General features: G+C 37.9%; 3 protein-coding genes, 1 long non-coding RNA gene and 1 other non-coding gene across 9 annotated transcripts; all 5 read right to left on the bottom strand.

Moving 5' to 3' along the window:
* Positions 1-31,481: 31,481 nt before the first annotated feature.
* Positions 31,482-33,305, bottom strand: LOC113273863. Its single transcript, XM_026523452.1, has 3 exons — positions 33,115-33,305; positions 32,966-33,037; positions 31,482-32,872 (listed from the first exon to the last, which is right to left on the bottom strand). Exons 1-3 carry the CDS (start codon positions 33,266-33,268, stop codon positions 31,599-31,601), a joined length of 1,500 nt encoding a protein of 499 aa, XP_026379237.1. The 5' UTR covers positions 33,269-33,305; the 3' UTR covers positions 31,482-31,598.
* Positions 33,306-42,418: 9,113 nt separating this feature from the next.
* Positions 42,419-42,502, bottom strand: TRNAL-CAA. The gene has a single exon. It is a non-coding gene; the product is annotated as a tRNA-Leu (tRNA).
* A 133-nt stretch (positions 42,503-42,635) lies between these two features.
* Positions 42,636-48,041, bottom strand: LOC113275437 (origin of replication complex subunit 4-like). Of its 5 annotated transcripts, XM_026524933.1 has the most exons (18): positions 47,755-48,041; positions 46,847-46,876; positions 46,196-46,424; positions 46,004-46,094; positions 45,818-45,874; positions 45,638-45,685; positions 45,233-45,283; positions 45,083-45,126; positions 44,897-44,960; positions 44,675-44,761; positions 44,374-44,465; positions 44,204-44,285; positions 43,934-44,019; positions 43,723-43,835; positions 43,493-43,585; positions 43,330-43,397; positions 43,074-43,220; positions 42,636-42,951 (listed from the first exon to the last, which is right to left on the bottom strand). In XM_026524933.1, the coding sequence occupies exons 3-18, from the start codon at positions 46,303-46,305 to the stop codon at positions 42,922-42,924; spliced, it is 1,263 nt and encodes a 420-aa protein (XP_026380718.1). In that variant the 5' UTR covers positions 46,306-46,424; positions 46,847-46,876; positions 47,755-48,041; the 3' UTR covers positions 42,636-42,921. The 5 variants fall into 5 exon arrangements, with proteins under 5 accessions (XP_026380718.1, XP_026380719.1, XP_026380721.1 ...); XM_026524934.1 differs by lacking the exon at positions 46,847-46,876; XM_026524936.1 differs by lacking the exons at positions 46,847-46,876; positions 47,755-48,041 and adding an exon at positions 46,583-46,696.
* A 116-nt stretch (positions 48,042-48,157) lies between these two features.
* LOC113275439 lies at positions 48,158-51,045 on the bottom strand. Its single transcript, XM_026524938.1, has 4 exons — positions 50,731-51,045; positions 50,484-50,577; positions 49,188-49,394; positions 48,158-49,030 (listed from the first exon to the last, which is right to left on the bottom strand). The coding sequence occupies exons 1-4, from the start codon at positions 50,803-50,805 to the stop codon at positions 48,318-48,320; spliced, it is 1,089 nt and encodes a 362-aa protein (XP_026380723.1). The 5' UTR covers positions 50,806-51,045; the 3' UTR covers positions 48,158-48,317.
* A 17,285-nt stretch (positions 51,046-68,330) lies between these two features.
* On the bottom strand, positions 68,331-71,834 carry LOC113275436. Its single transcript, XR_003323583.1, has 2 exons — positions 69,209-71,834; positions 68,331-68,683 (listed from the first exon to the last, which is right to left on the bottom strand). It is a non-coding gene; the product is annotated as an uncharacterized LOC113275436 (long non-coding RNA).
* Positions 71,835-72,089: the final 255 nt, after the last annotated feature.

The following is a 72,089-nucleotide window of genomic DNA, read 5'->3' as shown; positions in this document are numbered from 1 at the left end:
TCTTAACTTAAACCTAAAGCAACCTGGTCTTTGAAGTCTATATAAGGGGAACTCTTGGAAACTTGGATCTTTGAATCTCGATACTACTTTTTGGTGTGTTCTAGTTTTATCTGGAGTCGTCCTCTCCATAAACCCTTTTAGGATTTAGCGACTATAAAGACTTCACAGGGATTCGTGAAGCCTGGTCCAGTTATCTTTTATCTTGATAACTTGAGTATCCTGATCTTGATTGTTTGTAGAGCCTGCTCCAACGATCAAGATAGATAGTAATCAACAAAGTCTCTTCATCTTATACTTTGTTGATTCCGCAATTTTTATACTTTTGAGGTGAATAATAATTTAGGATGCACTTCGGGTTGCATAAGTCCGGATTTTGATGATAACCAGACTTTTTTCTTAGTTTCTATCAATTTCCATCACTTAGATCTATCGTTTGATCTGATCATTCGTTTAGATCGTAAATCTGGAAATCAATTATAGGCTTAATCTGTGGGAGGCAGATTTGGTTTAAAGTATTCAATTGAGGTTGAAGCAACTCTTAGTTGTGGGTGACATCAGCTAAGGAATCAATTGCGCGGAGTCTTGCGATATTCAAGAGGCGTAAGGAACGCGACTGTACCTTAATCGGTGGATATCCTTTTAGGAATCAACTACATTCTAGACCGAAGTTAATTTGTAGTATACTAGTGTCTGTAGCGTTTTAATACTATGTGATGTTCAATCTGGCTAGGTCCCGAGGTTTTTCTGTATTTGCGGTTTCCTCGTTAACAAAACTTCTGGTGTGTGTGTGTTATTTCTTTTTCCGCATTATATTGTTTATCTTTATAATTGAAATATCACAGGTTGAGCGTTGATCAATCACAGTAGCTAGGTCCAACCTTGTTAGTTGGAAAAGACTTGATTGATCCTTGAATATTGGTCTTTGGTACTAACTTAGAACTCTCTTTGTAGTTAGGTTCACAGATTCGAATATGTAAACGTTCTAACAACAAGAGAGAGAGAGAGAGAACTCTAGGCACTTTCCTTGATTGAGTTTTTACTCTCGGAGTTGTGTTGAGTTTATATATACATATTTCCTAAGAAAAAGTTGGTGGTGTATCTTGGTACCCCATGCGTTTTCAGTTGGTATCAGAGTAGGAAAACACGTTAAGACCTAATATGTCTGTATTTGAAGCTGTCTGATTATATGGACAGAGACGAAATCTCTAGCAAACGCTTCACCAGTTTAAAAGAAACTATTTCTATAGATCATGTAAAAGAGTCTTATTTGTCAAACTCTTCTAGAGATGGACTATGTGATTTTATAAAATAGTTGGAAATTGATAAGTGTTATTCCCACTGTTATACAGATGAGTCTGACTCAGAAGTAGAACGAGAAGCAGTAACGGATATCTCTGAAATTTTCAAGCGTATAGAATTTCAGAAATATGAGTTACTTCGGCTGCGACACAGAGTTAATAGTCTCATTGGTATGGTCTCTAAATATGGTTCCAAAACAAGGTTGTATCTTGGAGATAGTTCAACCAATGAGTAAGAATTCTGCTCCAAGTTGTGATAGTGAATTTAAAGAAACTATCGTAATGACAGTTTCTGATCAAGGCGATAAACTAGCAATGGTAAGAACATATTCTGTTCATGATATTCTAGAAAAATCGCAGTCAGAAACTAATGATCAAAGCACCGCTTTGATAGGAGATGATCAGTTGAATCTGATCAAGATAAAACTGTGTCTCCAAGGAGAAACTATCTGTTTCAAGACAACGAACTTCAGGTAAGAGTTATAGTCATGTTTCTTATTTTGATGACAGTAATTTCTATGATCATTTTCCACGTTTCAAAAGAAAGAGCAAAAGAAAATAACAACAATTTTCCAATTGTGAGTATATAACTCAGTACCTTTGTGCAGACTAAGCACAAGCCATGAAACCTTATTCATAAAAATACTGGTAGATAAGGATTACTGCGAAACATGTGTACTATTTATCTCAAGTAATATTTGTTTTTGTTGCGCAACAATCTTATTTTATTCCAATACCTTCATTGACCAATCAGTTTAGAGTGTTTGTTTCTCTGATCAAAATCTTCTCATTAATATTAACTCCCTTGTGCTCTAAACTCATGTTTGTTGAGCTAAGAATTCATTAATATTCAAGGAATAATATCGATCATTAAGGATGGTTGCAGTATCGATACATTTTTGTGTGCTCTTTATTTAAAAAAAATAAAAAAATTCTCTCAGTATTGGGTTCCGAAGCCCATTAGAAAAATCGGTTCTAAGAAGGGTACACGTACCTTTTTCTTTGTGCAAAACCCTAATTTCTAAGAAGGGTCACGAACCGTCGTACATCCCAGGGAATATCTTTTCATTTATATACCGTAACTTGTGATTGAGAAATTCTCATCCAAGGTTCCGCAACCAAGCATGTCTCCTATGTCTATAATTGTTTGAAACATGGAGAAAGCTCTTGGTCTTTATGATATTGAAACAATAAGAAATAAGAGAATGCTGGTCGATAACGAAGTTGTTAATTCATCCGAAATTCTGTTGATGTTGTTTATGATTTTCTTAAACAATTTGAAGAAGAAAAACTAGAACTTGTTGAAACGCTAAAAAGTTTAGACATGGTGAAGACTGAGTTGAAAAAGGTTTCTGCTGAACTTGTTCTCATGAAATCTCATGTTCGTGAGCTACTCAATGAGGATATTTTCTCTGAGAAGCTTGTGGATACAGTTGATGAAGAATTCAAGGGTCTCAATATCGATGAAGAGTCTGGAAAAATCTAGTTTATTTTGTTTTTATTGTATTTTTTTGTCTAGGAAACTTCTTTTGAGGATTTTATTCTTGAGAAGGATAACTAAGGTTTGGTATAGCAAAGATTGTGATTACACATAGCTATTTACAATGTTTTACATCTTGCATGTTTTTAGATTTATTTATTTAAATTTTAGAGTTGTTGGAAGATAAACTTGCAGTATGTAATCATTATTGGTTTAATTAATTATTGCAAAGATCTTATGAAATATTTGTGCCTTTATGTTCTCATGAATCGATTTAATATTTCATATATTCTCATAAGTTAAATCTATTATGTTTTTAATAAACGGAAAATATAATAAACTCTTTGAGATTTTTCTTGCAGTATCGATCTTTTTGATCACACTTTTGTGTTTTGCTGCTTGACACACTCCGTAAGATTCTCTTAAGTTGAGTAAAATCGATAAAAATTATCTCGTTGATCGCAACTGGACTTGAGATTAATTTATGTCGATATTATGGATACAAATCCTTGTGATTTGTTAATGTCCACAAATCCTTCTTTTTCACGAAAGTAAGGTCACTCGTGTTGTTCTCTCGGGAATGACATTTTATGGATATATTTTTGTGGGGAATGTCGTTGTGGAATTATAAAGGGGGTGCTTGTATCTTTTAATCTCCTAGGATGAGCGCTAATTATTTATTACTATGTGATATCATCTAAAACAAGTTGATATGAGGAGTTGCATTTTAACTATGTTATTATGTAGTATCTCCATCTTCCTTAAGCTTGAGATATCTTTTGGTTGTATTCATTGCCGCGATTTTCGTACCTTTGTTAATTTTATTGAAAAAAAGGGGGAGAATTATTTAGTAGTTTCGTACTACATACATATGGTTTACGGATCATTATTTAAGGGGGAGTGGATTAAGCAATGGGTTTTCCTATAAAACAAAAGATGTAAGTATTAATTAAGGGGTAGAAACATATCACCATAGTATTACTTCAGAGTTGAGATACAATTGAACTTTGGAGAGAAGATAATAATACTATGTGTCTGCATAACAATAATTGAGAATATTTTATTTTCAAAAAGTTGTTATAGCTATGGAATCGGTTTTTCAATAACAACGATACTAAGTTGAACACGTTCAGAATCATTGCAACTTCAAATTACGAAGAGTTCAAGGAGATTTGGATAAACCAAGAAAATCAAGAAGATATGGTGGATCGGGGAGCTTTTTCAAAAGTTTATTTTTGTTATCCATATGTATTAAATAGTTTTGTCACCAAAATTGACAAAGGGGGAGATCGAACTCACAAATATTGCTATATCAAGCTTGTTTTCAAATTTAGTTGTTAAAACTATATCTTGATTTGTTAGAGCATTGCTCGGTTGAACCCACCAAGCGTTGGTATGTCAAGTTTGGTTGTCAAATTTTAGTGAATCAAAACTCATGTTAAGAGTCGCTTGATTATGTACTAGAGTCAACTTCGTATAGGTTAGCTTTAAAGTATTAGGATATGAGACATTACAAGTACTATTGTGAAGACTTGAAGATGTGAAGAAGTAAGGAGCTACAACGACAACAATCATCCTTCCACTTGAGGTTAGTGATATTTGACTTGAACTGTTTCATTCCCTAACGTATCTTTCAAGTCGTGCATATTGAAACACAACTGCGAAGCATATTTGAACTCTAGATAGACATAGTATTAAGGAATACAATATGATGTTTATTGATTAACCATTAAACTCTGTAGATAAGACATCGCCATAATAATTTGAATGCTATTGTGATTATGCATGGGTATGAGGTGAGGATTTCATCCTAGGGAATAATGTTTACATGTTTTCTAAGGAAGTAAGTTCATAAACTTGTTTGTGAACCAAAAAGGAAATTGCCAGGTGTTATTGGTTTTGTTATTCATTGCATATCTTATGAACAACCAATATGTGTAATTGAGTATAACCGCTCACAACTTGTTTGTGTTCTTGGTAGAACTATTCACAAAGGCCTAACTTATGTATTGAAATGACTTTTATTACTGAAACCGATCTTAAGTAATCACCTGAGATAGTATGATCGGGTTTGTATGATATCTGACCAAATTTGGGAAAAGGGAACCGATCCTAGTAAGAGGTGCAGTACATCACAAAGGGGAACCAATCCTTGTATGAGGTACAAAAATGTTTATAGCATAAAGGGGAACTGATCCTATGTACATGTGCAACACGTTTTTAGGAAAAGGGGAACCGATCCTATGGACATGTGTAACACATATAAGTTAGTATTGATGTTGGTTTTTAGCTTAGGGTTATATTCGTAAAACCTTAGTCAGACAGTAACGTCACACTTGAGTAATAATGTCGCCACTAGCACATTTATTGAACCATTCAACATGTCTGCGTAAAATTACCGGGATACCTTTTTTATATGCCATGCTCCACGTCATAACCATCGGTACTGATTGGCATCATCTCTGCACATGCCAGCCGCGCATGCTAGCCAAACGTGCCAATCACGCGTGCCACACATTTTAAACTAGGGTTTCGACACTCTAAACCTTAATAGCCATATCTCCGAGCCAAAGGCATGCCAACCATGTCAGTCGCACCACTGTGCCAATGGCATGCCATGCCATCCACATCTCTGCGTCAAAGGCATGCCAACCATGCCAGCCGCACCACCGTGCCAATGGCGTGCCATGTCAGCCACATCTTCGCGCCAAAGGCATACCAACCATGCCAGCCGCACCACCGTGCCAATGGCATGCCATTCCAGCCACATCTCCCCGCCAAAGTCATGCCAACCATGCCAGCTACATCTCCGCGCCAAAGGCATACCAACCATGCCAGCCGCACCTCCGCACCAATGGCATGCCATGCCAGCCACACCTCCGCACCAAAGCCATGTCGGCCATGCCTCCATGTTGCTGGTTGCCAAACGAAGAGTTGCAACAATCAACGGCCACCCTTCCTTCTGAGATGAAAATCTCAGCCATCCAAGTTCGCCACCAAACGCGTGGCAACTTTTGTCCCAATGCCAAGCCCTAATTTTGGCCGCGCCTAAACTATGCCAAAACCCTAATTTTGGCAGCGCCTAAAACTATGCCAAAATCCTAGCTTGGCCGCGCCTAAACCATGCCAAAGCCGCGCCGGCCATGCCTTCATGACGCTGGCTTCCAAACGGAGAGTTGCAACAATCAACGGCTACCCTTCCCTCTGAAATGCAAATCTCAGCCGTACAAACTTGCCACTAAACGACTTGTGGCAATCTCTTGGAGACGGTGCCAACTCTTGGCCACGATGCCAACCCTAATTTGGCCACGGCGCCAAAGCCTTAATTTGTCCACGCCAAAGCCAAACCGTCCATGCCTCCATGTTGTTGGCTGCCAAACGGAAGGTTGCAACAATCAACGACCACCCTTCCTTCTGAGATACAAATCTCAGCCGTCCATATTCGCAACCAAACGCGTGGCAACTTTTATCCCAATGCGAAAACCTAATTTAGGCCGCGCTTAAACTATGCCAAAGCCCTAATTTTGGCCGCGCCTAAAACTATGCCAAAATCCTAGCTTGGCCGCATCTAAACCACGCCAAAGCCATGCCGGCCATGCCTCCATGCCACTGGCTTCCAAACGAAGGGTTGCAACAATCAACGACCACCCTTCCTTCTGAGATGCAAATATCAGCCGTCCAAGTTCGCCACCAAACGCGTGGCAACTTTTGTCCCAATACCAAGCCCTAATTTTGGCCGTGCCTAAACTATGCCAAAACCCTAATTTTGGCCACGCCTAAAACTATGCCAAAATCCTAGCTTGGTCGCGCCTAAACCATGCCAAAGACACACCGGCCATGCCTCCATGTCGTTGGTTGCCAAACGAAGGGTGACAACAATCAACGGCTACCCTTTCCTCTGAGATGCAAATCTCAGCCGTACAAACTTGCCGCCAAACGACTTGTGGCAATCTCTTGGCTACGGTGCCAACTCTTGGCCACGGTGCCAAAACCCTAATTTGGCCACAGTGCCCAAGCCCTAATTTGTCCACGCTAAAGCCATGCCGGCCATGCCTCCATGCCGCTGGCTGCCAAACGGAAGGTTTCAACAATCAACGGCTATCCTTCCTTCTGAGATGCAAATCTCAGCCGTACGAGATCGTCACTAAACCAAACGACTTGTGGCAACCTTTGACTACGCTGCCAACTCTTTGGCCACAGCGCACACTTAGCTATGCCAATTCTATGGTCACGGCACAAATACCTAATTAGCCACGCCAAGAGTATGCGCAAGCCATGCCAGCACCGTGGCCATGCCATTTTTACCAACAGAAGGTAACCACAATCAACGGCTAACCTTCCTCTGAAGATGCAAAATCTTGACCGTCGAAGGTCACCACCGAGCCGGCAAGCCTCCCAAGCTCAACTTTCCAAAGAATAGCAACGTACTACACAAAACACTCGAGACATCAAAACATGTCACAAACTGGGGGATGCTCATCAGGGTATTGGTCTGGCGGTTTACAGCGTGCGGCGTACACTACGCCCGTTACAAGAAAGTGTCATAAGAGTGAGGCGGTTAGTAAATACAAGAAGTAATGGTGAAACGTTGCGTTCATTATGGAAACATCAATTCCATGCGTTACCCGTTACCGCTTTCTTCCATTTACTCAACCGTTTTCACTTCTTACGATAACAGGGTACGTTTCTTTGCGACTTGTATAAATAGGTCTCATATATTTCCACCAAAAAACAAGTTTTGTTCAGGAGAATACAACACTCATAAATCACTTGTTAGCTTTCCCATCTGTTAGCTTTCCACTTTCTGATAAAAGTCGTCAAACAACTACTCTTCCCGAATCAACTATTCTGGTCTCAACACTCTCTTCGCTTCCCTACCTAGACCAACCCTTCTCCTTCACTTTGTGACCGAAGCAAGTATGGAACGGCCATTTCTTGGTTTAGGCCGGATTTGTACAAATTGATCTCTCGAATCAAAGTACTCCCTTGCAGTACGTTGTTTAGGGTTTTGACTCGTTTCTCACCCACACACTCGAAATTACCAAAATCAACAACCCAGATATCGAGATGATGGAAGCAGACTAGCCAACGCCTCGGTTATCAGACGACTCTGGAACGATTGGGTACTTAGGAATAATTGGGGACTTTTCACAGTCACGGCGCCGCCGCCCACAAAAACTCATATTTACATCCGGGAGATCCATTTTGTTGGGAGACTCTAATAAGTATGTAAGTCTCTTCATACGAGTTGCATATTTTACTATCTAGAATTTTCACATAGATAGTAAAAACCGATAGCCATGTTATCCCCATGTTGCATCCCATACTTTCTATTGACAACACAACATTCACAACTCCATGACTCTCCTGGGGTTTTTATGCCACATATAGTCATAACCAAAAACAACATTATTCCAAAAAAAAAAAAAAAACAATTCATTCCAAAAGAATAATCCAAAACCCTCATAGGAGACGATTATCTATCAATTCAAATCAAACCATGAACCAGAAACTCTGTTCTCCTTTCAAGAAAAAAAGCCTAAATAAAGAAGTTCAGAAGACAGGAGTACATTCAAGGAAAACCATCTAGTAATGGCTTACTCTTCTTGGAGAAAGCCCCATTCGTGCTTTCGAGAGACACCCGTTTCAGCTTCAGCTCCGTGGACAACCTTTTGATCTCCGCCTCCTGCTATGCGACCTCATCCGCGGAAGGGCCTTCAGCCGCCGTTGTCTGAAACTTTTCGATCTCAGAGAAACATTCAACAAACCAGGTAACGTTGAACCCGTGGTCTACACACACATCACGATGGAACTTCCAGCTTGAGACCACGTCCTCAGAAACGGTATGGCCAGTCACTTTGCACATGTCGTCAATCGAAGATAAAGCTTCATCCACACGCTTGACCAGCGCAAACCGACTAATAACCTTTTTCGTTGTGGCGAAGTATCCATACCTTTCCCATATCTTGGTATATAGCGTCTCGTATTTGGCTGGCACGCTGAAGCCGCCGATCAACACATGATCTGGATAAGGAACTAAGTATGGAGGAGAGAAAACAGCGCCCGCAACCGAACCGACAACTGGCAAGGGATTCCTAAATACAATGGCGCCAGCAGTCGCTGGAGTACTCTCCGCTACTTGAGCCGCAACAACATCTTCATCTTGATCGACCTCTCTTTTCGAGTCGTCGGGCGCAGCTTCCACGGTTGGAGACAAAGCTGTATCTCCACGGTTTTCCGCCTCGGGTCTATCTTCAGGAGCGGGTTCTCCCTGCGATATCGTGGTTTAGACATTTTTCAAAAAAAACAAGAGAGAGAAAGGAAGAATAAGAACGCGTGGAAGACTCACTGATTCACTTTCAGACTGACTAGAATAAGACTCAGCGCTGCTGTTGGAAGAGTTATTTTCATTATCACTAGATTCCGAGCTTTACTCCTTTTCAAGCTCTTCTTCACCGCAATAAGGCTCGGAATTGTCACCTTCTGCCGCGAGAGCCGCCGTTCTCTGAGGCTCAGCATTGCCACCCTCTGCTACGAGATCCGTCGTTTTCTAACTATGTGCAAGCTGGGCAAAGGCGTTCACGCCCTGGTTAAGGAATAAGAAAAGATTTTTAATAACGAAAGAATTGTGAAATCCGACTGAGTGGGCAAGAAAAAGAATACATTCCCGAACGTTGGAAGAACTGAAAGTCACAAAGGCCGTTGAATCTGATCGAAAACCACCCGCGCGATCTTAGGACCTTAGCTCCTTCTTCTGGGGACTATCCGTGTCCGTATTAGGAGATTTCCGTTTGGGCGAGGAAGGATCCCTTAATAATGGATGTCTGCTAAAGTTACAGCAGAAGGCTTACCACAAGTATTCTTCACTACGTCATTCACGAATTCATGAATGGCAAGGAACTCGTCCTTCCAGAATACGTTATACTTAGAAGTTGTTGTCGGATTTCGTGTCGATATCAAGAAGGGAAGATTTATACCCGGCGCAAGAGCACTAGCATCAAGAGCAGCTGGCAACAAGTATTCTGGAACTGGCGACTAACGAGAGAGCGGGACCTCTTAGTCAAATTCCATATGTCGAGCCGCCCTGTCAATGTTGTAAGAGACTGCCTGACAAGATTCTCGAAAGAAATACGGTACATAACCAAGCGTGCAACTTCGCATGAACACAACCTCCCCAATGCTCGTATTCTTTTCAGAAAGCAAAGATGTATTCGGAACAGAGGCAAAAGTGTCTATTTGAACTATGGAGCCATGCACCGGAGCACATGGACGAAAGTTGATTGTGTAGGAGTTGTCAAGGAAGTCAATCAGATTCGAGGCGCATGTTCACCCAGCGAAGTATCCTAGAACCACCCCAAGACTCGGGAAGTAAATCCAGCGGTTTGGGAGCGCACTTATCAAAATTCTTCCACAACCACGCTTGAAGAAAATAAAAATGGACGTACGAGTCCACTTTCAATCTGTTTGAAGCACGCATGTACGCAACCAGATGATCCAAATGTGTGTACAGAGAACCGAGAACAAGCCGCCAATGGGGAGAACAACACCTTTCGCTAATCTGATAGAAAACTTAATGAGACCCTGTCTTATTTCCTTCTTACCAGAGCCATCGTCAAAAATGTCCCTGGATAACCAAAGAACCAAGAATTCCGCGACATGAAGCGTACTATTCTTTTGATCTGGCTCCGACTTATCTGGGAACTAATGAGACACCCACCAGCTGTAGAAACACCTCGTCTCGTTTTCCTTCCGGACAAAGCCTTTTGACTTCGCAACGAGAGCAGTGTGCATTTTTTCTTCATCTTCAGACTAGGTGATATCAAGATTCCCTGTTATGGGAAGGTTCAGCAAGACAGCCACAATTTCCAAAGACAGTCATTTCACCCCACCTGCATATGGCCGTGTGAGTGTCTGGACACCATCGGGAGATGAAAGCAACTAAGCTCGGGATATCTTTCCTGATTTGAAGCGCCGCAGAAGCTGTGACAGCGCCAATGATTTGCGCTTTGATCAAATTTGCTTTTAGGCAATCTTGACTTATCATGAATTGCATCCACTTGTCGAAAGAACACAACGGACTCTGACAGATTTTGAAGTCAATGGAAGAAGCAGGATACTCTTTCCTCTGAAGGAAAAATCGTATTACACAACCTGGTTGAAACGATTGGGTGTCTCCTTCACCCTCTGAACCGGTCAGAAGGACGGGCACAAACTTAGGATGATGTCTCCTAGCTTTGACGGACGTTGTGAAAAATTCATCATCCATGTTTGGTTTAGATATGCAAATATTTTTCAAAGCCGCGACAGGGATTTTCTCAGGTGACATCCTAACGAAACCTTCTTAATCTACTTTCGTTTTCAACTACAACAAAGAAAAGGGTACGAATAGAAGTTACTACAAAGTGCATGAAAACTATTTTATCAACAACGGAGAATCCATTTTGGACGCGGACCAATTTTTTTTAAGTTGCAATCCATAACGCTCATAACCGAAGAAATGGGGACTGGCAAACCCTACGTTGCCGCGGAAAGCACGCCCCTTGCCAAAGTCGTACCTTGCAGCGGAAAGTACGCACCCGGCCAAGAAAGCGCGCCCCACCAAGGAAACTGTGCACACAGTCACCCCAAGGAAAAGGAGGAAACCCTAAAAACTAGGTTTTCATGGGAAAGGAATTGGTGGCAGTCACCTTCTCGTGCATGCCTATTTTGCATAATAATTGAGGTGGTTAATATTACTACGGTGTTCACACTGAAATATTTATACAAGTTCATGGAAGATATACCTATGGATGGTTTGCACCAATACAAAAAAAAAAGATTGAAAGAGAAACGCTGGAATACATACCTGGAATATGCTTGCCCGCTTTATTGATACCACTCTACCGCTAGCGCAAGGACGTGAGAACAAAGATACGAGATAAAAAGGAGAGCAAACCCTTTTATAGGCGTGGCACTTTTGGAATTTGAATAAGGAAAGGATTTCCTATTTGAGCTATGTATGGAAAAGGAAATTGGTCCCGCAAGAACAAGCTTCACGGTGCCAACAATCCGCGCCACGCCAAACCCATGCCAACGCTCACGCCATGCCAAGCCCAAGACAGCTCCCACGCCAAGTCCAAGAAAACATCCACGCCAAGCCGGCGCCGTGCCAAGCCAATAGTACGCGCCACTCCAAATCCGAGCCGATCCAACGCTAACGGATCCATTCCAAGCCACCAACACAAGAATCACGAATTCTCCTTACCTTTCAAAAAGGTTAGACGGATCTTCCTGACCATCTTTCATGATTTTCCATTTCGATTTTGTCCTTGTCTGTCACCATCTTATGCTTACCTCGCAACAATGCCCCTGTTCCGAGCTAAGGAGGGTACTTAATGTTGATGGTGGTTTTTAGTTTAGGGTTAAAACCGTAAAACCTTAGTCAAAAAGTGACGTCACGCTTGAGTAATAATGTCGCCACTAGCACATTTATTGAACCATTCAATATGTCTGCATAAAATTACCTGGGTAACTTTTTTATATGCCATGCTCCACGGCAGAGCCCTCGGTACTGACTGGCATCATCTCTGGACATGTCAGTCGCGCATGCTAGCCATACGTTCCAATCACGCGTGCCAAATATTTTAAACTAGGGTTTCGACACGCTAAACCCTAATAGCCACATCTCCGCGTCAAAGGCATGCCAACCCCACCAGCCGCACCACCGTGCAAATGGCATGCCATGCCAGCCACATCTTCGCACCAAAGGCATGCCAGCCGCACCACCGTGCCAATTACATGCCATGCCAGCCACATCTTCGCGCCAACCATGCCAGCCGCACCACCGTGCCAATGGCATGCCATGTCAGCCACATCTCCGCGCCAAAGGCATGCCAACCATGCTAGCCGCACCACCGTGCCAATGGCAGGACATGCCAGCCACATCTCCGCGCCAAAGGCATACCAACCATGCCAGCCGCACCATCGTGCCAATGTCATGCCATGTCAACCACATATCCTCGCCAAAGTAATGCCAACCATGCCAGCCGCACCACCGTGCCAATGGCATGCCATGCCAGCCTCATTTCCGCGTTGAAGGCATACCAACCATGCCAGCCGCACTATAGTGCCAATGGCATGCCATGCCAGCCACACCTCCGCACCAAAACCATGTCGGCCATGCCTCCATGCCGCTGGCTGCTAAACGAAGGGTTGCAACAATCAAAGGCCACCCTTCCTTCTGAGATGCAAATCTCAGCCGTCCAAGTTCGCCATCAAACGCGTGGAAACTTTTAGCCCAATGCCAAGCCATAATTTTGGATGCGCCTAAACTATGCCAAAACCCTAATTTTGGCCGCGCCTAAAACTATGCCAAAATTCTAGCTTGGTCGCGCCTAAACCACGCCAAAGCCATGCCGGCCATGCCTCCATGCCACTGGCTGCCAAGCGAAGGGTTACAACAATCAACGGCCACCCTTCCTTCTGAGATGCAAATCTCAGCCGTCCAAGTTCGCCACCAAACGCGTGGCAACTTTTGGACCAATGCCAAGCCCTAATTTTGGCCGCGCCTAAACTATTCCAAAATCCTAATTTTGGTCGGGCCTAAAACTATGCAAAAATCCTAGCTTGGCCGCGCCTAAACCATGCCAAAGCCATGACTCCATGCCGCTGGCTGCCAAACGGAGGGTTGCAACAATCAACGGCTAAAATTCCCTCTAAGATGCAATTCTCAACCGTACAAACTTGCCACCAAACTACTTGTGGAAATCTCTTGGCTACGGTGCCAAAACCCTGATTTGGCCACACCAAAGCCATGCCGGCCATGCCTCCATGCCGCTGTCTTCCAAACGGAAGGATGCAACAATCAACGACTATCCTTCCTTTTGAGATGCAAATCTCAGACGTACAAGCTCTCCACTAAACCAAACGACTTGTGGAAACCTTTAGCTACGCTGCCAACGCTTTGGAAACAACGCACACTTAGCTATGCCAATACTATGGTCACGGCACCAAACCCTAATTAGCCATGCCAAGAGCATGCGCAAGCCGTTCCAGCATCGTGGCCACGCCACTGGCTACCAATGGAAGGTAACCACAATCAACGGCTAACCTTCCTCTTAAGATGCAAAATCTCGACCGTCGAAGGTCACCATCGATCTGGCAAGCCTCCCAAGCTACTTTCCAAAATATAGAAAAATGCTACACAAAACACTCAATACATCAAAACATATCACAAACTGGGGGATGCTCATCAGGGTATTGATCTGGCGGTTTACATCGTGCGGCGTACACTCCGCCTGTTACAAGAAAGTGTCATAAGAGTGAGGCGGTTAGTAAATACAAGAAGTAATGGTGAAACGTTTCCTTCATTATGGAAACATCAATTCCATGCGTTACCTGTTACCGCTTTCTTCCATTTACTCAACCGTTTCCACTTTTTACGAGACCAGGGTACGTTTCGTTGCACCTTGTATAAATAGGTCTCACATATTTCCACAAAAAAACAAGTTTTGGTCAGGAGAATACAACACTCAGAAATCACTTGTTAGCTTTCCCATCTGTTAGCTTTCCCATCTGTTAGCTTTCCACTTTCTAATACAAGTAGTCAAACAACTACTCTTCCCGAATCAACTGTTCTGATCTCAACACTCTCTTCGCTTCCCTCCCTAGACCGACCCTTCTCCTTCACTTTGTGACCGAAGCAAGTCTGGAACGGCCATTTCTTAGTTTAGGCCGATTTGTACAGATTGATCTCTCGAATAAAAGTACTCCCTTGTAGTACGTTATTTAGGGTTTTGACTCGTTTCTCACCCACACAATTGAAATTACCAAAATCAGCAAAAAATGTTTTCACCCTCAAACAGTTAGATACCATATATATATGGGGAACCGATCCTAGTACCTAGTCAACCGAATTTGGAAAGCTAGTGTGACTATGCACAATACTCACATGGAGGTAGAACCGAAACTTGTTTTGATAGAACCGTTAAACCCATGATTGTGATTGAATGTTTGTTTGATCAATCACATAGTTCTTGAAAGTCAGATGAACCAATTCTAAACTTGTTTGGAAGTGTGGCAAATGGGTTTCAAAGTTGTAAGTGTGAAAGAGAACTTACAAAGTAAGGATGTCGACATACTTTGAACACGTGTTGTGAATGTTTATTTCTTTAATTGTTCAAAGTTATTCCTTAATATCTAAAGGAAGAAAATCCCAGGATCGAAACATAAGTATGTTAAGAATCTTTTAATTAAGGTTATTAATTTCATTTTGTAGGGAAATATATGAATTAGTAATGTGCATTTACTAATTAGATTTTACGAGAGATTTCGATCATTATTTTTGGACAGAGCATTTTCAGGAATTATGGAAACAGAATTTGTTCTTTAATGAATATCTTGAGAATATTTTCGGTTTTGGAAATTCCTTGGTGTCCAACCTATAAAAATGAACTCGAGTTCTCATGAATCGACTTCAATTAACGTACCGTCAAGATTTGACAGAACAAACTATCTATGGTGGAAATATGCTATGAGTTATTTTTTTCAATCACAAGACTTTAATACTTGGCTATTAGTCGTCGATGGTTATATTCGTACAGAGATAGAAAATTCAGAAACTGAGTTTAAACGCTTAATAGATTTTTCGAACGAAGAAAAGGCACTTGGAAAGCAGAATTCAGATGGTTTGAATGATATTATTCATTCTGTAAGTCGTGATTTACAACATCATGTGTCAACATGTCAAACTTCGAAAGAAGCTTGGGATAATCTTCAGATCGTATTCGAAGGAAATTCATCAGAGAAAGAAGCTAGACTTCAAACTCTCACTTACGAATGGGAAAACCTTCGAATGGATGACAACGACACTTTTGAAGAGTTTGATATTAAACTCTCTGATATAATCAATGCTTCTTTCTCGTTAGGAAAGACTATTTCTGAAAAAGATATAGTATGCAAAATTCTCAGATCGTTGCCATCTAGATGCGACTCTAAGAAGCATGCAATCATAGAAGAAAACGATATTTCAACTCTCTCACGAAGCACACTCGTTGGTAAGTTAAAGATATTTGATCATGAATCACAGTCTATTCAAGGTAAAGGAATTGCTTTTAAAGCTGCAAGAATTCTGAAAGCTCCAATGGAAAGGAATAGACAGATGGATGATTCAGATGAACAGATTGCAGAAAACTCTGATAATGAAATTGAACAATCATTATCATTGGTTACTAGAAAGTTTTTAGATCTCTTAAAGAAGTGAAATAAGAGATTCATTAAAGATACTCATCGATCATCTCGCCCACATGATCGAGTTCCTGTCAAAAAGGATCATGAAGATGATGATGAGTATCATCCGCAGTGCTTCAAGTGTAAAGGGTTTGGTCATATTGCTAAAGACTGTCCCAATCTTAAAAAATACACTGGAAGCAAGGAATTGGTTGTAAATATAGATGAGACCTCCGATTCATATGATTCTGAAGAAGAGGAAACAACTAATATTGCATTAGTTATCAATCTTATTTCTTCCTCCTTCATTAGTTATTTACCCATTCTAAAAATGGACATGTCTTCCGATGTTATTAAATCATCTAATGAAAAAAGGAAAAATAAGACAAGATGCAAAAATTGTTTTAAAAACAGAATTGCCAAAAGTTACATATGCAATTCCAGTCAATCTCAAGATACTTCGTTAGTTCGGGGTAACAAAAGGAGATCTTTTCATACTATACTAGATCAAGAACACTCTGGTTGTTCAAAATTCCATAATGAGAGAAAATCTCATACTAATACCACTTGATCGGTATTAGAATTCTTTCCTCACCACGTATGCCAAATCGTTGAGTGAGGAAGAAGAAAAATCAAGTCACTATTGTGTAAATTATGGAAATAATATCTACTATTTGAAGGTATTTCATATATTCATATTTTTAGAATATTATATTTTCGGTAGTATGAAAAATATAAAAAGATTCTTCTCCTACTTTGATCATTCTTTGTACGAACTATGGGTCTGGATCAAATGGTTTCTCTGGAGAAGATGCAAGATCAGAAAGATCATCTTAAGTCTAAGTCTGGATTGTCTCTTGATATTAAGGGTAAAATCAGAAAGGGAGATTGGCTTAGCAAGAAGGAACAAGAGGAATTCTTGCTGAACTCAAAGTTCTAATTGAAGAACTTGAAAAACAAGAAGTGGTTGCGGAAAAGTCTCTTGAGACATGCGTTAAGAGTTTGAACACTGAAGAGACCTCAGTGAACAACCAGAGCATCACTAGAGATTAAGTTATTTGTTGTATTACTTAATCTAGAATAATAGACATCAATTTTTGATTTCTTTCATTGATTGTATTGGTATATTATGAATAAAACTATTATGAATAAAATTATTTGATTGGTAATTTTTCTTGTGATAGCTTTCGGTTTACATAGCATGTACTTGAATGCTTTTATGTTATTGCTATGTATGTTTATGGGATGTTTGATTTCGGTTGTACTACCTTAATATCCGATCTCATATATTGTGAACCCTTGTGGTTTGGGTGGCTTTTTGGTATAGCAGGATTAAGTTCTAGCCCATGTTGGTAGGTTTTATCAAAGAATCATGAGGGGTTCTGGTAGAAACAATATGTGAAAAAGTCACAATATGTTGAATCGGTTTTGGTTTAGCATAAAAGCATATGTGTTTCGACGGTTTTCAACTTTTGCTTGCAATTTTTAAAACCGATTTTCAACCTTTTTCTGGTAAAGGTTGGTTGTTGTTATTCTTTTTTTTATGCATAAGAATGACAACATGATGATATTTCGATATCAATTCTCCCTAGACGAAGATGCAAACATATTGAAGAAGCGGATGCGAAACTTGAGGTAACAATCTTGTTATTTAATTGTTTTCCTGTTTAAGAAAAGCCTGAGTTTATATCATATATATTTATTGCTTTTTCTTACCAAAATTTCGGTACAATTGATGTTTATTCCATGATGTGTGTGTGGATTGTGTGATTCAATTGGTTCCGGTTAAGAAAAACTATTGTTATCTTACTTTATTGTGTGGTATCAATTGTTTAGGTTTACAAAATTTCGGTACAATTGATGTTGTGTGTGATTCAATTGGTTCCGGTTAAGAAAAACTATTGTTATCTTTCGTTTGTATGGTATCAATTGTTTAGGCTTACAAAATTTCGGTGCAATTGCGGTGATTTTAATGTCTATGTTGTTTCAATAGCTTCCGGTTGAGGTGAATAATTATGCGAGTTGATTTATGTTGGTTTGTCTGAATTATTTATGACTTAACGAAATAAAAGGTGTACGGGATGAGTTTTTAGTCCAATTCGATTCCGGATAAGAGAAACTAAGTTAATTCTGATCTTAGTTAGACTTATCGAAGTGAGGTTTCGGTTATTCAAGTCTAATCGAATGTCTTAACAAAAAATGCTAGTTAACTAACCTAGTACTTGTCGTGTTTAAAATTTAAAGGTCTAAATTTATGGATAATTAGAACTTGATGAGAAAAATAGAGTTATCTTTATTTTGGTCTTATCGAATTAAGCGGTTGTTTTTGAACAATCGGTTTAGCAAAGGGACTAAGGTGCTTAGTTGATTTGTGTCTTTCTAAACTAAAGTGGAAAAATTGTTTCGTACAAATGTTTCCTTGGTAACATATCAAAATAAAACTACTTGTAGTTTCGGTTTTGATATTGGTTATCAGAACATGATGTGTGGAACCCACCTTCCTAACTCTACAGGTTGCAAGTCTATTGAGATTTGTAAGATTCTTTTCGTGTTGTCCTTTATTTTTTCGTTTATTTGTCATTTTTGTGGGGAGAAATATGGAGTAAACAGGTGATACTGGCATTGATTTTATATTGATTGGTATCACTAAGGAAAAGAACATTGGTGCTTGAACGTTTATCTAACGAAAGAGTGAAAGCACAGACTAAGAGGGAGTAACATGTCATATGAATTGGTATAAAAAAGACATGCGGATTTAATATATACCTATCTTCCTTAGGGGGAGTATTATCTTTGTTATTATAATGTCAACAACGACATTTTCAAGGATTGAATGTAAGCAGTTTTACTGTGCTGTTGGATTCGGGAATCAAGCATATGTGTAATGAATTCTTGTAATTTATATAATCATATGATGTAAGAGTTTTGTCACTAAAATTGACAAAGGGGGAGATTGTTAGAGCATTGCTCGGTTGAACCCACCTAGCGTTGGTATGTCAAGTTTGGTTGTCATATTTTAGTGAATCAAAATTCATGTTAAGAGTCGCTTGATTACGTACTAGAGTCAACTTCGTATAGGTTAGCTTGAAAGTATTAGGATATGAGACATTACAAGTATTGCGAAGACCTGAAGATGTGAAGAAGCAAGGAGCTACAACGACAACAATCATCCTTCCACTTGAGATTAGTGATATTTGTCTTAAACCGTTTCATTCCTTAACGTATCTTTCAAGTTGTGCATATTGAAAACATAAATGCGAAACATATTTGAACTCTAGATATACATAGTATTAAGGAATACAATACGAAGTTTATTGCTTAACTATTAAAATTTGTAGATAAGACATCTCCATAATCATTTGAATGCTATTATGATTATGTATGGGTATGAGGTGAGGATTTCATCCTAGGGAACAATGTTTACATGTGTTCTAAGGAAGTAAGTTCATAAACTTGTTTGTGAACCGAAAAGGAAATTGCCAGGTGTTATTGGTTTTGTTATTCATTGCATATCTTATGAACAACCAATACGTGTGATTGAGTATAACCGCTCACAACTTGTTTGTGTTCTTGGTAGAACTATTCACAAAGGCATGACTTATATATTGGTATGACTTTTATTAGTGAAGCCGATCTTAAGTAATCATCTGAGATGGTATGATCGGGTTTGTATTATGTCTGACCAAATTTAGGAAAGGGGAACCGATCCTAGTACGAGGTGCAATACATCACAAAGGGGAACCGATCCTCTATGATGTGCAACAAGTGTTAGAGCATTTCTCGGTCGAACTCGCATGCGTTGCTATCTCAGGCATGTTTTTCAATGTTAGTGATCAAAACTATAAGTCTTGATTTCTAGTCTACTATATCTAAGGTCTCGGACTATGATAGAAAGTGTTGAGCTGAAGAACTCCATGGCAATCATCATACAAGATGAAGGACTACTCAAGGAACTGGTGGATCTTCATCGACTAAAAAGTATGTGGAGACTTGAACTTATCTATCACTCAAAAGTATATTTATCTCCTATCTTGAGACAAAAGTCGTTTTGCTATATAAACTTAGATTATACACATTTGGTATTTCGAGCCGAGTTTATCTCGCCTATCTATTTCTCGAAATATGTGTTGGTAAGATTTCTCTTTAGCCAAGTTCATCTTTACCTAGTGACGAAAGTCATGTTATGTTTCAATAACTTTGAAAATTACTCTGACGAAAAATGGTTTGTGAATAACAACTATATAACGTCCTCTGAGAATGTTTCAACGGTTGAAATGAGAGTTTAGATTATATAACCATTGAAGGATATAAGCATTGTTGCGGAAACACATATATGTATAAGTCCTTATTCCTTGAGCCGAAGTTTGTGAACTTTGTTGATCAAGTGAACCGGAGGAGTGCGTGAGCTAAGTCCGCGAACTCAGTCCGCGAACTGGCGGAGTTCTCAAACCCAAGAATTTCTACTTGAGTTTGTGAACTCCATCCGGGAACTTAAGTCCGCGAACTTGATTAGGTTATATCTAAAAAAGATGATTGTGAACTTATTCATATTAACTAAGGAATGCAATTGCAGTGGCTATATAGTTCATGAACCGATTCAAGTGAATCAAATCATTTTTTATTCAATTGTGTCTTGTGTAGTATATAATATTTCCCTACAATTGAACAAATCTCTAACTAGTTCATTTGAGTCATTTGAACTAGTTATGGTGAAGAAAAATATGGTTGATATGAAAGTGATCATATGGCTAACCATTTGGTTAACTATTGTTGAACCAACTAATGTACAAGTTTGGGTACGGTTACACAAGCCTAGAAACGTGCATTTCATTTGTGTATAACAAGCTATGTTTTCGATCTAACGGTTGATAAATATTAGCTTGAATCTAATCAGGTTTTCATCTAAAGGTGAATATTGAATGCTTTGTTACCAAGCTAACATTGATTGCAAACCCTGATTTGAAAGACTATATAAGGGAGAACTCTAGCAACTGGGAAACCTAATCCCTACACATTATGTGTGATACTATTTGTGCTAAGCTAGAGTCGATTCTCCTTTAACCTTTGGTTTCTTCTTCTAAACCAAGTTAACGACTTAAAGACTTCATTGGGATTGTGAAGCCAGACCGATACTACTTTATCGTAGTTGTGTGATCTGATCTTGCTGTTTCTATTGTACGAGTACAATTGTAATAATTGGCTTGAGATTTCTATCTCCGATAGGCAAGATAAAAAGTAATCACAAACATCTTCGTCTCATCGTTTGTAATTCCACAATATCTTTGTCTCATCGTTTGTGATTCCACAATATCTTTTTTCGCTGCGTCAATTAAGACTATTGTGAGGTGATTGATAATACTAGGTTGTTCTTCGGGAATATAATTCCGGATTATCAATTGGTTCCTGTTCACCTTGATTTATCAAAAGACGGAACAAAACTCGTAGGTATATTCGTGGGAGACGGATTTATCTATTACCATAGACTTTTCTTTGTGATACAGATTTGTTTATTAAAGTCTTCGACTTTGGGTCGTAGTAACTCTTAGTTATGGGTGAGATCATCTAAGGGAATCAAGTACGTAGTATCCTACTGGGATAAGAGACGTAGGAGCATAACTGTACCTTGGATCAGTGTGAGATTGGTTGGGGTTCAACTACAGTCCAGACCGAAGTTAGTTTGGAGTAGGCTAGTGTCTGTAGCGGCTTAATACAGTGTGTGTTCAATCTGTACTAGGTCCCGGGGTTTTTCTGCATTTGCGGTTTCCTCGTTAACAAAATTTCTGGTGACTGTATTATTTCTATTCCGCATTATATTTTGTGATATAATTAAAATATCACAGGTTGTGTATTGTATCGATCAATTGTGAAATACAACCTTTGGTTGTTGATTGGAAATTGATTGATCCTTGGATATTGGTCTTTGGTACCATCCAAGTTTATTCCTCTTGATTTTATTTAGACTCGCATATTTCTATCTGCTTGAGTATCAAATCAAGAGAGTGAGATATTAACTCCTCGATATACTTTTTATTAAGATTGAGTATGACTGTATATTTGATTCTCTTGAAAGTATATTGTAGTTTGTCCATACAGATTGCTAAGCGAAATATTGGGTGTGGTTGTTACACCCCCGCTTTTTCAACAAGGTTTATAGCAGAAAGGGGAACCGATCCTATGGACATGTGCAACACGTTTTTAGGCAAAGGGGAACCGATCCTATGGACATGTGCAACACATATAAGTTAGATACCATATATATGTGGGGAACCGATCCTAGTACCTAGTCAACCGAATTTTAGAAAGATAGTGTGACTATGCACAGTATTCACATGGAGGTAGAACCGAAACTTGTTTTGGTAGAACCGTTAAACCCATGATTGTAATTGAATGTTTGTTTGATCAATCACATAGTTCTTGAAAGTCAGATGAACCAATTCTAAACTTGTTTGGAAGTGTGGAAAATCGGTTTCAAGGTTGTAAGTGTGAAAGAAAACTTACAAAGTAAGGATGTCGACATACTTTGAACACGTGTTGTGAATGTTTATTTCTTTAATTGTTCAAAGTTATTTCTTAATAGGTAAAGGAAGAAAATCCCAGGATCGAAACATAAGTAAGTTAAGAATATTTTAATTAAGGTTATTAATTTCATTTTGTAGGGAAATATAAGAATTAGTAATGTGCATTTATTAATTAGATTTTCCGAGAGATTTCGATCATTATTTTTGGACAGAGCATTTCCAAGAATTAAGGAAACCGAATTTCTGCTTTAATGAATATCTTGAGAATATTTTGGTTTTGGAAATTCCTTGGTATCCAAACTTCCTTGTCTATAAATATTTGAAGTTTTCCTTTCTAGCAAACTAATCCTTCGTAGAAACAGACTTCCTCTTTTGTTGTTGTTACTGGTGTAGCCGCCTATTCGGAGTGGAGAGTACCCTAATTAGGCGAAATCTCTTACGACCACTCAGTTTAAAGTTTTCTTTGGGATTGAGAAGCTCTAGCATGTACCGTTGGTGGGAAACTACATAATTTCGGTTTATCTTTTGTTTTCGATTGATTTGATTGACTAATGGTGGTTAAAATCTAATTGCACCTAGTTTGTTTATGCTTGAGGATCCTCTCTTCTGATATAAGATTCACTCAAACTAGTTCAGAGTTTCGACAGGGATATTTAGACTGTTGTTAGTTCTAAAGATGATCTTATGATAATCCATTGTTAACAACTCCGTTCTGTGTGTGATTGACCACAAGAGATTCAAGTGATTGTGTGCAGGTTTTTATTGAAGATTTAAGATGATTTGAAGACAAAGAATATATTGAAGATCTGACTTGGGTTTATAATCTTTGGTGTGCATAATACTTGTTTTGGTAAAAGAGGATCCAATTAATAATCGGTTTATCCTTGTGATAGATTGGATTGATTTATTGAGTAGATCGACACACAATTCTTTGGATTAAGAGTATTGTTGGCTTAATCTTAAATGATTACTTCCGTAATTGAACAAAAGATAGATCTAAGGACCTGAAAAAGGAGTTTATGTTAAGATAAACAGAAGAGCCTTTGTCCGACTCATATCACTTGGTTGAATAGAGTTGATACCAAACAGATTTGTTGTTCCTTTACTGTTTGGAATACGAACCAAAGGAATTGTTCCAAATACGTGACTTATTTATAAGTTGGAGGCGTGGGAATATACACGGAACTAGGTGAACTATAGGTTTAGTTGCTTGGTCTCAACTATACGAAGTTAGGTGTAATTTTGTGTAGCGGATTAATCCTGAGAGTATTCAATTCTGTACAAGGTCCCGGGATTTTTCTACATTTTCGGTTTCCTCGTTAACAAAATCTTGTTGTGTCATTTACTTTATATTTCCGCGTTATAATTGTTTTATTATAATTAAAGTAAATTACACAAACGTTAATTCCTATTTAATTGATAAGCAATCCTATTTTGTTTGGTTAAGTCTGAACCTTTGTATCAAGTAAACATACTTCGTTGTTGCATTGTCTCAATTTCGTATCCATAGACGATCACACGAAGTGTGAACCGATTAGTTGTATTGTCTCGACTCAGTCCATAGACAATCACTTTCGGATAAAGGACTTATAGGTAGGAAAAGTTTTAGATTGTGGTATATTTGGGTAACCTCGTCTTTTCATGATTTCTAGTCTATAATTAGTTAAGTCTCGGTCTAGGATAGTGAAGTTCAGATATGAGCCAGTCATCATTTCCGTTCTACCTTTTGAAGGCGAAGATCAACCGAAGATTTTGGAGAACTTCATCAACAAAAGGTAAGTGAAGAGTGAACCACCTATTTCTCAAGTTATATTCACTTTTCTATATTGAGACGATTTTCGCATAACTAATTAGACTAGCTTGCATAGACAAGAATTCCGAGTCGAGAACTAATTATGTAGTTTACGAATTTATCGAAATACAATGACTAAGCTTAATGAACATTTGTTCATACTTGATTAATTTCGATGGAGAACAATTTATTTTTCAGAACCAAATCATGATTCAAGTTTATCATTCAAAAATAACCTGGAACAGTGATAAGTGTCATTGTTGTTACTCAGGAATATTTCGGATTGATTTAGAGAAATATAGAACTACTATATTCGGAATACAAGACAGTGTTATCAGTCTTACAAACTGAGAAAACTGTTATATGTCTGAAGCCGTATTACATGTATTCGTATACGTAGCGAAGTAGATATATTCGACTTTCAGATTTGTGTTGAAGGCGAGGGAATACATACGGAACTAGGTGAACTATAGGTTTAGTTTCTTGGTCTCAACTATACGAAGTTAGGTGTAATTTTGTGTAGCGTCTTAATCCTGAGAGTATTCAATTCTGGACAAGGTCCCGGGGTTTTTATGCATTTGCGGTTTCCTCGTTAATAAAATCTTGTTGTGTCATTTACTTTATATTTCCACGTTATAATTGTTTTATTATAATTAAAGTAAATTACACAAACATTAATTCCTATTTACTTGATAAGCAATCCTATTTTGTTTGGTTAAGTCTGAACCTTTGTATCAAGTAAACATACTTCGTTGTTGCATTGTCTCGATCTCGTATCCATAGACGATCACACGAAGTGTGAACCGATTAGTTGTATTGTCTCGACTTAGTCCATAGACAATCACTTTCGGATAAAGGACTTATAGGTAGGAAAAGTTTTATCTTGTGGTATATTTGGGTACCCTCGCCTTTTCATGATTTCTAGTCTACAATTAGTTAAGTATCGGTCTAGGATAGTGAAGTTGAGATATGAGCCAGTCATCATTTACGTTCTACCTTTTGAAGGCGAAGATCAACCGAAACTTTTGGAGAACTTCATCAACAAAAGGTAAGTGAAGACTGAACTACCTATTTCTCAAGTTATATTCGCTTTTCTATCTTGAGACGATTTTCGCATAACTAATTAGACTAGCTTGCATAGACAAGAATTCCGAGTCGAGAATTAATTATGTAGAATTTATCGAAATATAGTGACTAAGATTAATGAACATTTGTTCATACTTGATCAATTTCGATGGAGAACAATTAATTGTTCAGAACCAAATCATGATTCAAGTTTATCATTCAAAAATAACCTGGAACAGTGATAAGTGTCATTGTCGTTACTCATGAATATTTTGGATTGATTTAGAGAAATATATAACTACTATATTCGGAATACAAGATAGTGTTATCAGTCTTACAAACTGAGAAAACTATTATATGTCTGAAGTCGTATTACATGTATTCGTATACGTAATGAAGTATCTATATTCGACTTTCAAATTTGTGTTGGAGGCGTGGGAATACATACGGAACTAGGTGAACTATAGGTTTAGTTGCTTGGTCTCAACTATACGAAGTTAGGTGTAATTTTGTGTAGCGGCTTAATCCTGAGAGTATTCAATTATGGACAAGGTCCCGGGGTTTTTCTACATTTGCGGTTTCCTCGTTAATAAAATCTTGTTGTGTCATTTACTTTATATTTCCGCGTTATAATTGTTTTATTATAATTAAAGTAAATTACACAAACGTTAATTCCTATTTACTTGATAAGCAATCCTATTTTGTTTGGTTAAGTCTGAACCTTTGTATCAAGTAAACATACTTTGTTGTTGCATTGTCTCGATCTCGTATCCATAGACGATCACACGAAGTGTGAACCGATTAGTTGTATTGTCTCGACTCAGTCCATAGACATTCACTTTCGGATAAAGGACTTATAGGTAGGAAAAGTTTTAGCTTGTGGTATATTTGGATAACCTCGTCTTTTCATGATTTCTAGTCTATAATTAGTTAAGTCTCGGTCTAGGATAGTGAAGTTCAAATATGAGCCAGTCATCATTTCCGTTCTACCTTTTGAAGGCGAAGATCAACCGAAGCTTTTGGAGAACTTCATCAACAAAAGGTAAGTGAAGACTGAACTACCTATTTCTCAAGTTATATTCTCTTTTCTATCTTGAGACGATTTTCGCATAACTAATTAGACTAGCTTGCATAGACAAGAATTCCGAGTCGAGAATTAATTATGTAGAATTTATCGAAATATAATGACTAAGATTAATGAACATTTGTTCATACTTGATCAATTTGGATGGAGAACAATTTATTGTTCAGAACCAAATCATGATTCAAGTTTATCATTCAAAATTAACCTGGAACAGTGATAAGTGTCATTGTCGTTACTCAGGAATATTTTGCATTGATTTAGAGAAATATATAACTACTATATTCGGAATACAAGACAGTGTTATCAGTCTTACAAACTGAGAAAACTATTATATGTCTGAAGTCGTATTACATGTATTCGTATACGTAACGAAGTAGCTATATTCGACTTTCAAATTTGTGTTGGAGGCGTGGGAATACATACGGAACTAGGTGAACTATAGGTTTAGTTGCTTGGTCTCAACTATACGAAGTTAGGTGTAATTTTGTGTAGCGGCTTAATCCTGAGAGTATTCAATTCTGGACAAGGTCCCGGGGTTTTTCTACATTTGCGGTTTCCTCGTTAATAAAATCTTGTTGTGTCATTTACTTTATATTTCCGAGTTATAATTGTTTTATTATAATTAAAGTAAATTACACAAACGTTAATTCCTATTTACTTGATAAGCAATCCTATTTTGTTTGGTTAAGTCTGAACCTTTGTATCAAGTAAACATACTTTGTTGTTGCATTGTCTCGATCTCGTATCCATAGACGATCACACCAAGTGTGAACCGATTAGTTGTATTGTCTCGGCTCAGTCCATAGACATTCACTTTCGGATAAAGGACTTATAGGTAGGAAAAGTTTTAGCTTGTGGTATATTTGGGTAACCTCGTCTTTTCATGATTTCTAGTCTATAATTAGTTAAGTCTTGGTCTAGGATAGTGATGTTCAGATATGAGCCAGTCATCATTTCCGTTCTACCTTTTGAAGGCGAAGATCAACCGAAGCTTTTGGAGAACTTCATCAACAAAAGGTAAGTGAAGACTGAACTACCTATTTCTCAAGTTATATTCGCTTTTCTATCTTGAGACGATTTTCGCATAACTAATTAGACTAGCTTGCATAGACAAGAATTCCGAGTCGAGAATTAATTATGTAGAATTTATCGAAATATAATGACTAAGATTAATGAACATTTGTTCATACTTGATCAATTTCGTTGGAGAACAATTTATTGTTCAGAACTAAATCATGATTCAAGTTTATCATTCAAAAATAACCTGGAACAGTCTTAAGTGTCATTGTCGTTACTCAGGAATATTTTGGATTGATTTAGAGAAATATATAACTACTATATTCGGAATACAAGACAGTGTTATCAGTCTTACAAACTGAGAAAACTATTATATGTCTGAAGTCGTATTACATGTATTCGTATACGTAACGAAGTAGCTATATTCGACTTTCAAATTTGTGTTGGAGGCGTGGGAATACATACGGAACTAGGTGAACTATAGGTTTAGTTGCTTGGTCTCAACTATACGAAGTTAGGTGTAATTTTGTGTAGCGGCTTAATCCTGAGAGTATTCAATTCTGGACGAGGTCCCGGGGTTTTTCTACATTTGCGGTTTCCTCGTTAATAAAATCTTGTTGTGTCATTTACTTTATATTTCCGCGTTATAATTGTTTTATTATAATTAAAGTAAATTACACAAACGTTAATTCCTATTTACTTGATAAGCAATCCTTTTTTGTTTGGTTAAGTCTGAACCTTTGTATCAAGTAAACATACTTTGTTGTTGCATTGTCTCGATCTCGTATCCATAGACGATCACACGAAGTGTGAACCGATTAGTTGTATTGTCTCGACTGAGTCCATAGACATTCACTTTCGGATAAAGGACTTATAGGTAGGAAAAGTTTTAGCTTGTGGTATATTTGGGTACCCTCGCCTTTTCATGATTTCTAGTCTACAATTAGTTAAATCGCGGTCTAGGATAGTGAAGTTGAGATATGAGCCAGTCATCATTTGTGTTCTACCTTTTGAAGGCGAAGATCAATCGAAGCTTTTGGATAACTTCATCAACAAAAGGTAAGTGAAGACTGAACCACCTATTTCTCAAGTTATATTCACTTTTCTATCTTGAGACGATTTTCATATAACTAATTAGACTAGCTTGCATAGACAAGAATTCCGAGTCGAGAACTAATTATGTAGTTTACGAATTTATCGAAATATAATGACTAAGCTTAAGGAACATTTGTTCATACTTGATCAATTTCGATGGAGAACAATTTATTGTTCATAACCAAATCATGATTCAAGTTTATCATTCAAAAATAACCTGGAACAGTGATAAGTGTCATTGTTGTTACTCGGGAATATTTCAGATTGATTTAGAGAAATATAGAACTACTATATTCGGAATACAAGACAGTGTTATCAGTCTTACAAACTGAGAAAATTGTTATATGTCTGAAGCCGTATTACATGTATTCGTATACGTAGCGAAGTAGCTATATTCGATTTTCAGATTTGTGTGATATGCATATTCGTATGTGCATCATGGGAAAATATGTTTGTTTCGTGATTCGGATAGGTTTGTATATTCGTATACAAACAATTGTGGAACTTATGGTAAGGGAACCGGGTTAAACTTATCAAACCGGTATGTGAGCCAAAAAATTCTATGTTTTAGAACCATTTTAGTACCCAAACCGGTACGCAAGCTGAATGTTCTGTGAACTCCGAAACCGGCAAAGGTCTAAGATTTTGCAAACCAGTACATGAACTCAAAAGTTCTGTAGACTCCGGAACTTTGAATTGGGCCAAAGATTGCAAACCGGTACGTGAACTGAAAAGTTCTGTAAGAGTCCGGAACTTGGTAATTGCATAAGTGTGCAAACCGGTTTATGAACTGAAAATTCTGTTGACTCTGTAACTCGGTAATTGCATATGAGTTTGAAAATCGGTCCGCGTATTGTGACTCTGCCGATTCACGAACAGTTCAAGTAATTGTACCTAGTGCATTTACAAACTATGTCGATCATAATTCAACTGCGATTAAATCACTTCTATGAAGTAATTTGCATTTGATCTTTTCTGTAATTAACACTAGATTCAATTGATCACATGATTGTGACTCAATATCAATGTCTTAGTGAAGTTGAAAATGAGTGTTAAGCTTTTAAGTTCAAATCGGCTAGTTTCGGCTAACCATGTTGAACATAGTCATTATACATGGTTCAGTTACGGTTTAACTAGCCATAATGTATATCTTGTATATGTGATTAAGATTCAAAGCTTTTATCTAAAAGTGGATATTGTTTGCTTGGTTCCAAAGCTATCTTAGCTTAAACATAAAGTAACCTAGGCTGTGAACTCTATATAAGGGGAACTCTTGGCAACTTGGATCTTTGAATCCCGACACTACTTTTTGGTGTGTCCTATTTGTATCTAGAGTCGTCCTCTCCATAAACCCTTTTAGGGTTTAGAGACTATAAATACTTCACAGGGATTCGTGAAGCCAGGTCTAGTTATCTTTTATCTTGATAACTTGATTATCCTGATCTTTATTTTTTGTAGAGATTTCTCCAACGATCAAGATAGATATTAATCAACAGAGTCTCTTCGTCTTATATTTTGTTGATTCCGCAAGTTTTATACTTGTAAGGTGAATAATAATCTAGGCTGCACTTCAGGTTGCATAAGTCCAGATTTTGATGATAGCCAGACTTTTGTCTAAGTTGCTATCGATTTCCATCACCTGGATCTATCGTTTGATCTGATCATCTGTTTATATCGTAAATCTAGAAATCAATTATAGGCTTAATCTGTGGGAAGCATATTTGGTTTAAAGTCTTCAATTTAAGTTGAAGCAACTCTTAGTTGTGGGTGACATCATCTAAGGGAATCAATTGCGCATAGTCTTACGATATTCAAGAGGCGTAAGGAACGCATCTATACCTTGATCGGTAGATTTCCTTTTAGGGCTCAACTACATTCCAGACCGAAGGTAATTGGTAGTATACTAGTGTCTATAGCGATTTAATACAGTGTGGTGTTCAATCTGGACTAGGTCCTGGAGTTTTTCCTTCATTTGTGGTTTCCTCGTTAACAAAACTCCTGGTGTTTGTGTTATTTCTTTTTTCCGCATTATATTGTTTATCTTTATAATTGAAATATCACAGGTTGTGCGTTGATCAATCACAGTAGCTAGGTCCAACCATGTTAGTTGGAAAAGACTTGATTGGTCCTTGAACATTGGTCTTTGGTACCGTCCAAGAACTCTCTTTCTAGTTAGGTTCACAGATTCGATTCTGTAAACGTTCTAACAACAAGAGAGAGAGAGAGATATAACTCTAGGCAATTTCCTTGATTGAGTTTTTACTCTTGGAGTTGTGTTGAGTTTTTCCATACAAATTGGCTAAGAAAATGTTGATGGTGTATCTTGGTACCCCCTACGTTTTCATACTGTATTTTTTGCACGTAACTCGTTGTTCAAACAATCAGAGTTCCTAGAGCTCCTTGTAAGTCTTGTTGGAAATCTCGTTGTCAGATTTGATTAATTGTTTTTGGTTGTTTAAACTGAATGGTTTCGTTTTTGTAATTTTCTAATTGTACCAAATTATTATAAGTTGAATTAATCAAATTTGATTTTTCTCACAAGCAGCACTACACCTTTAATCGTGAAATATCGATTGTTTGTTGAACCATGTGAATCGCTTGAAAGGAGGATACTCCAAATTCGGGGGTCAAAGAGTTCATAAAATGTTCTTGGTGGAAAAAAAGTATGAGTGAAAAATCCCACTGAATCGAATTTGGTCCATGAACCTAAGAAATAGTGAGAATTCTTGATCTCTCTTAATTCTCTCTCGATTCGAAGACCCCGGATTAGAATTTATGTCGTTTCCTCTTAAAGATTTCATCTTAACCTGAATATTTTTATCCAATGTTGAGAAAACATTATCGTCTTTACAATGGGTACCAAAACCCATATAAAATCACCCTCCTAGTAATCTGGCACCCCATTAGCAATGTTGCATTCATTTATACATAGCACTTCGCCATTGGAGTGACATTTGCATCATTATGTAACTTTCAAAAAAAAAAAAAATCAATACAAACTTACAAATGAGACATTGACGAATTTCTGAATTCTGCAATTGATCTACATATGGAGAAGCTCAAGTGCTTTTAACAAAGTAGGTGTGAATCTCTCCACATCAATATTTACATCCTGGTTATCTAAATACACAGACCTAAGTGCATGCCAACCTTGTTTCTTAATCGAAACGGGATCCTTAAAAACAGCATGATCAAGTGGATATTGCTGAATTAAAGAACTCTCATTTTCAGTAATCTTATAATCCAAGTACTTCAACTTCATATCCTTTGCTGGTTCTTCAAAACTAACTCTACAAACCCATTCCAAACCTCCCCAAGGTATGATCTGAATAAACACCGCATTAGGATGCAGCAAAACCAAGTTGGTCAATCCTGCCCCATGAACTCCCATCATCACATCACATGAATTTACCATTTGCGCGAACCGCGTTGCATCCTTAGTCACACCAGGCTCTTCCACAATTACTTCATACCCCAAACTTGAGGCCATCTTTGCTATTGCACCTTCATTGGTAAATTTACGCGTTCTCTTACGCGAAACAATCAGAAGCCTAGGAAGTTTCTTGGAACGAATATTACCTCTCATTTTTATTGGAGATGATCTATTTAGTGAGTAGGACTCCCTTAAGAACTGGGTGAAATTTGTCATTGAGTAATGATGTTTTGGGGATTTCAGAGGATCGATAGTTAAATCCTTATGAAACTTGAGACCAACGATGACCTTCGGGTAACAATGGACATCATTTTCTTTATCAATGTCGACTATCGGATACTTGGACAGGTGACTTAGAATGGGTTTGTACTTTGAAATCCAATAAGGACTAAAATCTGTAACTAGAAATTGAACTTGTTGGTTAAAGTGATGAGAAGTGAGAAAAAGAGGTACCAACACATCAGTGTAAGCGTGGAAATAGTTGCCAGCATAACCTCCGACCGAGAAAATCACCGCAGGAACATTATGATAAGTAGTACAATTTGGCTGGCTTAAGTCGTTTTTGAGCAGCGGTTTTACCAAAAATGCATTCACTACCTTCATCGCTGAGTTATCTGATTTTCGAGCGTATGGTTTGATTCTCCATGATTCATTCCCAGAACTTAAAATACCTTCTGCAGATAATAATGTATTATAGAGAACGGATGACGATTTCCCGTGGATCCTTATATGGCCATCAATCTCGCAAATATCAAATCGTGGGTCTAAAACGTCGCACACCGGAGTAAGCTTGATTTCCTGTATCATCCGATTATCAACATTATGTGCACCCTCAGCTTCCCCCTTCATTTCATCTGCATCAGTAACAGTAACGACATCCGTACCTGAAAATCAAGATTATGTATCACGACAACTGTAGAAAACTGAAAACACCATAACAAGATCATAAAATGCAATATAAATTTAAACGTACGTACTTTGTCTTTGAAGCGAATTACTGCTTGTATCTTCATCGATCGATAACATTCTTAATCCAGCATTATAATTCACTGCAGAAAAGTAATAATGAAGAGACGTTTGACTGCTGTAAAGTACGAAAACATAGAATTAAGCATAGGGTACTTACGAATCGGATGACTAGTAGTAAGATAGGAAGGCTTGGAGATGACTGCAAATGAAGTTAGTACTGCAATGACTAAGCATACACCGATAGCGCAGTAACCGATCTTTTTCTGTTCGGTGTGACTAAAACTTCTGGCGAGTATCTTGTTGTACTCCATATCAACTTCCTTGAATGCTTCCGATCTTGAATGATCATCTAGTTATAACACCAAACCATACTGATTAAAGGAATTACTTATTGGTACGTTCTTAATCTCTAATAAACAACTAGCATATTATACTGAAAGAGACTAGCTAGTTTTTAAGTGTTAATTAGTTTTTCATCAAAAAAAAGTTTGTGAAAGGAATGGATGATCTGATAGTAAATTATTAAAACTGCTCGAATGATTAAGGAGGGTCTTAATCCATAGGGAATCTGGCAGCATGTGTGCGGAAGCAGTGTTATTATACAACTCAAAGCCATCATAACAAACTAATAATAGAAGTGTGTGCCACTGCCTTAATAAAGGACAGAATTAGATGTTCCAACAAACAAGTTCACAGTTTCTGAGCACACATTCAAAGAAAGAATTAACTAACTGACCCCTGATCGTTCAGAGCTGTTTCTCATCAATAACTAGAGCTAGCGATCTACCTCAACTGTTACATTTACTCCATCCAGGAAGGAGTATCCTCTTATTAGAACTAGGGGTTATGTAACATTTGATACTGAATGCTAGGAATTTGGGCGTAGGTTGTAGAGAGTTTGTTGTATTCACGATACAGTTTAAACTCTAAATGTACTTTTCTTTACACTTAGCGGTGAAATGAAATACTATAGGGTAGTATTACGTTAATTAAAAAGTAATAATTCGTACAGTTCCACAGAGTAAGTTGTATACATTATTGAGAAGGAGATCCATTGTTGTCAATTGCTCCTACTACCTTTTGTAATCATTCATACATCTTTGATTGATTGAAGACGTACGAACGTATGTTTAGTTTCTTTTTTAACTTTTGTTATGGTGGCACGTAGTACGTAGCGATCATACAGTAGATGATTCTTTAATTATTGGTTAGCTAGTAGCAGCAGTTAGGAAAGTTATATTGACTGGAGTACTTTCGATGGTGATCGGAGAACAAACGTCACTCTCTTTTGGAAAAAAAATTGGATTCGATGATGCTACTGTATGCATCGAATATCAACAACTACGCGACCCATACATACCTGACAAGAAGAGTGTCGGTCGGTTCTCAAGGAAAATGAATGTGCGAGTCCCGCAATATTCTAGTATTCCGTATCATATCCTTTGGCGCTAGGATCATTAGTGGATTCTTCAAGGTTGATGGTTCAAGTGTTGTTTCCTATTCAAGGCTTTTCGGATTTTCATGACATTCGAGGGTGTTAATTTTTTTTTTTAACTTGAGTAACAAGCATGTGAATGTGGCTCATGTCCGAGACAGACATTGCCAAACTAAGCTGTTCTGACTCAGTTAACTTTTTTACTCCTGATATGTATTTTGGACTTCAAACAACTGATACATATACATTTTTGTCGAGGCGAGTCAGATGAGTCTGATTCAGCCGAGAGTCTGATATTGAGTCGGATCCAAAGAGTCAAATCCAGACGAGCCATCAAAAGCCAAACACTATTTTCCAACTCACAACAGAAGCAGTTTTCTATTCCCGAACAGATATAACAACAGCCAAGAATTAACATCAATGGAGTAAAAGGATGCACCATTAGCATCTCAAAATCGGAATTGTTCTATTTACGGAGAAGCTGAAGTGCATTTAACAAAGTAGGTCTAAATCTATGAACATCGATATGTACATCTTGTTTGTCTAAGTATATATCTTTTAGTGCATTCCAACCTTGTTTCGTAATTGAACGAGGATCTTTAAAAACAGCATGATCAAGTGGGTATTTGTGAGATTTTGTAAAACACATATATCAAAATAGTTTCGTGTTTTATTCCTTCATTCAATCTGCCTCTTATACAAGATATACAACCCTAGAGTTCGACCTTACAATGGACTGTCCATAACAGTTGAATCATTGGACTGTCCATCACAGTAGAATCATTGGACTGTCCATAACAGTGGATAACTGTGAACTGAGACTGTGAAGATTGGTCTCAAACTGAGACTGTGAAGATGGGTCTCAATCCAAGAGTCTCGAGCCCATAAATATAACTCTCCTAATACCCTCCCTCAAGACGGAGCATGGAGGTCATACATGCCCATCTTGGACATAAGAAACTGAAACTGAGCTTTCCCTAAAGATTTAGTAAAAATGTCCGCCAATTGCACTGTTGTAGGAGTGTAAGAAGGCGTAATAAGCTTCTGCACGATAGCATCTCTAACCAGATGACAATCAACTTCAATATGCTTTGTTCGTTCATGAAAAACTGGATTCTGAGCAATATACAAAGCCGATTGACTATCACAGAGAAGACGCATTCCATGTGGATGATGAACTCCCAAATCACCCAGTAATTTTTTCAACCATTTTAATTCGCACGTCGCCGCTGCCATAGATCTGTATTCCGCTTCAGCTGACGAGCGAGAAACAGTATGTTGCTTCTTAGTTTTCCAGGATATTGGAGAATACCCAAGAAGAACAAACCAACCCGTCAACGAGCGTCTAGTTAAGGGACAACCAGCCCAATCAGAGTCACACCATCCTTTCAAATTAAGACCACTATCAGAGCGCAACAGAATTCCTTGCCCAGGATTCTTCTTCAAATATCGAACCACACGAAGAGCCGCTTCCCAATGTGCTATTCTCGGCAGTTGCATGAATTGAGACAAAATATGAACAGAATATGCTAGGTCTGGACGAGTCACGGACAAATAGATTAAACGTCCAATCAATCTTCGATATTTTTCCACATCCGTGAACAAATCTCCTTTGTCCAAAGAAAGACGGTGATTAGTTTCCATTGGAAATTCTGCAGGTTTTGCACCTAATAAACCTGCTTCCATGATGATATCCAACGCATATTTGTGTTGACACATATAAAAACCTTGTGCACTCCGTGCCACCTCCAAACCCAGAAAATACTTCAACTTTCCCAAATCTTTCATCTTGAAGCATTGTCCCAAGTAACGTTTGAATTGATCAAGCGCAACCAAATCATTACCCGCAACAATCAAATCATCCACATAGACCAAAACATTAAGTTGGGTTTTTCCCTTAGTCATGATAAAAAGAGAATAATCAGAATATGATTGCCGAAACCCATAATTCTTCAAAGCTGCAGACAATTTTGCAAACCAACACCGAGGAGCCTGCTTTAAACCATATAAAGATTTTTTCATCCTACACACCATATTAGACTTACCTTGAGAAAATCCAGGTGGTATTTTCATATACACTTCTTCTTCCAAGTCTCCATGAAGAAATGCATTATGTACATCCATCTGATGTACTTCCCAATTCTTAATTGCTGCCACAGCTAGGAAAGTCCGCACTGTCGTCATTTTCGCCACTGGTGCAAATGTCTCATTGTAATCCAACCCTTCTACTTGATGATTCCCAAAGATCACCAGTCTAGCTTTGAGCCGCACCAACTGTCCATTCTCATCATACTTCTCTGTGTAAATCCATTTACTACCAAGAGCTTTCTTTACCGGCGGTAATTCTTTTAATTCCCATGTTCCTTGTTCTTCCAAAGCTCGTATTTCTTCTGCCATTGCCTTACGCCATCCTGGATACTTCATGGCTTCTTTGAAATTTTTAGGCGCAGACCCAGCAGTAATTGCTGCAAGAAACTTTTTATGAACTGTAGAGAATTTATCACAACTAACATAATATGTCAAAGGATACGGCGTACCTGAGGATGACGATTGTGGAGAGTGAGCATGAGATGGACTATTTTGTCGTACAGTGTGTGTTACAAAACCTTTGAGCCTACTAGACGGAATCTTCTGTCTCCTTCCTTTACCCATACTAGCTTCCGTCACTTCCTTCGAGACCACAGGGTTCTCAGTAATATATTCTGGGTTCTCAGTATTATCTTCAGGGTTCTCAGTAATGTCTTCCGGGTTCTCAGTAATGTTTTCTGGGTTCGCAGTAATACCTTCCTGGTTCCCAGTAATATATTCTGGGTTCGCAGTATTGTCTTCTGGGTTCTCAGTAATGTATATTGGGTTCTCAGTAATATCTTCTGGGTTCTCTTGCTGCACTATTTCTTCATCATCACTCCAACACACGTCATTATTAGCCTGAACTGTCTCAGTTGGCCGATCAGGTACCCTAGATATGTAAGGAAACTGATGTTCATGAAACTCTACATCCCTTGAAACTAAAAATTGTCTCTTGTCTAAGTCATATAATTTCCATGCCTTATTCCCAAAAGGATAACCCAGAAAGACGCACCTTCTTCCTCGACTTGCAAACTTATCCCCTTTACTACTTTGATCATGTGCATAACACAAGCAACCAAATACTTTCAACTGACTATATGGTGCCGGTTTCCCAAATAGAACTTCATATGGAGTTTTGTTATTTAGAACCGGTGTACGCGTACGATTAATCAAATACGCTGCTGTCAAAGCACATTCTCCCCAAAATCTGATCGGTAAATTTGCTTGAAACCTCAAAGCTCTTGCCACATTCATTATGTGCTGATGTTTTCTCTCAACTCTTCCATTTTGTTGAGGTGTTCCTACACAGGATGTCTCAAAAACTATTCCATTAGTCTTAAAGTAGCCACGCAATGCATTAAATTCGGTTCCATTATCACTTCTAACAATTTTGATTTCTTTACCAAATTGACGTTTCACAAGCGCAATAAAGTTAAGAAATATCGTTGCAACCTCAGTTTTGCTTTGAATTAAATAAATCCACACACCTCTTGAAAAATCATCTACTATTTTCAAAAAATATTGTGCTCCAGAAGACGAGCACGTCTTATAAGGACCCCATAAATCTATATGAACCAAATCAAAACTACAACTGGATTTGCTCAAACTACTAGCAAAACTACTTCTACGATGTTTTGCACGTGGACAAATATCACACGCATCATTATTTTTCTTCAATAATCTACCCAGACCTGGTAACCGTTGTAACACTTTCTCTGATGGATGTCCCAATCGCTGATGCCACAGCTCATACGTATCTTCACTCACCGTAAGCACTTTAACTGGAGGCACACCACAGAACATATATAGTCCACCTCGTCGCTCACCCACTCCAATCACCTTCCTCGTCAACCGGTCCTGTATAAGACATAAAGTGTTAGTACATTGAACATTACATACTACCTCATCAATGAGTTGTGTAACCGAAATCAAGTTACAAGTTATCTGTGGCACATAAAGCACATTGTCCAATCTCAAACCACCAGGAAGAATAATTGTTCCTATTTTCTCAGAGTGAGCATATTTTCCGTCCGGCAGTCCCACTGAACATGCTCTAATATCTTTCACATTTATCATATCATCTCTTTTACACGTGACATGATTTGTAGCTCCTGTGTCTATAATCCAGGATGTTTGATTTGTCTTACCTTGGAGTTGGGAACTGATTTTTCTTGAATTTAAATATTCAAGAACCTGCTGAACTTGACTTGCAGTCACGCCTGTCAGTCCTGATGCATCTCCTGAAGATCCAGTGGAAGGATGAGATGATGATGTTGCTCCCGAGATGTTCAAATTATGCGCACGTATATTGTCTTGTCCTCTACCTCCTCTGCTGTTCACAAAACCGGCACCAGCACGTCCTCTACCACCAGCTCTACCACCAGTTCGGCCTCCTCGACCATATCCTCTTCCACCTCTTTGTCTGTCACCCCACCATTCCGGGTATCCAATCAGCTGAAAACACCCTTCCTGTGAGTGCCCTTCTCGGCTACAATGCTTGCAAAATTTGTTAGGATCATACATATTATTGTATGGACGCTGATCTGACTGAACCTTGAACGCCATAATATTTTCCTGTGTCTGAGACGACACAACTCCTTCCCCCAATTTTAGACGTTCCGAATTAACCACAGCTTGATAAGACACATCTATAGATGGCAGTGGTTCTCTTGCCAGTAATTGTTCACGCAGGGAGCTATACATGGTATCCAAACCAATCAAAAAATAGTGTAAGAAATCTTCTTCTCTCAACGTACTAACCTGTGTTGCAATGTTACACGTGCACTGGCCACAGCTACATTTTGGTATCTTCATGTACGTCACCATCTCATCCCATATCTTGTTCAATCTCCCATAGTACACTGCAACCTCCTCAGTTTTCTTCTGTTTGCATTCACTTAAGGCAGCTTTCAACTGGCAGATCCGAGTTCCACTTACAACACAAAATCTCCTCTTCAAGTGCGTCCATAACATGCTCGCATCATCATAATCCCCCAACGTTGATCTAATATTTGTCTCCAATGTATTGCTGATCCAAGAGACCAGCATCGAATGCACTGCAATCCACTCCTCTAACTCCTCAGGTTCTGTTGGTTCTTTGACGGTTCCATCAACAAAACCAAATTTTCGTTTGGCTATCAATGATCTTCTCACTGCTCTAGCCAATTCATCATAGTTTGCTCCCTTTAATACAATAGGTGTGATGATAATCCCTGGTCCATCACTTGATCCCAGATGATATTCTGGTTTCTTCTTTTGCATGTTGTTTTCTACCTCTTTTCCTCTTTTAGATGATTCTGTATCATCCGCCATGTTTACTGTTCTAGGGTTTATTCGTGTTAATCAACTCTGGCTCTTGATGCCATGTGAGATTTTGTAAAACACATATATCAAAATAGTTTCGTGTTTTATTCCTTCATTCAATCTGCCTCTTATACAAGATATACAACCCTAGAGTTCGACCTTACAATGGACTGTCCGTAACAGTTGAATCATTGGACTGTCCATCACAGTGGAATCATTGGACTGTCCATAACAGTGGTGATAACTGTGGACTGAGACTGTGAAGATGGGTCTCAAACTGAGACTGTGAAGATGGGTCTCAATCCAAGAGTCTCGAGCCCATAAATATAACTCTCCTAATAGTATTGTTGAATCAAAGAACTCTCTTTTTCACTTATCTTATACTCCAAGTACCTCAACTTCATATCTTTAGCTGGTTCTCCGAAATCGGTCCTGCAAGCCCATTCCAGTCCTCCCAATGGTACAATCTGGATGAGTATTGCATTTACAGGAAGAAATACAATATTAGTTAAACCAGCTCCATGAACTCCCAGCATCACATCACATGTACTCACGACTTCAGCAAATCTCGAGTAATTCATACCAGTTCGGGGTTCGGCGACAATTACTTCATACCCCAAGCTTCTAGCCATATTTACTATTTCATCTTCATTTGTAAATTTTCTGACTTCTCTTACGTGAAACAAGCAGAAGCTTTGGCTGCAGCTGTTGGTTCTTGCTTTTGCGATTCCGCTTGATCTTTATTGCTGATGATTTCGTATTTATTGCATATGCACTCCTTAAGAATTTGGTGAAATCTGTCATTGAATAGCCTTTAGGAGATTTCATAGGATCAATATCAAACTCCTTATGTACTTTTAGACCGACGATTACTCTTTTGTAGCAATGGACATTGTCTTCGTTGTCGATATCAATCATTGGGTATCTAGATAGGTGTTTAAAAATCTCTTCATATTTGTGAATCCAATACTGGTTTGAACTGGTGATAAGAAACTGAACTTCTTGGTTGAATTTATGAGAAGTGAGAAAAAATGGAATCAGTACATCCGTGTAGGCGTGGAAATGGTTCCAACTGTACCCTGCAGTCGAAAATATTATCGCAGGAGCATCATGACTAAAATTGCATTGAGGCACTTCTTTCCCATTATTGTTGATAAATGGTTTTACTGAAAATTGGCTAACGCTACGCATAGCTTCTGGATCTGCTTTTCGAGGGTAAGGTTTAACTTCCCATGATTTTTTCCCCGTGTAAATGTCATTTTGAGATGAAGTACTGAATAGGACAGTAGATGATTTCCCATGAACCCTAACATCTCCAATGATATCACAAAAATCTGTCATCCTGTCAGAAACATCACACACAGGTGGCTTCATTTCAGTATTTGAAAATTTGGCTTCTAGTTTCATTTCAGTACTATTAATTGAAACTTTGATTTCCTGCTGCAATTTGTTATCTGCAGCTTTTATGTCTTGCTTCGGTGCGTTATCAGGCAACGTTCTTATTTTCTGCTGGATTATGTTTGTATCTGGAACCTTTAACTCTGTGCTCTCGCTATTAAACGGGATTCTGATCTCCGGATTCGTTTCCTCATTTGCAACTTGACAAACAATTGCTAAAGTCAGAATTTATGTGCGACATTACTGATCATTATTATGGAAAGCTTTTCTTGAAAGCTTTATGAAAAAAAAAAACTTACTTAAATGAGGTGCTTCTTCGATTGTCAGAAGTCTTAAACCAGCATCAATAGAAAATCTTAAGTTGGCTGCATATACATTGAACAACCAAGATCAAAAGAAAATACTAACACAGGCGTTGCTTAAGATTTTGTATAAGCACTGCACTTACCAACAGGAAGATAAGAGAAGGATGGTTTATAAACAGCAAAAGAAGTAAGTATAATGATCAAACACCCAGCGAATGCTCCGTAACCGAACTTTTTCTGTCCGTGCCTGCTAAAGCTGTTAGCAAATACTGCCTTGTATTTCATTCCAAGGACGCGTATGTAGCTGCTATAGAGAAGCCTGAGTGCGATTTTGTAGCTAGCTAAAGATTGGAACAATCTGTTTATCAAATATAAAGCTGCGAACGTAGTTTATAGCCAGGAGTGCATAAATAAAGGTGTCCAAGTCGTAAATAATTAAGAGACTAGCTATTTTGGTAATATACGCCAATAACAAGTTTAATTAGGTGGTTGAAATGGACTTGCTAATCATATTTGTGTTCTTTTCGATGTCTTTATCAGCAATTGAACTGCTTAATTGGCGCATTGTTTGTGATAATGAATTGATGGAAGTAATATGGGTCAAGCGTCATGAAAATTGTTATTCATTTTTTTCTTGGAAGAACTGTTTGTCATATTTGTTCTATTTTTTTATTTTATTTTGCTTTCAAAAAAAAGATTTTTTTTACTTCTTAACGCGACCAAACAAAACTTATGGGTGAGTACGTTTGTTTCTTCTAAAAGTGACCAACTCTGTTTTCAGGTTCTGGTATCTTCCATTGAAATTACTCATGTTTTCATGATGGCCTGAGTAAACCATGTGAGGGAGCCAGGAATATATGGCCAAAGAAAATTGAAGGGGTCGTTTTTATACTTGCGCTTCTTCTAATTCTAAAGATGACCAACTGAACCATGAAAAATAATATATATTTTGTCAGCTGTGGGATTTGAACCCACGCCCTCTCTCGAAGACCAGAACTTGAGTCTGGCGCCTTAGACCACTCGGCCAAACTGACTTGTTGATACCCTAGCTCACCAAATCCGTAAATGTATGTGTAAACAACTAACACAGAAAACGTCAACTATCAAAGAAGAAACAAAATGATTTTTCCAAAACATAGTTTTTTTTTTTTTTTGAAGCATAGTCAATTTTTTGTTGATACGGGGACACGCTTAAATCAGCATCCTGATCAATTAAAAGATACAATGATCTACCTGAATAATTAAAGTTAGTATATTGTGGAACGGTTTAATGGCAATTTGATGAGCTTAGAACTCTGATCACAGCCTCCCAGGTACAGTCGCCACATGCTTGAAGCTATCTATTCCAGCAACAAAAAATGGCAAATGCTTCTCTAGCAGGGTTATAACATCCAGCATTATTAATGCGAATGCATCCAGCATCGTTGACAACCCCCCTTTCTAGTTTTTCCTCTTACGACATTAGTAGTGTCCGAATCTTCCCCTAAACATGAACAAGTAAAACCCTAAGCATTAGCAATATTGATAAATTAAATCCTTAGCATTCATGTCCTAATTATTCCTGAGATTGCAATCACAAAAATCAGATAAGAGTATAAAACTTACGGGAATACTGGAACTGTTTGCTTTCAAGCTCTCCTGAAGCTGATGGGATGAGACTAGTAGCTTAACTGAGCGAAATTGAACAGACGGATTCTGCCCCTTGACATCTTCAAAGGAGATTAACCCACGCTGTTCAAGGTGTTCAAAGGCCTGCGAAGAGACAACCAAGAGATATGTTGAAGAATTTATTGGAAGAAGATTTTACTACCTATTATGGAGAACCAAGTTAACATTGATTTTTCCAAAACACTTCACACACCATTAAGCATCTATCTCTTTCATAATAAGTAACATAAATCGGGAAAGCATCATGAATGTCTTTGTACTCTGCAATAAATCAGATGAAGACAATATCAAAATGATGAATACCATGATTAACATATTCATTGAAAAAGAGTGCAACTTTTACAACTGCAATTCACCTTTCATAACAGAATTGAAGTTGTAGGAGTTCTGCTCTTTAGTTTCCAGTCTCTTCATGCATACCAGCATATAGTGCTCTAAAATAGAACAATCTGCTCAAGTATAGATCCGAAAAGAATAAAGATACCACGCATGCTTTTATATACGAAGGAAAAAAAAAAACAAAGGAAAGGAAAGAGAATTGTATAAGCAGAATATGTATCAGAAAAAACCACTGAAGCTCATGAACCTTGTAGGCTTTCAAGCTTGGGTTGCTGATGGATGCTCTTACTCGCAGTTTCAAAGTTTTTTATTGAAAGAAACCTTGATTCTTTTAAATCCATATTGCAAATAGATCGAAATCTGCATGGAAAAAATATGCAGGAGTGAAAACTAAAAACTACATATTAGATATAAACGTGCAATGAAATAGTTGAACATTCATAACCTCGCATACTCACAGAAAGCTCAACAAGTTGTTTACACTGGAATCAGCATCAGATAGTTTCGTAAGAATTGCTTTAAACCTCTGGTCTCCTAATATGCACTGTAGAATTTGAGACCTCAATTAAGGAATTCAACAGAATAAATCTAGTCAGCAACTCTATCCTGTCCGAGGAAATTACGTCCCTGGATACAACTCTGACTGGATGTTAGTTTCTCCAGACTTGAATGAGCTCGAATTACTTTTAAACACAATCACAAGAATGGAAAAATCACATGAAGGATACATGAATTTTCTCATTAAACTCAACTACATAATCATGAGGAAAACTTGAATCTGCTGGCAAAGACAGAATGTGCTCCAACAATCTACATACCAAGATAGCAAAACATAACATTAGAAGCAGTAGTCTGAAGCAATAATGTCATATCTCAAGGAGAGTTCAGAAATCCTCACATCTGTAGATCTTCTTTAGAGGGAGGAAGAAACAATAGTTTCCTGTGGGAAAAACGCGATCTTACTCTCTTTTCTAGGAGTTGATCTGCATCCTGCACCACAAGCATCAAACTTCCTCAGTGGTAGCTTGAACAAATTGATTAAGATAGCTCCAGTACTAGTAAGAGGCTTTCTATGGAAACTGCTGAGTGCCCAAACAATATAAATTTAAGCCAGGATACGTATCTGCAGTAAGGTGATTTCAGGTTGTTCCATCAACATATAAAGTAAGTGATATAAGATGAAGAGGGTTTCTGCGTACCAAGCGGCAACTGGAACCGACAACTACAGCTTGTGACACTACAGACTGCATTGCATCTAGCAAGCAATAGAGTAGCCTTTGCTTTCCCTGCGAAGAGTCATAGTAAAGACAACCTCTATGTTATTAAATATGATTTCAGTTCATGAATCTAGAATCAAGACTATGGTGATTCACTGATTCGTCATTGGGTACCATTGCTACTATGAGAGTCCATTAGGTTACCTGAGTAAAGAGATCAAACTCATCAAGTACAAAGATGAGTGTTCTATGATCTCGTCCACACTTTCTGATGAATAAAGGAAAGCTTCACTTAGTAATGCACAGAAAATGAACAAGCAAAATTTTGAAAAGGATAAAGTGAAAGATATGCTATGGTTATCTATGAAGAGAAAAAAAGGATTCACTTACTGCAGCATGGCTATCATGAACTGAGAGTTATCATCAGACGAGGCCTAGTGGAACATACAGATCCGAGATAATTAAAACAAGAAATTAAAAAGTCCAGTATACGTAGATCTAAGTGCATCATCACGACCAAAATGAAGCTTTTGTCCATACCATTTTCGAAAACTCCAAGTCATGTTCCAAACAAAGTTGTCTAGCAATCTCCTGTAGATTAATAAGTGTGTCAGAAACTTAAAATAAATGACTCCACTTACTGTTTCCCCCTGAAACTGGACAATCACTCTAGCATTTTTTAGGGCTGGATAGATCTAAGAAATGCCAAAACTTCATACAAGAATACTTATTAGAAGTCACAAACTTTCAACATGGAACTTTTAAAGAGCATATATTTAGTCTTTACGCGCCTCATACGACAAAACAGCATATATGTTGTATAATGGCAAACGAGAAGAAAACGATGCAATAAACAAACAGAAAGTAGTATACTAGATACCAAATAGTCAGTCAGAAAGATTATTCAGAAGAGAGCAATAGAGATTATAAACATGAGTGCGTGACCTTGAGTGCATAATTATCATCACTGTGCAATATCCCACTCAGTCTGACCTGAAATCAAACACACATACATCTCAAATCAGCTTCTTCCTTTTAGACCATCACACAAAACATAATAGGAATCATTTTTCCCTCATTTGGCCATCCTAATTTTAAACCTTAAATGAATTTACATATCAATACCACTGAAATTGTTTCAGGATGCTCAGACTGCAAATCTTGTAAAACAAGCTCTAACACCTGAAAAATTCATCAAAAAGATGTAACAGATTAAAAAGGGAATTTGAATAGAAAATGACACTGCATAAAATTGGGAACCTACTTTTGGAAAAACCATCCCTAGTAGTGATTTAAGGAAAAACAATTTACAGGGATTTTTCCACACCCACGAGGACCAAGAAGCAAGACGGAGTTATTGCAGGATTCAGTAACTGAGCTGGAGAGTAGGAACTTTAATTTACTGAAATCAAATCAAAATCAATTAGTTTTTCCCCTTACAAAAAAATCAAAACTTCATTAAGTTGATTCAGAAAAAAAGAAAATTAAATGAATAAATCAAACCTGTAGTTACTGTCTGGTTTATCAGATAAAGCAGAGAAAACGAAATTAGGGTTACAAATCCTACTTCTGAGTAGAATTAAAGCCTCCTCTGCTGCTTTCGATGTTTCCATGATGCGATAATTTCCCTGGCGTTTGAGGGTTTTAGCTTAGGTTTTTGAGTATTAGGGTTCTTTTAATTCTCTACTAGCAAAGACGCACGAACGATGTTCCTGCCATTCCGTTCCAAAACCTGTAAAGACACGTCGCATGGCATGAGCAGATGTGTGTATGTTATTAAACACTTTTTTTCTTCATGTAATTTGATTCTCAATTCACCTAAAATAAGTAAGAGTATATTGTTAGTTGTTACTCGGTGGTAAGAAGTATGGTCTAAGAAATGGACACAACCTTCTCAACTTGTATTCTATCTGTGGGAATCGGACCTTATGGCAAAAAGCCGTACGTTCTACCTACTGAGCTAAGATGGCAAAAGCTGAGTTCAGAACATATACTATAGCTGGGTAACCAATAGTACCCCCCAGTGAATTTGATTGAGTAATCTCAAATCCAATAAAACCACTGTAAATATCAGAATGCATTTCAACACAGCAATAAGATCTGTATACGTAGATAAATTTACAATATTTTAGTGTAGACTCTGGGAAGTAATACCTTATGCAAATCTGTGACTTACATCTTCAGCTGCTTGCAAAATAGAAAGGTAAAGAAACAAACTCAGATAAAGTAATGAGGACCGAAGTTATTGTAGTTCTAGTATGTATTCATAATGGCTAGTATTTGATGTACAGTGTTTCGAAATCTGTTTGCGTGAATAGCAAATTAAAACTTAACATTGATATTTCCAGGATTTTGCAGTTCCACCAGCAAAGTAATCATTTCCTAAGGCATTTAAGGAAATTGATTCATCCTCCCAAACAGAAATAACATCCTTATAAGAAAATAACATCACTATAAGCTTTTTGATACCATAAACATATTCTCTAGGTATCTAACCAAGTCAATCTCCTCCACAAAAGCAGTGTTTCATTACCCTTCTCGGTTCAAGTCTTTGTAACATTTACTTAATATCGGCTGAGGCAATTAAGTTACAGGTAGGGTCTTCACTCAATTTTCTCCATTCTGATTTGAACAAAAGAACGCAGAGTAGCCAAAATTGGGTAAAGGACTGACATCATGAAATGATTAAAATGCCAACAAAAGTACTTAATGGCTCACCTTCATCATTTTTTTTTGTACATACATTCTGATAATGACCAATTATGAGATGATGGTTGCATCTCTAACAATCCTTGCATTCTAAATGAATGTATGTTTTTTAACTTCCATCTAAAATGGCTAAATTTGCTATTCCTTTTACATATATGGACTGAATCGAATATGCTTATGAGACCATCAACTGTACTTAAGTAGCAACAGAAGTTTAATTAAATGTGGTGAAAGAAGTTATTTTCATTTGGGCATTTTGTCGAACAGCTGAAGTTCAAATTGAAGCAAACACAAAACTTGCAACAATGGGAGTTGTGATGGTCTAACTTACCTAAATCGATTATTTAACTTACCTAATTGAAGTCTGATTGGAAGCTTGGATCTTTAGAAACCCCAAAGTTGTGAATCCAATTCACTTGAATCCACCCACCCCAAATGAAGAGATGTTAGAAATGTAGAAAAGAAGACAATGAGGAGAAATGTTGCCGACTGTTAGAGAAAAGAAGACAACAGAGTTTTAGTTTCGTCGGGAAGGAAAATTGTAGTTTAGGCGAGCGAGAATTTCGTCTTTTCAGGAGGCCAACACAGAAGAGGCGGAAAATGGCGGGAAACAAATGGCGGGGGAACCTGGTCAGTTTCAAAGATCTGGGTAAAAACGTTTAAAGAGGGCTTGACAAAACGGTTATATATGCGGTTCAGATTTATTCGTCTCTCCATTATGATGACCAGACTCAACTCCAAAATAGGCAACAAATGTAAGCACAGCAGCTGGTTTGATATCAAAATTAACCTTTTTAAGAACAATAATCTCAGATTCTCGTCAACTAAGTTTACAGACAAAAAAGACAAGGCCAGACTACCAGCAACTCTTAATGGAAAAAGAAAATGTATACAGTAATGAGTTTCCTTTCATATGCTAACTACTCACGGCCAGATTCTGCATTTTGGTTCTTGTCTCGGACAAATCCAATTCTGTCTTCATTTTGGTCAGTGAAGTCGCTAAACATTCGCATGCTTGAAATAAACTATCATGGGAACATTCCTCGAATTTACGAATCTCCGCTTGAATTTCACGAACGTTATCTGAAATTTTATCTGCTCCCAGCTTCAATGCAGGAATCTCTTGTGGAGGGTACAAACATGCACCAAGCTCATCGATTTGAATTCCGATTTCTTTACAGAGTCTTAATAATCCCTCCAATGAATCTACTGATTTGTTATCATTATCGGCGGGTTTTGAAGGCCTAAGCAAACCTGTGATAAAACGGATAAGCTCCTTGATTGCTGTAAGAGTGTCGGACACAACAATAATAGCTGATTCAGCAATTTTCATCTCCTCAGGTGAGAGGTCTTCTCCGAGGTCACCGCCCTCATCATCGGTATCATCATCACTTTCATTTGGATGAGTCGTCTCGTCAGGAGTATTATCAATTGTTGGATCTTCAACTGAGGCTGGTTTCAACTCTTTTAGTTCACGCAGTACATCCTTCATGGATACTGCAACTTGTGTGATGCCTCGCCCAATGGCTGTGTAGTTTGTGGAAGGAGTTTTTTTAAGAGAATCACACGCTTCCCAGACAGTGCCTGCTAACTGCGGGATAGATAGTTTCTGATCTTTGCTATTAGCTCCTGCAAGTAAATTATATGTTCCGAGGGAATAAATTTTCAAAAGTGACAAGCAAATGCTGACACAATTCAACTGGTGTGCAACTAGATGCTACAGTTTCCAAATAGTAGACGCAACGCAGATAGATTAGGCTAATGTAAAAGAAGGATGAAATGGTACCAAATGAGGAGACAGCCTCTTTAAAGAATGAATAACTTGCATCGGCAACGAGCTTTGCAGATGCATTAATATAGGACGAAAGAGTTGGCCCTGCACCGATCTTACTACTGTGTGCCAGCAAAAGGAATCCCTGCAGCAAGTTAAAGTAGACCCCCATGTTCTCTTCCAACTCTTTCATGTTGGGTGCTCCACTCCAAAGCATTCCAGCTGCATTGCGTACAACCAAAAATGCCATCAATGACTTCAACAAAAACGATCTTAACATGTTAATTCATTTTACCACTAATAATACGTGATGCCTTAACTAAGACATAGGAGTATTTTCTCTGGTAAGAAAATGTGGACATGTGAAGATTCTATCAGACTAGTTGACATGGAGGTGTGGACATATGTTAGGTCTAGTGAAATCCTTTTTTCCAGTACTACACTTCTACTACTTTGCATTGCTTGGTTAAAGGATGACATGGATAAAGTATGAGATCTGGTAAAATCTCCTTTTCAAATTCTGTACATCTACTACTTTGCCCTGCTTGGTAAAAAGCTTCTGCTGGGCAATTTACCTAAAATAGCTTTGGAGTTCAAGAAGTCATAATTTAAAAAATTGCATATATTAACGAACACTTCACAGGTGCTTTTCTCAGAGCAATGAAGAGCCTGACACAGCTCCTAGGTCCTATTAGTTTTACAAATATCAGGTAATCAAAAAGGTTATCGAACTTAAGTCTCAACCGTTCTACGCATATCAAGCTGTTCTCTACAGCTAAATTGGTTTTGCTAGCTGTACATGACACTAACCTCTATCTGTTAATACCATGTTCGCCTTTTCAGTATCCCAGACAATCAAACGGCTCCAAACAAGGCGCTGTATAATTATTACGAGCATAAGAACAGCTTGATACATTTTGCTGAAGAATCTAACTGACTTAAGAAACAAGATCACAAGGGGGCTCTGACTGTCTCTCTCTCTCTCCTCCTCACAGGTAAAGGATATATCAAGCATTTCAAATACTACCGGCGTTCCTTAGAAAAGAATAAATATGCAATTGGATTACTAAGTAATTTTAGAAAAGAATAAATACTACCGTGCACTAAGAACAACATATTGTTCTCTACCGTTATACCGTGCACTAAGAACAACATATTGTTCTCTACCGTTTAGTATAGGATAATCCGATTATAGTGAATTCAATTACTTTGAACCAAACACACTACAAACGATTCAATTCCCGCAAGGAATCTCAAAAAGAGGCATTTTAAGTATGTAAGAAATCTTAGGAGAAGGAAGAGGCAGTGTACCTATTGTTGCTTGTTTTGATACTTGTCCCCCCAATGTCACAACATCCTGCCAATCTACTTTCTCAAGAGAAGAAGGAGGTGCATCTTCCAAAAGCTACAAAAAGTAAGAATTGAATCACATAACAAATTAACATAGAAAAAACACGAAAAGAAAAAACTAGGGTTTTAGGCGGACAGAAAAAAAAAATCAAAATTGAATAAGTTTGAGTTGATGAAATTTGATGAGTAGATGGATGATGAGTTTTACCTGGAAGGTCTCATGTATGGTGTTTAGATGCGTAACCAATATGCGATTAAGGTGTTCTTGCTCTTTTTTCCCCATTTTTCTGATAGGATACTGAAACTAAGAGATAAGAGAATTTATCGATTGATCACCGAAATTCTTTGAATTGGGGATTAACTACCTTAGAACTGATGTCTGATGCGTTGATGATAAGCTCGTTCTACAGCAGCAGAGCTTATATATATGTAGCCTTAGGGTTTTAGTTTTAGTATTTCGTTACAGAAGGAAACGGATGAAACGAATAATAAGAAAGCAGAATAGAAGATCACTCGACTTTGCCTTGACATATGACTCGGGAAATAGAAGATCACTTGACTTTGCCTCGACACATGACTTGGGGCAAGTTGTAGACTTGCAAGTTGAGTCCACTATAAGTCTATGAAATCACTTGGTAAAAACTAGTAAATTTGAGAGTTTGGGAATTGCGGTAAAAATTGTACCGAGCAGATTAGGGTGCGCCATTGAGTAGAGTTTTTGTTGAGCGGTAGAGTGTCTGTTGTCAAGCGGCACTGTCTTTGCAGCTAACAAGTTTTATTTGAATCTTTAATGTATATCAAATTTCAACATCAATTCTTCTCATACCTTATTACCTTTAATTTCATAAAATATCTACTAATCCCAAGTAAGGACTGTACTGGCCAACCTTCTCTAAGTAACAATGAAATTTGATATTCTGATCTCACACTAATCTTCTAAAACATATTGCATAAATATTCTGGTCTCCCACTAATCTTCTAAAAGATATTGCATAAAATATTTTCTAATCTCACACTAATCTTCTGAAAGATGACTATTGTTGGCCAACCATCTGAAAGTAACAACGAAGTTCGTAGTTCAAATATTTTTATTGAAGAAGATGAATCAATTTGCAGAGGCACTTCACACAAGATTCTATCAGTGGTGCTCAGCAACAAGGACTTGACTTTTGGGAGAAAAATCATGCGAAATTTTGTGAAGAAACACTTAACTTCAAAATACCTGATACTACAAGATCGTCAGGCCATTCCCATTTAACCAATAAGGAAGTAGTCATATAAGTTGTTGTGATCATTGATGTATTTTCAAATGGTTGTAGTGATAGTGGTGGGTTCTTTTCAGATTTGTGAAGGGAATAAAATTTTTAGATTTTTTTTTTAAAAACTTAAGAATGTAGCAAAATTAAATAGCAAAGTGATGTGAAATTTTATGGACAAATAGGGGTTTAAGATTCCACCATTCAACAATACTTATATGATCTAAAAAAAAAATTTACTATGCAATTTAAATAATTTGTTTGATTCAAAATATTGCCAAAAGCAGATTTCCAAAATTTCAAATGTTAATCACAAGTATAATGCATCAAGAGTCTAAAACTAAGCATGCATTATCAAGGGAAAACACAGTTGATTAATAAAAATCATTTAATTCATTTTTATCAATGGAATTAATCACATAGAAATATTGCATAAAAAAATAAAGATTATCACATAATTATTGTGAGAATGGCTTCCTCTGTCACCCCTGGGATTGGGTTTAGCTACACATGATGAAAAACCTCTCAAAATATTTCATTGATGCTCAAAAATGTTTTACAATGAAGAGAAAGACAAGAAAATGATATAAAACAGGATTCTGCGACCCACAGAAGGCGTCCAGAATCAACGATAGAGATGAAGTGATGTTGTCGTTGGAAAACTATGACCAACAAACGACAGTCGTTGTCTTTGTTGGTAAACAACTGCCTTTGGTAGGCTGTTCTTCCTCTTCTTCTTCCTCCTCGAGCAGCAGCAGCAGCAGAACCAGAATCTCTGCAACTTCAATTTTCTTGCTCTGTAGTGCTCTAAACCTCTCCCAATTCTCTCTCCTCTTCTATGAGTCCCCAACACTCTATATATACTCCACAGGATCAAGAAGTCTCGCTATAACTCGAGATAATTCTCTCTTAACTCGGTTTGATGAAAAAATATTCTGGGAATATTTTCTTCCCTGATTTAGCTTCTCACGCGTAGATTTCCATCCTGGTCAATCTAGAAATGTTTACACACGATCCACAATGTTGCTAGAGCCCTCATGCATGAGCAGAACACGCTCAAATCTTCTCCAATCCCGTGTCCAACCCGTGTTTCCCTGTTTTGCATTCCGTGAATTATCCAGCTAATTCTGGCCAAATTTGATCGAACCAAAAACCCAAAACGTGTTTGCTAGGACATATCACAACTTCCTACCAAAAATCATCCATTGAATCGCCCTAGAACACGTTCAAAAATTCCAATAAAACATCTGCAAGTTGATAGTATTTTTTTTCCCGCCAATTTTTGGTTTTTGAATTTGGGAAGAAGATGTTCTCCCACCTAACCAGAACTGGGGTGCGAATAGCAACTGCCTTGGGGGTGACATGGGGGTGCTCCGTGCAACTTTTCCAGCCGAATTTTCCAACAATAATTATTTTCCAAAAATACCTACAAACACATAAAACACCATAATAAGGACGAAAACAAGTACTAACAATACGAAACATTGAGGACAAATTAGACACATAAATGCGTCTATCAAATACCCCTAAACTTATTATTTGCTAGTCCTCGAGCAAAAACAAAAAATAAAACCGAGTTAATCTCGGGAGGGTTTACCAGAGGTGTACCCACAAAACCATTACTCCTGACCCTAGCTATCTATGTCGAACCTTGGAAGGCACTAAAGAATCTCCTTGGTTGGCTTACAATCACTGACTACAGGAGGAAGTACCCTGATGCGAAATTCCAATTGTTGTACACGATTTTACACTCAAGCATACTAAAATTCATATAAAGTGACAGAGCTCTACTCAGATAGTTGCACTATGGACATCATATTCGGAGTCAAACTAATCATATGGATAGAAAAAAGAGATGGAAATAGAAAAATGTAGGTGGTTTTGATGTTAACCAAATGATCGATGTTTCACATATCTGTTTGAAGGCCACTGCCAGAATGAACCTATCCTAATGGACTGAGATACCGGTCTGACTAATATCAACACGACTGGCATATACAAGGGAACCAGTGGTCAATAACTTAAATCTAGATCAAGAAACTGACAAATACAAGGGAACCAGTAGTTGACTACACAGAACAATAACCATTTTTTTTTTAACTTAACGGCATGAATAGATCTTTTTGATCCAAGCGCATGCTTCTTGTCAGCAGACTACACGATAGTTCCCACGGGTCCTGCATTCCACGCTTGCTTAGGCGACGGAAATAGGGAGAACACACGCATATCGCTATCCAAGTGTTAATACTTATTCCGATTGGTCTAACTGGTCCGGTCTCTCTCTTTTTTTTTTTTTTTTAGTAACTCAGTCACTCTAATTCACCCTAGCAGTGGTAACAACTTGAATCGTGTGCTCCACCTAATCACTTAGAGAAACATAGTTTAAAATGAAAAAAAAAAATAAAAAAAAAAAAGAAATGAAAAGGACTCAACGAGATATGGTGCAACTATCATGTTATTTCTAACACCTGAGCTCTATGCTTTTATGAATAGACTCTATAGATGTTTCCATCTAATCAGATTGGTTCCTCAACTGCTACAACCAAGATGCTTCCATCCACTTAGATTAGTTAGTTCCATCCTGAATACGCATAAATTTCTAGGCTATGGAGTTTATTTATTGCAACTAAAAGCTAACAAAAAGTTTCTTCCCCACCCCCAAACTTAAATCTAACATTGTCCTCAATGTTTCTAATTAAAGAGCAGTAGCAAAAGTAAAATAACACGAGAAGTTGGAAAGATAGTACCTGGGTGAAGAAAATCAAAAACTAATATACAACATACAACTTCCTCGATGGTCAATCAAGGGTAAACAGGGTCCTCCAGAGGGACCTCCTCAACATCACCTGTAGGAAAGGGCTCTAAAAAGGGTTTCCATCTCTGACCATTAACCTTCGAAGAACTACTACCATCCGGTGTCTCGATCTCAACAGCTCCATGAGGAAAAACAGTGCGAACAATAAAAAGGACCCGTCCACCGAGAACGTAACTTCCCAGGGAAAAGATGCAAGCGGGTATCATACAGAAGAACATTTTGACCTGGAGAAAATGACTTCCGTAAAATGTTTCTATCATGCACAAGTTTCATTTTGTTCTTATACTCCTTCGCACTATCGTAAGCATCTATACGAATCTCGTCCAACTCATTGAGTTGGAGTTTCCTATGGGCTCCTGCCTCGTCAAGTGAAAAATTTAGCTGCTTAACAGCCCAATAATCTATATGTTCTAACTCAACAGGTAAGTGACATGCCTTGCCATAAACAAGCCGATAAGGTGACATTCCAATGGGGATCTTAAACGCAGTACAGTAAGCCCATAAGGCATCAGTAAGCCTAGACGACCAGTCTTTCCGATTAGGATTAACTGTTTTCTCTAATATACTTTTTATCTCCCTATTAGAAACCTCTACCTGACCACTAGTCTGTGGATGATACGGGGTAGCTATCTTATGTGTAATACCATATTTCTTCATCAGAAGCTTAAAATTCCCATTACAAAAGTGCGACCCTCTATCACTAATTATAGCTCGTGGTGTACCAAAACGTGTAAGTATATTATTTTTCAAGAACTCAATCACAACCCTATGGTCATTAGTTTTACACGCAACCGCCTCAATCCACTTAGAGACATAGTCTACGGCGACAAGGATGTATAGGTTACCAAAAAAAATTAGGAAACGAACCCATAAAGTCAATACCCCACACATCAAATACCTAACAATTAAAATAGGGTTCAAGGGCATCATGTTCCTACGGGAAATGGTTCCTAATTTCTGGCATCGTTCACAAGTGACGCAGTAACTGTGGGAGTCTTTAAACAACGAAGGCTAATAGAATCCACACTGCAATGTCTTAGCAGCAGTTTTCTTAGCTCTAAAGTGACCCCCACAAGCATGATCATGAAAAAAGGAAATAATACTGGAATGGTCACTCTCAGGTATACATCTCCTAATAATCTGGTCTGGACAATACTTAAACAAATAAGGATCATCCCAAAAGAAGTGCTTAACCTCAGCTAAAAATCTAGAACGATCTTGTTTACCCCAATGTTGGGGCATTCGACCAGTAACAAGATAGTTCACTACATTCGCATACCAAGGTAATTGGGTAACAAAGAACAATTGTTCATCAGGAAAGCTATCCCTTATAGGAAGGGAATCATCTGGGGAACTAACAACTAGCCTAGACAAGTGATCTGCTACAAAATTTTCGACACCCTTTTTGTCTCTAATGTCTGGAGAAAACTCTTGCAACAACAGAATCCACCTAATCAATCTAGGTTTAGTATCCTTCTTAGACAAAAGATATTTTAAAGCAGCATGATCAGTATATATGATGATCTTAGAACCTAAGAGATAGGGTCTAAACTTACCTAAGGCAAACACAATGGCTAATTGTTCCTTCTCGGTAGTGGTATAGTTCAACTGGGCATCATTCAGAGTTTTGCTAGCATAGTAAATCACATGAAGTAACTTATTTTCTCGCTGACCTAGCACAACACCAATAGCATAATCTGAAGCATCACACATGATCTCAAAGGGTAGGTTCCAGTTGGGTGCCTGGACTATGGGGGCGGTAGTGAGTAATGAATTAAGATTCTTAAAAGCCTCTAAACAAGCATCATCAAAGACAAACTTAACATCTTTTGCAAGCAAATTGCAAAGAGGTCTAGACATCAAGCTAAAATCCTTAATAAAACGACGATAAAAACCAGCATGCCCTAAGAATGACCTAATATATCTTACGGTTTTTGGGACCGGTAAAGTTTTAATAAGGTCAACTTTGGGTCTATCTACCTCTATACCCTTTGAAGATACAATATGCCCTAGAACAATTCCTGAACGAACCATAAAGTGACATTTCTCCCAATTAAGCACTAAATTCTTTTCCTTACACCTAGTCAAAACTAATGACAAATGATGCAAGCACTCATCGAAAGACGAATGATGAGTGCCAAATATTGCATATATTTATCCCTTTTTGTTGGCATTTAACTCATCTTGTATGCATTAATTCTACATTTTATCCCATATTCTGTATTTTCATTTTTTTCAAGAATAAATATTTTTATTAATTAATTTTGCATTTTTAGGTGATAAATAAAGTTCGGATGAGTCGCGGAGCAAAAAGAGCAGAAAAGTAGTGAAAAGCCGGGAGAAATCACGCAAGGAAGCCGCGAAGAATGGTGCGCACAACCTCATTTTCCACACACAAAAACGCCTCCGTTCTCAGCCATCAGATCAGTTCTCAGAAGCATCCGACGGTCGCTCCTTCATAGAGCATCAAAATCTGAAGTCTCTGCCAAGCACCACAACGCTGAAATTCCAAGCCTTCAGATTAGATGGTAGTTGAATCCAACGGATGCTCCCTTGCTGTTCATCAAAGTTTGATATCTCCGCCTTACACTACAGCACCTAACCTAATCTAGCACCGTTCGTTTCGTTGTATCCCTTCATCGGACGGTCGCTCCTCGCTTGCCTCCGCATCACCGTCTGATCTACCTACCAGCTCCACATCTCACGGCTTAGTCTCGCTGAACATCAAAAATCGATGAAGCCGCCACACACTGGAGCACCAAATCCTATACCAGCTACCCAAACGCACCCTTCTCCCAAAAACATCGAGCTCTTCTCCTCCACTCCGTCTGCAGAGAGCTCCTCTGCAACAACTCCATCACCATCACCCTGTCGCGCCACCAAACGCCCTGCCACAACCACCTCGAGCTCACACACTGCCACCCTATCATCCTACACGTGATTGATAGCTTCCCCCATCCTTCTAGCCCTTTATCCCATCAACTTATTACCTAACCTAAACCCTAGGTTATGGGTTGATGGATTAACGTGTGCTAGAGAGAAATTGAAGGCATGGAGAGGTAGAGGAGGACAAATAGAAGCATGGGTCGACATCAAAATGGAGTGGTTGTGTCAAATTGGGTGAGTAATCACAAACCCTAGCCTACTGTTATTTTGGGAAAATGGGTAGAACCCTAATTGTGTTGTGGACTATAAATAGCCTTGTGGGTGTGATGTAAAGACTATGCTTGGATTAGCCGGCATCCAGGACTTTCATGTCCTGTTAATGTTAATGTTTTTCTCTTTAATGTGTTCTGTTCAATATCACTGCATATGTTAAAATTGTTTGTCTCCTGTTAAATGTGCTCCTGTTAAAATTGTTATTTTCCTGTTAATATGCTTGTTTTAATTTCATGTTTTAATTTCCAATTAATTCCTGTTACATTTGTCCTGTTAATATGTGTTGTATCTGTTAATCCTCATTGTTTTGTCACTGTTAGTGCCATGTTTAGTTTAGTGTTAAGTTTGTGCACTGTGAAGTGATGGAATGCTAGGCTAGTTACCTTTGAAGCATTGAACTGGTTGAGTAATGGAAGAAATCAGTGCTCATAGCAAGCTGATTATCTTGCCATTCCATTTTTGTATGCTTAGGTGCATTGTGTTGATTGAGTAGTGGGGAGAAACTAGTGCTCACTAGTGACAATGAGCAAGCTAGTTCTCTTCCCACTCTAGAAGAATGCCTTAGCCTTGCTCTGTTAGTTTCACCATCTCCCTTGCCCTTGGCTTAGGCCTTGGTTCACTTGCACTGTTATCTGATTGTTGTTGTTTAGTTTCTTCATTTTCTCCATTGTCTTTCCTGTTAATTGCCGTTGTTTTTCTTTACCTTGCTTTTCTGTGCAGTTGCATATCTTGCATAATTTTCTGCCATTTGCATCTGTCTACCACCTGCATCTCATGCTGTAGTTACTAGCATTTTAGCATCTGTAGTTGTAACTTAGTAATCATTTTAGTCTTGTAAATATTAGTTAGTAATCATCTGTGGTTGTTCATTAACTTTGCTACTTAGCTATACCTTGCATCCTAGCATTAGCATTCTGTTCTGTATCATTATCATTTCCATTCTGTGTAGCTGTAGCATCACTGCATCATCTTAGACATTTGCATAATCTCTTCTCAATTGCTTAAACTGCACAACTCTGGAAACTGAATCTTTTGTTGAGTTAGCAAGTACATGTGCTTCTCCTGCTACTTAGTGCTGCCATTTCTCCCCTGCTGTTGCTTCCTCTCCAAAGCCCAGCTCACAGTTCACTTTCCAAGCTAAGGCCTGTCACTGTCAAGCCCAAATACAAAAGCCCATTGTAAATTGTTGAAAGACCACAGGCCCAGCTCAAACCAAAGCCCAAACCATTCAACTGTGGGCTTAACCCAAAAGCCTAACTCAAAAGACTGAGGCCAGTTCATTCTTAGGAATAAGGCCAAAGCCAACTTCAATCACAAGCCCATTTACACTTCAAAGACCAACTGAGCCCAAGCTCAGTTCAACCCATTTCAAAGGGTATTCAAAGCCCAACAGCAATTTAGGAACCCAATTAGCTAGAAAACTCAAAACACTCCCAATCTCTGTGGATCGACCCGTACTTGCACGAGCTACAACCGACGACCGTGCACTTGCGGTATTACTGTAGGCCCGCGTTTCATTTCGCTTCATTTTTATATACCCATCTTTGAGGCCTGCCAACGAACCAAACACTGAAAAATCATCCATAAAGACCTCTAAGAACCGTTCTACCATGTCAGAAAATATGCTCATCATGCAACGCTGAAAAGTCGCAGGGGCATTACATAGCCCGAAAGGCATGCGTCTATACGCAAAGGTACCAAAGGGACGGGTAAAAGTGGTTTTCTCCTGGTCTTCTGGGGCAATAACGATATGATTATATTCAGAGTAGCCATCTAAAAAGCAGTAGTGACTATGTCCAGCTAATCTCTCTAGCATCTGGTCGATAAAGGGAAGGGGAAAGTGGTCCTTCCTAGTGACCTTGTTCAATTTCCTATAGTCAATAAAAACACGCCAACCCGTGGTCACTCGGGTCGGGATTAACTCATTGTTATCATTCTGGACTACAATCATACCAGATTTCTTGGGAACAACCTGAACGGGGATGACCCACTTACTGTCTGAAATAGGGTAGATAATGTCTGCATCTAATAGCTTAAGAACCTCAGTTCGAACTACTTCTTTCATATTGGGGTTTAGTCGACGTTGCATCTCCCTAGAAGGTTTGGTGTCTTCCTCTAAATATATCTGATGCATACAAACAGTAGGACATATACCCTTAATGTCTGCTATGGTCCACCCTAAAGCTTCCTTGCTGTTTTGAAGGACGGTTACTAGCCTACTTTCCTGATCTCTATCCAAGTCGGAAGAAACAATCACATGTAAAGTCTCAGGCGGGCCTAAAAACACATACTTCAGAGTATCTGGCAATGGTTTTAGGTCCAACTTAGGAGGCTCTTCTAAAGAAGGAACTAGGGTAGACTTAGAAACTGGTAGTGGTTCGAACTTAGGTTTCCATCCATTACTAGTATCAAACAAAGGGGTTGAATCTAACAAAGCATTCACCTCATTAATCACCTTATCATCATCAAAATCAATCCCAAAGTGAGCTAGGCATTTCTCTAATGGATCTTCTAACAAAGTGTTTGGTAATGACTCCTCGACTAATGTTCCTATCATGTTCACCTCTTCTATATTCGAGTCATCTAGTTCAGAGAGTAGCTTACTAATATTAAAAATGTTCAGCTCAATAGTCATATTACCAAAAGACAAATTCATAATACCATTTCGACAGTTAATGATCGCGTTGGATGTAGCTAAAAACGGGCGACCTAAAATCACTGGTATTTGGTTCTCTGGGTCAGGGACAGGTTGGGTATCTAGGATAACAAAATCCACCAGATATATAAACTTGTCGACCTCTATGAGAACATCCTCGATCACACCACGAGGAATTTTAACGGACCTACAGCTAACTGAAGTGTCATCTGTGTAGGTTTCATCTCACCAAGTCCTAGCTTAAGGTACACATGGTATGGAAGTAAGTTCACACTGTCTCCTAAGTCAAGCAACGCTTTCTCAACACGGTACTTACCTATTGTACAAGCAATGGTAGGGGACCCTGGGTCTTTATACTTAGGAGTAGTGGTATTCTGAATAATAGAACTCACATGACTATCTATGAAGGCTTTCTTCTGGACACTGAGCTTACGCTTTCGCGTACACAAGTCCTTAAGGAACTTGGCATAAGAGGAAATCTTCTTAATTGCATCTAATAATGGAAGGTTGATATTAACCTGCTTAAAAACCTCCAATATATCATTAAAGTTGGACTCCCTCTTAGTCGGAACTAGCAGCTGGGGGAACGGGGCTCTGGGAACAAAGCCGGGCTCATCAGGACCCTCATTGGTCTCTTTGGAGACTCTATCAGTCTCCTCATTTTCTGGCTCATAAGGGTGAACAACATGTTCACTTTCAGGTATGTCGACCTTATTATCAACTTTCTTTCCACTCCTAAGGGTTGTAACAGAGTTCACATGATTGTACGATTTCTCTCCTCTAGGGTTAGGATCAGTATGACTAGGGAACCTTCCTTCTTCTCTCTCATTGATAAACTTAGCTATTTGGCCGACTTGAAGCTCTAATTTAGCAAAAGACTGGGCACTATTCTTAAAATTCTGTTTGGTTTCCTCTTTAAAATTACCCTGGATTTTTACTAACATTTCCTGGCTTTGTGATAGCATCTCATGGCTCTTCCTTAATATACTAAGGGTTTCCTCTAAGCTAGTTATTCTATTCTCAGATGGGTTCTGGGTCTGACCTTCTTAGTATAACCAAAACCTGGGGGAGGCTGAGAATTACTAGACTGGCCTTGATTCTGGACCTTAGACCAAGAGAAATTAGGATGGTTTCTCCAACCAGGGTTGTAGGTCTCTGAGTAGGGGTCAAACTTCTGACGGTTTTCAAACCTAGCATTGTTATAGACAACATGAGCTTGCTCTTCACTAACCTGACCTTCCCAGAATGAGTTATCGGGCTCTATTCCACAACTAGAGACTTGAGAGGCTCTATTAGGTTCAACAAGGGACTTATTTTTAGATTGACCCATTTCCAATGCTTCTAACCTTCTAGATAAAGCAGCAAACTTAGCATCTGACGCAAAACTCGTATCTACCATATTGGTGCTACTTCTATTGACCAAGAGTCTTTTAGGGGGTTCAACACAAGACTCCCACTGTTGGGATTTTTCAGCGATAGCTCCTAAGAAGGTAAAAGCATCATCAGCATTTTTACTAGTGAACTCACCAGCGCACATAGACTCGACCATGGCTTTGGTCGAATAGTCTAAACCATTATAAATAATCTCTACAAGTTTCATCTTATCAAATCCATGGTGAGGACACTGGGATAGGAGATCATTGAATCTCTCTAAAAACCTATAAAGAGATTCTCCCTCTTGTTGCATACTAGCACTAATTTTCTGCCTAACAGCTGCAGTTTTATGCTTAGGGTAGAATTTCATATAGAAAGCAGCAATAAGTTCCTGCCATGTTTCAATGGATTCAGATGGTAGGTTGTTTAGCCAGGTCTTGGCTTTATCTCTCAAGGAAAAGGGAAACATCTTAAGTTTCAAGACCTCATCAGTAAGGTCTTTTATTCTAATTGTCCCACAAATTTCCTCAAAGTCTCTAATATGAAAATAAGGGTTCTCATCATCCTTTCCTAAGTATATAGGGATCATCTGAAGAATACTAGGTTTTATCTCGAAATTAGCCGTAGTGGCTGGCAATTTAACTGAAGCTCGGTTGGACCTAGTTGGGAACATGTAATCTTTCAAAGTTGCCATCAGTGGCACAACAGAAGTACTAGGGGTACTTTCCTCACGAAGAGATAGGTTCTCAAAACTGAAGTTTCCAAAAACGGGGCTCTCAAAAGAAGAGTCTTCGAGCTCCCCGCTTCCACAAGAAGATCTTTTAGGCTCGTCACTAATCAAACGGCCAAAATTATCTCTTTTCCAAGCACGCTCTGTAAAGGAATCGAGCGCTCTTGGCATACAAAACAAAAATCCTAAGGAAGGGAGGTTCTAAGCAAACACACAGCAGGCCGACTCCACCAAATCAAACCTAAAAATTTCTAGCAAACAAAAAGCATGATGGCTCCACTTAGATTGTTTCTAGACCAGCTTCTAATCCTTCGAAAAGGAATTCGTTACAATCTGAAAATTCTCTGGAATCAGTACGAGTCAAAGTGAGTTGAATAGAGGCGAGGGAAGCTCAGTGGAGCTTTGATACCCAAGGCCTCACCGGTATTCAAGGCGGCGCAGTCACGCTCAACTCACAGAAACCATCCTGAACTTCGAAGTATGCTCAAAAGAGTAACCAATATTTTTCGAATGACTGTCCTATTAAGCTCGTTACCCTATAGGTCTCGTTCTATTCAAAATTTTAGGCTTAGGTTCGCGTTTGGTTTCGTTTTCCTAAGGCGGGCAAGAAGAGAACGGTGATGAAATCCGAACCCTTATCTTGTATGGCCAGTCCTTCCCTTTACTAGGAATTTAAAGCAACTGGTTCAGTCCTCAACATATAATCACCTTAAGGCATACAGTAAACCCGCTTGCAGGAGATTCGCGGGTGTTTCGAAAGACTTACCTCCCGTACCAGACGGGCGAAGAACCGCTGAAGTCGACTCGGGCCACGACTCCTATGTCGTGTACGAACCCGAGGGGCCGAGACGATATTGTAATCGTCGTCCTTCCCTGCAAACAGTTTGTATTTAAGGGTACCCTTCCGTAGGGTTTAAAAAAAAATTGTCCAAATGTCCAAAGTCCAAAGTAAAGTGCAAAAATATTACAAAAATTTCCTAATACAATTCAAAAAAATTAAAAATTAAAAAATAATAATAAAACTAAATCCTAAAAAATTATTTGTCTTCTTTTTTTCTTTTCTTTTAGCTTTGAGCTTTGTTCCAAGTCCTTAGTGTCCAATCTTCAAACCTGCAAATCAAAGACAAACAAAGAAACGTAAAGAGAACAAATGAAATAATAAAAAATAATAAAAACCTAAAAATTCTACCTAAGCACAAATCCGCGTGGCGCCAAAATTTGATGTATTTTCAAATGGTTGTAGTGATAGTGGTAAAAATGGGTTCTTTTCAGATTTGTGAAGGGAATAAAATTTTAGTTTTTTTTTAAAACTTAAGAATGTAGCAAAATTAAATAGCAAAGTGATGTGAAATTTTATGGACAAATAGGGGTTTAAGATTCCACCATTCAACAATACTTATATGATCTAAATTTTTTTTTTACTATGCAATTTAAATAATTGGTTTGATTCAAAATATTGCCAAAAGCAGATTTCCAAAATATCAAATGTTAATCACAAGTATAATGCATCAAGAGTCTAAAACTAAGCATGCATTATCAAGGAAAAACACAGTTGATTAATAAAAATCATTTATTCATTTTTATCAATGCAATTAATCACATAAAAATATTGCATAAAAAAATAGAGATTACCACATAATTATTGTGAGAATGGCTTCCTCTGTCACCCCTGGGATTGGGTTTAGCTACTCATGATGAAAAACCTCTTAAAATATTTCATTGATGCTCAAAAATGTTTTACAATGAAGAGAAAGACAAGAAAATGATATAAAACAGGATATTGCGACCCACAGAAGGCGTCCAGAATCAACGATAGAGATGTTGTCGTTGGAAAACTATGACCCACAAACGACAGTCGTTGTCTTTGTTGGTAAACGACTGCCTTTGGTAGTCTGTTCTTCCTCTTCTTCTTCCTCCTCGAGCAGCGGCAGCAGCAGAACCAGAATCTCTGCAACTTCAATTTTCTTACTCTGTAGTGCTCTAAACCTCTCCCAATTCTCTCTCCTCTTCTATGAGTCCCCAACACTCTATATATACTCCACAGGATCAAGAAGTCTCGCTATAACTCGAGATAATTCTCTCTTAACTCGGTTTGATGGAAAAATATTCTGGGAATATTTTATTCTCTGATTTAGCTTCTCACGCGTAGATTTCCATCCTGGTCACTCTAAAAATGTTTACACACGACCCACAATGTTGCTAGAGCCCTCATGCATGAGCAGAACACGCTCAAATCTTCTCCAATCCCGTGTCCAACCCGTGTTTCCCTGTTTTGCATTCCGTGAATTATCCAGCTAATTCTGGCCAAATTTGATCGAACCAAAAGCCCAAAACGTGTTTGCTAGGACATATCACAACTTCCTACCAAAAATCATCCATTGAATCGCCCTAGAACACGTTCAAAAATTCCAACAAAACATCTGCCAGTTGATAATATTTTTTTCCCGCCAATTTTTGGTTTTTGAATTTGGGAAGAAGATGTCCTCCCCCCTAACCAGAACTGGGGTGCGAATAGCAGCTTCCTTGGGGATGACCTGGGGGTGCTCCGTGCAACTTTTCGAGACGAATTTTCCAACCATAATTATTTTCCAAAAATACCTACAAACACACAAAACACCATAATAAGGACGAAAACAAGTACTAACAATACGAAGCATTGAGGACAAATTACACACATAAATGCGTCTACCAATCATCCAAGCCATTCGAGTCGGAAGGAATGGCGAAATTGGTTTTGATGTGATAAGAACAATTAGAAGAAAAAAAAACAATATTTGAAAATCCTAACTTTAAATTTAATAAATTCATTTTTGGAAAAAGTGTGGAGAGGATGAGTATGAGGGTATGCTGACAATACTTATTAGTAATCTATCTCCAAATTCAAATTCAAATCTGAATGCTAGTAAAACTGCAAAGTTTAAATGAATATATAATTCAAAAAGACAGAGACAAGAAGGCCAAAAAGCAACAAAAAAAACTTTTTAACATTGGCGAGTTAATAGCCAACATGCGGCCGAAAAATAAAGAAAAATTCAACGTACTTTTGTGGGAAAGCAACTTACAAAAAATCGTCTTTTGCAAGAAAAACATTACTATAGTTGGGAGAAGCATAAGATCTCTTTCAGCGTACATTTCAAAAGTGAATGATCAACAATATCTGTGGGAAAGTGATTTTAACAAGTTACAACCCATGAAAAAAAATAGAAAACCCACATTTTGTTAACGTTGACGGCTTTGATAAAGATGATGAAGTTGAAGGTATAAATGATTAGTTTATATAGTAGTTAATTGCAACTAATTTAAAAGTACTTTTAAGTTGAATGTAATAGTTTTATCTTGAAACTAATGTTAGAGATCGCCCGGTTAAGCTTGTTGTCAATGTTAAACTATTTGTTGATGTATAGTCTACTAAAGTCAGTCTCCGAATAGGATTAGAACATGATAGTTGAGTATCAGAAATCACCGAGTACCCTCGAAGATTGAAGAATGAAGAACAATGAAGACATCTGTGAGAATTTCATTAACAAATGTATGTGAAGACTAACTATCCTATTTAATCATTATTTATACCATTTTATATTTTGAAACAATGTTGTATCACTTTAGTATATGATTTTTCAGTTTGCGAACTACACACTTTTAGGTATGAGCTCCAAAATATGTTAAGTTTGTGAACCACTTTTCTTAGTTCGTGAACTGTTCTATTTTTGGGTATTACTAAACTCCAATTAATGGATAACATACAACTTGGTTATTCATAAGCTAATTTTTATGTATGATTCTTTAATCGATAAATACACGGGTACACGTTATTTTTTTATTACAAGGAAAACTTTTCATGTGCTTACATGGTTTTCATTCTTTGGAATCAATCCATATTGAGAAGTTTAAGTTTTCTTGGGATCAAAGTAATTCATAAACATGGAAACTAGTTCGCGAACTTGCTTTGTCACAAGAAATAATTGCTTGAACTTTAAGCAACCTAGCACGTTTCATCATTGTATGTAAAGGACTCTCTATAACTAAGAAGATCAATCCCGATACGGTGTGCTCTAGTTGTTGCTATAGTCGTCCTCTAAATACCAAGGTTTCCTCGAGAAACACAAATAGGTTATGACTTTGAGGTTTTCACTAAGGGATTCGTGAGGCTCGTTCATACTATCTTTTATCTTATAGATCCTTGATATCCGAAATCTTTATCTTGATCCTCGTAGTTTTTGTATATTCTAAGTTCCGTCTCTTTTGTTATGCGACCATTTCAAGAACTATTGATTGAGGAATAAGATTGACAGAAACTACAAAAACTTCTTCAGCTTTGACTTTGTGGTTCCGTAAGATTGACATCTAAACTTGATTTATATTTATCTTGTGAGGTAAAATCAATTAGGAATCTTTATAACTTTTGAAGAGATTAAGTTATCCTAATTATTGAGGTTTGTTTGATATATTTTTTACCCGGAGATTCGTTAAAGCAAATATATTTCCATTGAAAATTAGAGTGTACCTTGTACACCACCTATTTTTTGGGTCGTGAACCTGCATGAATAATCTTCGTATAATCAATGCTTTTGGAAACCAAATCATTTTTCAAGATTGTAAAACAAGGAATCGTTAATTGACATGATAAATTAAGGTACAGATCTCTACAAGGTCAACCTTGTATGGACTTGAACATTTAAGATTTGAATTCAATGATGAAAAATTCTTATATGATCTATATTCTAAGATCCGAATTTAACAAGAACAAGTCTCTTCATATATTATATGCATAGGGCTCAACCTAATTATCCTTATTATTATAATCCGCAATCCAAAAATATACCCATGTAAAGCTTATTCTACTTTAAGAGCCTTTGGATATCAGTTGTAAAAGTGTTTCTGTTTCTCTATAGGGATAATTAGAGTTTGGTACTCAGGTTTTGACCAATATTAGGCTTTGGTCTAACATTTGTCCAACGTTAGGACTTGGTACCTGGACTGGACGTTGACCCACCTTGACTAGGTTAAGTCCTGACATCTGTTTAGTAATTATTAAAAAAATTATATAAAATATAATTATTAAAAATTTTACTATCACATCCTTCAGTTTTCCTAATATTTACAAAATTATCAACTTGTTCTTCTTGCCGAGATTCATGTCTCAATTTGATTCACCATTTTCCCTTATCGGCTACTGATTCTTGAACAACACAACCAAAAGCAGCGACCTTCAAAGCACTAAAATCCTTACCTTCTTCTCTATCACCATTATCAATCGAACAACACCCAACTTCTAACTCTTCTTATTGTTCACACCGTACACCACCAGAATCAAACCCCTAATTTATCAAAACCCATCTCTAATCTCGACAAACAGGAAAACCAAATCAAAAAAAAAAAAGATACAGCGGGTATGTCATCAACTCATATTAAATCTGACATTTGATATTAAAGGTTATATGTCATCAGTGGGTATGTCATCAACTCAAAAAAAAAAACCCTATGATTATCAATATTTGGAAGTAACAAAATCTAAGCATTTGATATCAAAGGGTCATGAACCCAAATTGAAATTTTAACTGAAACCTCAAACCCATATTCAATCATCTATGTCATCAACTCAAATTAAATCGATTGTGTCATGAATCTCAACTGAAACCCCTATTGAATCTCAACTGAAACCCTTATTGAATCGATGTCACGAGCTCAATCGAAACCCTAATTTAAGTTTTCATTTGAAACCTCAATTCTTCAAGACATCAAAACCCCAACTTAACTCTAATCAATTCCGTAACAATAATAATTGATAGAATTCGATAAATCGAATGTCTACATTGTATTGAGACGGTTTGAATCAATGAATTGATTAAGAGAAAGATTATTTTAGTTACAGTACAGACTTGGGTTTTATATATCCAGACTCGATTCTCTCCTCTTCACATTAGGCTCACATGTACATACGACACACACATCACACTCACAACTCACACACTCTATGTTATTACGCTCCCTCAATCTTAAGTGGTCTCTAAAAGAAAACTTGAGATTGCACTCACAACTCACACACAAACCAGCAAATACCAACAGTAGAAACACCCAAGTTGGGAACGAAAAACTGCAGGCACGGTTACGACTTGTTGCAGACAAAAAAAAAATAGTAGGTTGGTAGTGGTTGTTGCAGACGAAACATGGCTGTAGAAGGAGATGCAGTATAAGTAGACAAAATAAGAAGTGTCGGTGTAGAGAATAATTCACACATGAAGTATAGAACCACACACACACTTTGGGCAGCTCCATGCACAGAAAATGTGTAAAACAGCAACAACTTATCACTAGTTTGTCATCAGAAAAATGAACTCAGTCGACGTAAAATGATAAGCAAGTGATTTGGCAATAAGAGAGAGACACCCAACATATTGTTATTGACTCTTGCAAACACCAATGACATAAGAGAGCAGCATATGGAGTTATACCAACATATGAGTAAGAATAGCAATTGTGTTTCATTATTCCGCACAAATTAGATGCAACAAATTAGATGTTACGGTATGCATACCAGATAATCGATATAGCACAAGAAGTATAAGAAGTAGAGACAATTGCAGTAGCTCAGAAGTAAGATGTGTAGGTGGTGTAGGAATAGTCATAAAAAATTAGCAGGCTAGTAACTTGTGATGCAGTAGTATTGGCTGAAAACATGTGAGAAAGAGAAAATACCAGATTGAGAAATAAGTATGAATAGCAGGTGATGACGCAACAACAGTTGGTGCAGGTAAAAGTATATCAGCCTTGTAGAAGAACTAGAGCAGCATCCAACTGATTTAAAAATGCCGATTCTGACAGAATAATATTACAGGCCATATTGACAGTCAGAATTGAGAGTATCACCCTGCACACATACATGAATAGAAGAATAAACCAGCACAAATATCACACCCACTTAACCACTCAGCACCAACTAAATGCATAATTTTGCTGTATAACATCTGAAATCGGCAAAGAAGCTTGCATCCAAACACTTACACACACTAGCGTCCAATAGAAGAACTTGAAGGAGCAGCAAAAATAGTGGTTGATGCAGTAAAATAGGTAACCAAAAGAGAGACACAAGTCAGACAAGTTAAATCCAAGCAGTTGTAGTGAACTGCAAGCAATGCATCATACCAACACGCACTCTCATAACCGTACAACTGAAGTATTAAAGACCTCATGACGTTGGAGGGATAGGTTAATGCATATTTATAAAGAAGCAACAGTAAACCACCAAAATAAATGCATACAAAGAAACGCAAGTGACTGCAAACTGCCAACAGCAACCACAAACAACATGAAGGCTTTTGGCTCATTAAGAACTAGCACCTGACTTGGCTCCATATGGTAAAATCAGAAGCAACAACTCACAAGTCTCTGCAACCCTGATATTCTTGAAACAATATTATTCGCAAATAAAGAAATATTGAAAACAGCAACCAAAGCTGAAGCTGTTTATAGAAAGCACTTAAAATACCCATATTATTCACCAACAGAAGTAACGAAACCAGCAAGAAAGAGATAATCTGGCAGTATTCAGAAACATGAAAAACAATGGAAAAGATAACTAAACCAGGATACACCGGAATTGAATGTCGACTCATCAGAGAGAACATCAGCTTGTACTTATGTAACTCCCCAATTTCAATCCCAAAACATCATCTTCAGTTTCATCATTTGAACTCGTAAGCCAACTCACTCATAAAAGGAGGACTGTACCAAATCCAGTACCAATAGGATGAACTGATAACGATCAAATTAAGCACATATAGTGCAGCAAACTCTCATTCCATACACACATCAATACACTTCTGTGATTTAAGATGAGATTTTCCTCACTTTCAAGTAGAACAACTTTACGCTTCTCTCTTATCTAGACAAGGTGTAGAGGAGATAGGCATGCTCAGACTTAAAAGCGCCAGGTATCAGCACAAGTAGGACTTGATGAAAGAACTAGTTACCACAAACCTAGTTATGATGAAAACAGGTTTTGAAGATAGAATTGTATGTTGTTGAGCTAGTGATGTAGAAGATGAACACATGATGTTAAAACTAAAGTAATCTAAAGATAAAGTTTGAGATTACCAGCAGAGACTCAAATTTCAGTTGATGAGATAAGTAATTTCAACCCAAAAAAACCAAACTGGAAATTGAAATACCAAGATCTCAAACCCCAAAACTGAGTTTTAGATCCAAAATCATGCTTAATCCTCTTGATGACGTTGGAATACTAGCATCAGGATCAGATACAACCTCACACTACTTAATATCAATAATCACAACTGCATACTTTCCATGAAAACAAACTCTATGAATAGAATTGATGAAAATTAGAAGAACTCAAACCTGTTAATTCGTACATTCCAACTCCAATACGAAATTCAAATTCAGAAACATCATGTAAAATGCAAGATTCTTCAACACATATGTGAGGACTGCCTTGAAGGAAGATATGAGACCAACAACTTCTCAATCTTCTGTTGAATCCAATCAGTGGAACGGATTTAAGTTTTCTCCCTAACTAGGCCGTAGTGTAGCGGACTAGAACACGCTCAGAATATCTCGGCATCAGGAATCAAGAGCAGCAGATCTTGATGAAGAAATTAGCTGCAAAAACAAGTTAATTACGATGGAAATCTTTGGTTGCGGATGAAATTGTAAGATGTTGTTGTAAGTAATCTAGATCTGAGATGTAATTATTTGTAGTATGAAGAACAATCTTTGGATTTTTGATGAAGAACAATCAGAGTTGTAAGATGTTGTTGATGAACAACAACAGGAGATGAATATTCAGGTGAATCAGTGGAAAAATTGGATTGATACCCTCATGAATTCATGATTTCTGAGTCTGATACCATGATAGAATTCGATAAATCGAATGTCTACATTGTATTGAGACGGGTTGAATCAATGAATTGATTAAGAGAAAGATTATTTTAGTTACAGGACAAACTTGAGTTTTATATATCAGACTCGATTCTCTCCTCTTCACATTAGGCTCACACGTACATACGACACACATCGCACACTCACAATTCACACACTCTTCACATTAGTCTACATTGTATTGAGACTTGAGTTTTATAATGAATCATATAATCTCCCTTTACCTTCTTCTTTCATCAAAATCAAACTCTAGATTGTAAATCTCAGCAACAATAGTTATCTTCATCATTTGATCCAAATAAATCAAATCCTCATACTCTTGTGTAATGAGTTTAAACGAAATAACAAGAAAAAAAAATAGCAGGGCAGAGAAATAATGGAGGAAACGGAAGTAGCAGGGAAATTAAGAGAGGAGAGAAAGAGAAAAAAAGAGAATAGAAGAATCTGGCATGAATAAACTGGAGCTAGATATGGAAAAGAGAATGGATTAATCTAGACCGTAGACTGAAGTGTTTATATTGTAACCATCGGATCCTAGACCTACTTCAGGGGTGAATTTGTAAACTAGAATTTTATAGTTTTTTTATTTTATAAAACTAATTAGAATCTGGTCATAAACAGTCAGTGCAGGTCAACATCCAGTCAAGGTACCAAGCCCTAATGTTGGAAAAATATTAGACCA

Source organism: Papaver somniferum, chromosome 4 (genome assembly GCF_003573695.1).
Source record: "Papaver somniferum cultivar HN1 chromosome 4, ASM357369v1, whole genome shotgun sequence".
NCBI lineage: Eukaryota > Viridiplantae > Streptophyta > Magnoliopsida > Ranunculales > Papaveraceae > Papaver > Papaver somniferum.
The sequence above is the reverse complement of the archived record's forward strand: the minus strand, read 5'-3'. Positions and strand labels throughout refer to the sequence as shown.

Excerpts from the sequence above, each read along its gene's own strand:
- LOC113273863 (XM_026523452.1), bottom strand. The coding sequence starts at position 33,268 with ATGGAGTACAACAAGATACTCGCCAGAAGTTTTAGTCACACCGAACAG. Across the intron at positions 33,038-33,114 it reads TACTACTAGTCATCCGATTC|TGAATTATAATGCTGGATTA; the intron begins GTAAGTACCCTA and ends ACTTTTCTGCAG. Across the intron at positions 32,873-32,965 it reads TAATTCGCTTCAAAGACAAA|GTACGGATGTCGTTACTGTT; the intron begins GTACGTACGTTT and ends CTTGATTTTCAG.
- LOC113275437 (XM_026524933.1), bottom strand. The coding sequence starts at position 46,305 with ATGGAAACATCGAAAGCAGCAGAGGAGGCTTTAATTCTACTCAGAAGT. Across the intron at positions 45,875-46,003 it reads GTGGGTGTGGAAAAATCCCT|GTGTTAGAGCTTGTTTTACA; the intron begins GTAAATTGTTTT and ends TGAATTTTTCAG. Across the intron at positions 45,284-45,637 it reads ATGATAATTATGCACTCAAG|GAGATTGCTAGACAACTTTG; the intron begins GTCACGCACTCA and ends ATTAATCTACAG.
- LOC113275439 (XM_026524938.1), bottom strand. The coding sequence starts at position 50,805 with ATGGGGAAAAAAGAGCAAGAACACCTTAATCGCATATTGGTTACGCAT. Across the intron at positions 50,578-50,730 it reads CCATACATGAGACCTTCCAG|CTTTTGGAAGATGCACCTCC; the intron begins GTAAAACTCATC and ends TACTTTTTGTAG. Across the intron at positions 49,395-50,483 it reads ATCAAAACAAGCAACAATAG|CTGGAATGCTTTGGAGTGGA; the intron begins GTACACTGCCTC and ends TACGCAATGCAG.